General features: G+C 54.8%; 2 protein-coding genes across 3 annotated transcripts; both read left to right on the top strand.

The window, feature by feature from the left end:
* The first annotated feature begins 2,296 nt into the window (after nucleotides 1-2,296).
* On the top strand, nucleotides 2,297-29,798 carry ADPRHL1 (ADP-ribosylhydrolase like 1). 2 transcript variants are annotated; one of them, XM_003279768.4, is made up of 7 exons: nucleotides 2,297-2,872; nucleotides 10,203-10,367; nucleotides 17,477-17,602; nucleotides 22,264-22,404; nucleotides 26,086-26,213; nucleotides 27,379-27,511; nucleotides 28,761-29,793. In XM_003279768.4, the coding sequence occupies exons 1-7, from the start codon at nucleotides 2,659-2,661 to the stop codon at nucleotides 28,916-28,918; spliced, it is 1,065 nt and encodes a 354-aa protein (XP_003279816.1). In that variant the 5' UTR covers nucleotides 2,297-2,658; the 3' UTR covers nucleotides 28,919-29,793. The 2 variants fall into 2 exon arrangements, with proteins under 2 accessions (XP_003279816.1, XP_030669590.1); XM_030813730.1 differs by lacking the exon at nucleotides 22,264-22,404 and having other exon boundaries at nucleotides 28,761-29,798.
* Nucleotides 29,799-44,187: 14,389 nt separating this feature from the next.
* Nucleotides 44,188-52,308, top strand: LOC105739791. Its single transcript, XM_030813729.1, has 4 exons — nucleotides 44,188-47,921; nucleotides 47,986-48,189; nucleotides 48,349-48,504; nucleotides 48,553-52,308. The coding sequence occupies exons 1-4, from the start codon at nucleotides 44,334-44,336 to the stop codon at nucleotides 49,381-49,383; spliced, it is 4,779 nt and encodes a 1,592-aa protein (XP_030669589.1). The 5' UTR covers nucleotides 44,188-44,333; the 3' UTR covers nucleotides 49,384-52,308.
* Nucleotides 52,309-53,051: the final 743 nt, after the last annotated feature.

Here is a 53,051-nt window from a genome sequence, read left to right as displayed (position 1 = left end):
TCAAAAATGTGAGTGCATCTTCTAGGCTTCACGGATTCTTGACATGTAATTGTTTTGTTCAGAAAAGTTTATAGAATTCAGATAATTCTGTATAAATTGTGGAGATCCACAGTACTTTTTTGTTTTTGAGATTTAAAGTTCTAAGGGATTGTCAATAGATATCAAAATATTAATCATTGGACAAAGGCTTTTCCAAAAATTGTGGGTTTTTTTCTTCTGTTGTATCCATTTGAGTCCTGCATGCTGTGAAATGCTGATAACAGAAGCATTAAATTGGTTTTTCTGGGGTGTGGTTTCCTTTCGATTCGATTCTCCTCGGCTGCAGGGATGCCTGCCTACAGGTGTCAGCATCTGCGTCCTTGTCCCAGGATGAGAGAACAGCCCCCAGCTAGCAACCAGCGGGCAAGCCCTGCCCCCGTGTGTGGCCCGCCAGCCCTGGCCAGGTAACCAGGTCCTCAGGCAGCTTCTGTCATTGCGTTCCCTCTCAGCGGTGCACTGTGTGCCTGATGTTGTGGTTCAAATGAGGAATTAGAGATCTCACAATCGGCAGGATTTACGGGGGTGTGTGGGGGCAGGGGGCACGTGTGCCAGCACACACTGCTGGAAACCATCCTTTATCGGAGGCAAACGGCCAAGCACGGGGGTCTAAGGATCATGTGCAACCTGCCAATTCACGGTGCACCTGCCAGCGTTCCAGAATCAACATCGCCAGCTCCTCTCAGTGACATTGTACATGTCATTGTGTTATTTTAGCTTTAAGTTTATATCCATTTTAGACCTCAGGCTTCATGGGGCCAAGAATAAACTTTCTTCTGATACTTGTTGCTGTGTCCACAGTTTCAGGTACAAAGTAGGGGCTCTGTAAATATTTACTGGATAAACGAGCTAACCTTATCCCGTCCTGTTTGCTGAGAGAGCCAGATAGTGCTCTTGGCAAAGGTTTCCGCCGCCTGAGAACTGAAGCGCTCAGCGAGTGGGCTGTGTTAATCCCCTCAACAGCACACGCTTCGGCCCCACAGTGCAGTTCTTCCTAAAACAGGTGGGAGTTTGAACGAAGGGCCACCCCTTCTGTCTGTCTTGTTTGGATAGGGAACCTGTGTGCATGCTGTTTTTTGTTTTGGAGTTGTTTGTTTGTTTCTGAGACAGAGTTTCGCTCTTGTTGCCCAGGCTGGAGAGCAATGGCGTGATCTCGGCCCACTGCAACCTCTGCCTCCTGGGTTCAAGTGATCCTCCTATCTCAGCCTCCCAAGTAGCTGGGATTACAGGCATGCCACCATGCCTGGCTAATTTTTGTATTTTTAGTAGAGACGGGTTTCATCATATTGGTCAGGCTGGTCTCAAAATCCTGACCTCAGGAAATCTGCCCGCCTCGGCCTCCCAAAGTGCTGGGATTACGGGCATGAGCCACCGCGCCTGGCCTGCATGCTGGTTTTGAAGGACCGTTTGTTTCTGAATCTCAGGATCATGCTAGCTGGCTTGACTGTGCTGATGGCCGGCTCCACCAGCAGGCAGTGGAGGGTGAGGTGAGTTCACTGCTTGAGAACCTCCGTTTTAACAAGTGCTGGTATAACGCCAGGCGGTTAAATGCTTCCTACTGTCTCGCAGTACACTGCAAGAGTTTTGTTTTTATCAGACGCATTTCTTCAGTCCAGGTGTAACTCTTTGCTTCCCCTGGGTCTGAGGGAAACCAGGCCCCGAGGAGGGAGACCGGAGACACACAGCCCCGGTGGGTGCCCGGCCTCTGCAGAGAACTGTCCTGGGGTGGGGTCGGGAGATGGACTGTTTTCCTAATTTATTTCAAACCAGGAACCCTGGCTGTATGCATTCTGCCTCACCCCCCGTCTCCGTATTTTTTAATATTCTTTTCATGAGCTAGCAGGGATGATGTAAATACGCTGAGCTGACCGAGGGCCGGACGGAGGTTCCAGCGAAGCCTGCAGTTTGCTGACGACTTTCCTCTCAGCAGTCCAGTTACTTGAGAGCCGTTAAACACCGCATGCTGAGAAGACACCGTCATTTTTCACACAGGAGCTAGATAGACTTTGTTCCCTCTACACTGCATTTTTTAAATTTTTTCTATCAAAAACATTTCATAATCGAAAAGTTTTCTAAAGGATAAAACCGCATGTCACAGATTAATCTCAACATTATGTGAAGGAAGCCAGACACCGAAGGCCACACATTGTATTTGAAATGTCCAGGAAAGGCAGGACTGTAGAGACAGCAGATGGGTTGTTGCCCGAGGGGTGAGGGCACGCCCCGCAGCGGGCCGCAGTGACAAGCATGCCTGCACACATGTGCTCCCGCATCACTCCGCACCACACACGGGGAAGTGTGCACACTCCTTCCAGGGACAGCGAGAGGAGCCCCTGCTCTGTCAACGCTCCGAAGGTGCTCCGGGTGCTGGCAGAAGCCAGCAGACTCCTTTGCTGAGGAGCTGGTGCCTGTCCAGACGCGGAAGAAAACTGACACCTCCCACGTGGGGGACAGAAAGGTCCTCTCATTGGTGCCACCTGCAGAGATAGACGAGGAGCGCCTGGCCGTCAGAGGACGCCCCTGACAGTGACACAATGACCACTATAAAAGTCAGGCGGGCTGAGGAGGAGACAAAGGCCGGGACGCTCGGCAGCTGTGGGGTAAGAGGAGCCGCCTCCTGCGATGGAGAAATTTAAGGCTGCGATGTTGCTGGGGAGCGTCGGCGATGCTCTTGGCTACAGAAATGTCTGCAAGGAGAACAGCACTGTAGGCGTGAAGATCCAGGAGGAGCTGCAGCGTTCCGGGGGCCTGGACCACCTCGTACTCTCGCCAGCAGAATGGCCCGTGAGTGACAACACTATCATGCACATCGCAACCGCCGAGGCCCTCACCACAGGTAGGCTGGCCCCACCGTGCTCCGGGGTGCAGGCTGAGGGAGCTCCGGGGTGCGGGCTGGGGGGAGCTCCGGGGTGCGGGCTGGGGGGAGCTCCGGGGTGCGGGCTGGGGGGAGCTCCGGGGTGCGGGCTGGGGGGAGCTCCGGGGTGCGGGCTGGGGGGAGCTCCGGGGTGCGGGCTGGGGGGAGCTCCGGGGTGCGGGCTGGGGGGAGCTCCGGCGTGCGGGCTGGGGGGAGCTCCGGGGTGCGGGCTGGGGGGAGCTCCGGGGTGCGGGCTGGGGGGGGGGGGGGGGGGGGGGGGGGGGGGGGGGGGGGGGGGGGGGGGGGGGGGGGGGGGGGGGGGGGGGGGGGGGGGGGGGGGGGGGGGGGGGGGGGGGGGGGGGGGGGGGGGGAGCTCCGGGGTGCGGGCTGGAGGGAACACTGTGGTTGCTCGAGTTCTCCCAGTAAGCCTCCGAGAGCTTTGAAGGCAGTGCGGTCCTTCAGCCGATGTTGTTACCTGATGCCGCTGCTAAAAGTGGCAATTTAATTTGAGTGTCCCTCCAATTTGATATGCGGCAGATCGTGTTTCTCCTGTGGTTTCTCTGAGGGTGACAGTATTACTTTACTTTGCAGATTATTAAGATTCAATTTCTAAACGTGACTTTTCACTTGTATTTGTAAAGCGTTAACTAAGCCTGGCACCTTCTGTTTCTAATAGAGTTAAAGCCAGTTAAGCCTCTCTCGGCTGTGCTGGTGGGAGTAGGGTGAGGGCTCACTTCTCGCTGCAGAGATTAAGCCTTCTTCTTCTGAATTCATTACAAAGGGATGTAAAATAAGCCAGTTGGAAATGTGAACCTATTAATACTGTTTGGGGATTAGTTCTAAATTCCAATGAATTACGGTTAGAATACCATCTCCCAAAATGGTTCAGCCTGGAGAGTTGCCCATACACAAATGTGTTCTAAGAAAATGACGTAAACTTGATTGGACGAGATGGGAGACAAAGCTTCTTAAAATACCTTTAAGTAGCAAATTGATTTTAGGATCAAGCTTTTGCATGAATTTCAGGGAAACGGTAGGTGCACAGACATGCAGTCCAGCTTTCCTGCGAGGCATTTGCTCTTCAAAACCCCGTGGGTGCTGTTTATCATGGCAGAATTAAAATCTGAGGGCTGCGGCTAAGTCAATGAAATCTCACTTATGGGTTCACTCCACCATTCTGTTCGTCTGCCATGGACGCGCCCAGTTTAGTTCTGTGCTCACAGCGGAGGAATGCCATCGAGCCTGTAGCCGGTCCCTAAATAACGGGAAAGCTGAAGCGCTGGTGATAAGATAAGGTTCCCGGCTTGCTGGAGATGGGGCGGCGTCCGACTATTCACAGCCTTGGCGTCCAGGAGCTCCTGCTTCTGGTTTTCCAGGTGGCCTCTCGTGTGCCCTTAGGACCAGCAGCCCTACGCTTGTGCCCCGCAGCCCAGAACAGGTGCACCCCACACACAGACACCTGTGGGACAAAGCTCTGGTTTGTTTTCACCATAGACGGCTGGAGCTCACTCTTGAGTCTGGCTTCCTCTGGGCGTCTGATGCCGTGTGTGCACTCACACCAGCTCTGCATGTCCCATTTCTGGTGGCACTTGGTGGGCGTTTTGTGAATGGCAGCGTCCATGGCTGTGGGTCTGGTCCTGCCAGGCCTTCAGGGAGGGCAGCAGCACAGGACACTCCAAAAATGCACCAACGGAGATCGGCCCAACAGGACACGAAATTCACATAGTTAAAAGGGTTACAGACGTTTGGGGCGCTGTTTTTTGTTTGTTTTTTGAGACGTAGTCTTTCTCCATCGCCCAAGCTGGAGTGCAGTGGCGTGATCTCAGCTCACTGCAACCTCCACCTCCCGGGTTCAAGCGATTCTCCTGCCTCAGCCTCCTGAGTAGCTGGGGCTACAGGTGCCCACCACCATGCCCGGCTGATTTTTGTATTTTTAGTAGAGACGGGGTTTCACCATGTTGCCCAGGCTGGTCTCGAACTCCTGACCTCAAGTGATCTACCCGCCTCAGCCTCCCAAAGTGCTGGGATGACAGGCATGAGCCACCGTGGGGCGCTATTCTTAAGGAGGAAGTAAGTTTGCTCTAAGCTCTCGTGGTCCTCAGCTATGGACTGGAAGGGAGGGTTCACTGTGCTGCTGCAGCGTCTAGTTTATGGGTCGTGAGAAAATACACATACAAGATCACCCCTGGAATTGCTTAACCCTCTAGAAACCAAAGCAAGCAGATTTTTTTCAACTCACTAAAAATCAAAGTTGAAATTTCACTTAAGTTTAGCTTTGTTCTTTAAATAACAAATTGTAGCCTATGGAAGGGGGTCTTTAAGTTGTGTTAACAATGGTAAGGGCTGGGCACAGTGGCTCACGTCTGCAATCCCAGCATTGTGGGAGGCCACGGTGGGCAGATTGCCTGAGCCCAGGAGTTCTAGATCAGCCTAGGAAACTTAGCAAGACTCCATCTCTACAAAACGACGATGGTGAGTGCTGACTCCACGGCACTTCTGTACCAGGCATTGTTCCAGCTGCTTCATGCGTGTTATCCTCCACACATGCTCCTCACATCACCGCGGAGGCTGATTTTATCACAATCTTACAGGAGAAAGGGCTGACATACAGGGAGGTTCAGGCACTTGCCCAGTGCCACACAGCCCAGTGAGTGGCAGAGCTTGGACGGGAACCACACAATCTGGCCCCCGTGCTCGTAAGCACCCTCCCTGACTGCTAAGATCACGGTGGCCTGCAGTTATCCTAACAATTGCAGTGTGCAGGGGCTCTTCAGCATGCTTTCCAAAGACAGGCAGACTTTTACAAATGGAACTACGTTTGGCATCTTTAAGTAAGCTGCACTGAAAAGTCCTTCACCCTGCGAGCCACGGGGCTGTGTGGTCTGGCAAACCCTGGCTCTGCTGCTAGAGTGAGCACAGATCTGAGGGTCGGGGCAGCCTGTGTGGCTCCCTGCTTCCGGGTGAGCCTCTGAACAGGGCTCCCTGCTTCCGGGTGAGCCTCTCTGAACAGGCCTCCCTCCTTCCGGGTGTGCCTCTGAATAGGGCACGAGAGCAGACTCTGAATCAGGAAGTAACCGTGTCTAGTGCTCTACAAGACACGTAGGAGAGGTGGCATCCATGGCCCTGAGTGACAAGCCCATGTTGCCAGCGCATTATCACCGAGTCACTTGGCAAGCGTTTAGCAGGTGTGTGTGTGTGCCAGGCCTGGGGAGGGGCGGCCTTGCACAGAGAGCTCGGCCATCGCCCGGGTATGCAGCCGGCCATTCCCAGCTCCCCACCCCCACTCCCTGGGAAAACTGGGGAAGTGGCTTCCCTCCCAGGGCCTTCCTCCCTCACAAGGTCACAAAGGATTAAACAGAGCGACCAGCAAAGTGTGAGGAAGCACTTAGGCCAGTATGGGAAGTTGGTGCAGGCCCGTGTGGCCGAAGGCACATCTGACATGTCTCTGCCCTGAGGCTCACTCAGCCAACTTCAGGGCCCAGCAGGATGGCGGGAGGTGTCACCTGGCCACGGCCTCCAGGGCACAGGGCCAGCACCTTCTCAGCCTCTCCCGGGGCCCTGATAACTGAGAGTGGCACTTTGGCTCATGGCAGAAAACGTTTGGAAACAGTTGACATTTTGCTACAAGCTCACTGGATGTTAGTATTTTGCCTTTTCTTTATTGAGACATGAGTTGGGAGACTCAGGCACCATTTTTGTTTGTTTGTTTGTTTGTTTGTTTGTTTGAGACATAGTCTCACTCTTTTGCCTGGGCTGGAGAGCAGTGGCGCGATCTTGGCTCACTACAACCTCCACCTCCCGAGTTCAAGCAATTCTCCTACCTCAGCCTCCTGAGTGGCTGGGCTAACTTTTTGTATTTTTAGTGGAGACGGGGGTTTCACTATGTTGGCCAGGCTGGTCTCGAACTCCTGACCTTGTGATCTGCCCGTCCTGGCCTCCTAAAGTGCTGGGATTACAAGTGTGAGCCACCGTGCCCGGCCCCTCAGGCAGCTTTAGAAACTGATTTGTCTTTCAGGAGACCAGACAGGGAAGACGGGAGACAGGAGTTGAGTGTCCCAAAGGAAAGAGACCCAGGGAGAAGCCCAAGGGTAGCAGCTTTGAAAATCTGTTTCTTGCTTAAATTCTAACCTGAAACGACAATGCTGTTTGTGCCATTTTGTTTTATGGCTTCTTTTTGCTTAGAAAAGGCTAAATTTCAGTTAAATACAGACGTTTCATGTCTAATTCCAGAATAAAATGAATCCTTTTAGGGGACTCAGGAAGGGCTAGGCTTGTTAACCCAGGACTGAGCTGAGAAAGGCTGTTTGTGGACCTACTTGTGCCAGTGACTGTGAGTGGCACACGCTGGGTTTAGACACAGCCTGAACAAAGCCACACAGCTCTACCCCCACCCAGGGGTTTCAGGTGCAGGCGAAGGTGACCTTAATTCCTGCAGGAATGCAGCCCTCACACCTCTCCCATGAGACTGCAGGACTCGTGTCTCCCAAACCATGGTCTTGCCACATTCTCTCTCCTCCCTAACTCAGAACTGGGTGATGAACATGGCGTCATGTGAAACAATACTGGGCATGCACGCAACACCATGTGTGCAGACAACATGCATGTAGGCACCATACACACACAACGTGCATGTAGACACCATGCACACACAACACCGTGTGTGTAGACAACACCATACATACAACATCATGTGTGTAGGCAATGCCATGCACACACAACACGTGTGTAGACAACACCATACATACAACATCATGTGTGTAGGCAATGCCATGCACACACAACACCATGTGTATAGACAACACCATACATACAACATCATGTGTGTAGGCAATGCCATGCACACACAACACCGTGTGTCTAGACAACACCATACATACAACATCATGTGTGTAGGCAATGCCATGCACACACAACACCATGTGTATAGACAACACCATACATACAACATCATGTGTGTAGGCAATGCCATGCACACACAACACCATGTGTATAGACAACACCATACATACAACATCATGTGTGTAGGCAATGCCATGCACACACAACACCACGTGTGTAGACAACACCATACATACAACATCATGTGTGTAGGCAATGCCATGCACACACAACACCGTGTGTGTAGACAACACCATACATACAACATCATGTGTGTAGGCAATGCCATGCACACACAACACCATGTGTATAGACAACACCATACATACAACATCATGTGTGTAGGCAATGCCATGCACACACAACACCACGTGTGTAGACAACACCATACATACAACATCATGTGTGTAGGCAATGCCATGCACACACAACACCACGTGTGTAGACAACACCATGCATATAGACAAAGCCATGCCTGTATGACAACACGGTGCATGTGTGTGTTTACACAGTGCAATGCTATGCATTTATGACAACATCATACATGCAGGACAGACAATACCATGTGTGTAGACAACACCATGCACATACAACACTGTGCATGTAGACACCAGGCGTGTTGGCAACACCGTGCCCATATGACAACACCGTGCACAGGCCAGCTGGCCACGCCTCCCAGGACTGCCGCTCTCTTCAGAGGCCTCTGCTGGGCCAGGTCAGGGAACTGGTAGTAGGAGGACACAACATGCAGTCCTTGTCCTGAGCACTTCTCCAGGGGTTTGCAGCGACCGGGAGCCCTCTCTCTCTGGGGGGTTCACAGCCGCGGGGCCCTGAGCGCTCTCTCTGGGGGATTCACAGCCAAGGGGCCCTGCTTGCTTTCTCTGGGGGGTTTGCAGCTGCGGGCCCTGAGTGCTCTCTGGGGGGGGGGGGTGGGAGGGCGGTTTGCAGCTGTGGGGCCCTGTGCACTCTCTCTGTGGTGGGAGGTGAGGAGATTTGCAGCCGCCGGGCCCTGCACGCTCTCTCTGTGGGGTTTTCAGCCGCTGGGCCCCAAGCACTCTCTCCGGGGGGTGTGCAGCCTCAGGATCCTGTGCGCTCTCTCCAGGGGTTTGCAGCCATGGTCCCTACATACGCGTGCTCTCTCCAGCGGTTTGCAGCCACAGGAGCCCTGCATGCTCTCTCCGGGGGTTTGCAGCTGCAGAGGTTTCATGTCCTGGAGGAGGGAGTGACTTTGCCAAGTGCCCTTCCTAATCTCACCAACCCATCCATGCTAGGACATCTGGCTCTGATGCGGCTGAAGAAGGCCCCAGCCACCAGCAGGAAGGTCTTTTGCTTCCAAGTGCCATTTCTGCCCCATGGAGGGTGGGCCAAGCCTCCATCTTTGCCTCCCTCTCCCCATTCATTCCCACCTCTCCTCTCCCCAAAGGTGGGGGATTCATCACCAAGGAAAAGGGAGCAGTGGCGTCTCCCGGGGCTGACCCGCAAGCCCAGAGTGCAGTTTTAGTACAGAATGAAAACAAGTTGCTGGGTGTTAAAGTAGCCGTCAGGAGGGGCCCCCTCGCCGGCCTCACCTGGTGGGCATCCACCTGCCACAGCCTGTCCTGGCATGGCCAGGCACCCGGGCTCTGATTTTAGAGGCTGTGTGGACTCCATCCACACACTGCGGGTTACTTAATCACAGAAATGCTCGGGCTTTGCAGGCAAACACCTTTGCCAGCTCTGGCTTTGGGCAAGACACATAACCTCACTGAGCCTTATCAGAGAAAATGGCAAATAAGAACTAGCCTTTGCTGTGGGAGGATGTCTGGGCCTCCTGGGTGCTGGGCATAGGGCGGGTGTCTGCTGTGTCTGGCTCCTTCGCCCTTGTGCTCCAGGGTCTTTCAGGGCCTCAAGCCCACCCTTGTTTCCAGAACACTGACGTGGGGCTGGGGATGCTGCTTGGTGGCAGCTGTCCCTGTAGCACCTGGGTTTCCGGCAAGAGAAGAAGGAGCCGGAGCTGGGCACATCAGCCTCCACTGTCTGCATCACACGCCCATGGAGTAGGCTGGTTTCGTTCTGTTTGTGGCCACATAGATAGAACCATTAGAAAAGGAGCATGGTGGGGCTGGGCGCGGTGGCTCATGACTGTAATCCCAGCACTTTGGGAGGCCGAGGCGGGCGGATCACGAGGTCAGGAAATGGAGACCATACTGGCTAACACGGTGAAACCCCGTTTCTACTAGAAATACAAAAAAAATTAGCCGGGCGTGGTGGCGGGCTCCTGTAGTCCCAGCTACTCAGGAGGCTGAGGCAGGAGAATGGCCTGAACCCGGGAGGTGGAGCTTGCAGTGTCTGCCCTCCCTTTCTTCCCCAGACTACTGGTGCCCGACCCCACGGGAGGGAGGCCACAGCTCACACTACAGCTGGCTCTGATGTCTGCCCTCCCTTTCTTCCGCAGACTACTGGTGCCTGGATGATCTGTACCGGGAGATGGTGAGGTGCTATGTGGAAATCGTTGAGAAGCTTCCAGAACGCCGGCCAGACCCAGCTACCATTGAAGGCTGTGCTCAGCTGAAGCCCAATAACTACCTCCTCGCCTGGCACACGCCGTTCAACGAAAAAGGTCAGGGAAATCCTCTCCTCCACCCCTAAAGCCACCCTGCTGGGGACCCTGCGGTCCTAACCATCTGTCTTCCACTAACCCCAGCATCTCCAGGTGGCTTCAGTGAGGCCGGATCTACCTAGAGTCCCTTTGTCAGGCGGGGGCCTCTCCCGGTCAGCCCGGCCAGCGCGGGCGTCTGTTTAAGGAACACAGGTGGGGGCCCTTCCCGGTCAGCCCGGCCAGCACGGGCATCTGTTTAAGGAATACGGGCGGGGGCCCCTCCTTTGTCAGCTCTATATATTATAAATATTTTCTCCCATTGCATGCCTTGCCTTTTTGTTTTCTTAATGGTATCTATTGAAAAGCATGCTTTAAATTTTTTTTTTTTTTTTTTTTGAGATGGAGTCTTGCTCTGTCATCTAGGCTGGAGTGCAGTGGCGTGATCTCGGCTCACTGCAACCTCCACCTCCTGGGTTCAGGAAATTCTCCTGTCTCAGCCTCCCGAGTAGCTGGGATTACAGATGCTCACCACCATGCTCTGCTAATTTTGTATTTTAGTAAGGATGGGGTTTCACCATGTTGCTCAGGCTGGTCTCGAACTCCTGACCTCAGGTGATCTACCTGCCTTGGCCTCCCAAAGTGGTGGGATTACAGGCGTGAGCCAACATGCCCAGCGAAGCTTTAAATTTTTTTTTAATTATTTATTTTTATTTTTTTGTAGACAGGGTCTCACTCCATCACCCAGGCTGCAGAGCAGTGGCGCAGTCATGGCTCACTGCAGCCTTGACCTCCCAGACTCAAGCAATCCTCCCACCTTAGCCTTCTCAGTGGCTGGGATCACAGGTGCATTCCACTACACTCAGTTAATGTTTTGGTTGTTTTTTTTTTTTTGTAGAGAAGGGGTTTCACCATGTTGCCCAGGCTGGTCTTGAACTCCTGAGCTCAAGCGATCGCCCACCTCAGTCTCCAAGTGCTGAGATTACAGGCAGGAGCCACCACACCCAGCCAAGACTTAAATCCTAAAAGCAAAACCCAGAAAGATCAAACTATTTTCAAGTAAATTTAACTGTATCCCAAGACAAAGGTCAAGAATAGTTATAGGAATATAAAAATATCCAGGACTCAACAGCATATGAGGCATGCAAAGAATCAGGAGAATCCAGTTCCTCACAAGGAAAATCAATAAATCCAAACTGACAAGGCCTGACACAGGTGTCAGAATTCTCAGACAAGGACAGAAAATGCCAGATACTCCATGTGTTCAAAAAGTTAAGTAGAGACATGAAAGACATTTTTGAAAAGATCCAAATCACATTTCTAGAAATAAAAACTATAATGTCTCAGTTTTAAAATACATTGGCTGAGACTAACAGCAGGTTAGACATTTCCAAGAAAAGGTTAACAAACTTGCAGGCAAAGCGGCAGAAACTATCCAAAGTGAGACATACAAAGAGAAAGAATCCAAGGATGAAGGGAGCACCAGCAACCCGCAGGCGGCCTCAGGCAGCCTGATGCATGTGTCTGCATCCTCAGCACAGAGGAGAACAAAAGCAACACAAATACTTGGAGAAATAATTGTCAAAATTGTTCCAAATTTAATGAAAACTATAAACTCACAGATATAAGAAAATCAATTCCAAGCACAAGAAACATGAAGAAAACGACGCCAAGGCACACAGTAGTTAGATTGCTCTAAAATAATACTAAAGAAAAATCTTGAAGACCGGAGAAGAAAGACACACATCACACACAGAGAAGCAACAGTAACAATGACAGCAGGTGCCTTGTCAGAGCGATGCAAGTTAGAAGACGGTAGAGCCACATCATTAAGCTACTGAAAAAAAAACCACTTCAACCTAGCATTCTTTTTGGGGGCGGTGCAGGGCCTTGCTCTGTCACCCAGGCTGGAGCGCAGTGGCACAATCATGGCTCACTGCAGCCTCAGCCTCCTGGGCTCAAGCAATCCACCTGCCTCAGCCTCCCACATAGATGGGACAACAGATGTGTGCCAACACACTTGCCTGTTTTTCTTATTTTTTTGTAGAGAGAGGATCTTGCTTTGTTGCCCTGACTGGTCTTGAACTCCTGGGCCTCAACAATCCTTCTGCCTTAGCCTCCCAAAATGCTGAGATTACAGGTGTGAGCCACCATGCCTGGCCTGTTAGAAATCTATACCTGAAAAAAATATCTTTCAGAAATGAAGGCAAAATAGCCTTTCTCAGACAAACAAAAGCTGAAAGAATTCATCACCCACAGAGTCACGTAACAAGAAATGCTAATGGAAGTCATTCAGACAAAAGGAAAACCGCAATGGATGCAAACAGAGACCCGCGCGTGGGACACAGCGTGATAGAGACATGGACCCGCGCGGCGGGACAGAGCGTGATAGAGACATGGACCCGCGTGGCGGGACACAGCGTGATAGAGACACGGACCCGCGTGGTGGAATAAAGCATGATAGAGACACGGACTCACGCTCAGGGTGGGGACAGAACGTGATAGAGACACGGACCCACGCGGCAGGACACAGCCTGATAGAGACACGGACCCACGCAGTGGAATAAAGCGTGATAGAGACACAGACCGCAGGGCGGGACACAGCGTGATAGAGACGCGGACCCACGCAGCGGGATAGAGTGTTACAGAAATGGTAACTGTATGGGGAAATGTGTACGTTTTTAAAACATGTTATTTAAATATCTTTAAAAGATAATTGACTTAAAAATAATAGTGAGCGGTATGGTTATAAAATACAAGTAGAATGTACAACAACAATAGCACGAAGGCTAGCAGGGGAGAGATGGAAGCCGGTGACGGTGAGGCTCCCACACCGTGTATGCCGTGGCGTCATCCCACAGCCTATAACAAGCCACAGACGGACACCATGAACCCAAAAGCCACCGCTGAAATCACAGAAGAGTTAGCAATAGTAAGCTAGCAAAAGAGATAAAACTGAATCCTTTCAGAAACATTCAACCCAAAAAAGGCAGAAAAGGGGGAAGGAGGGACAAACACTAGACAGTACAAGTAGAAAACAAAGAAGATAATAATACTGACGTCAAATGCAAATGGCATGAAGACCCCCAATAACAGTCAGAAGTTGTCACATTAGATAAAGAAGCAGGTCCCAGCCCCCAACTATGTGCTGCTTATAAGAAATAACTTTTAAATTTTGAGATGGAGTCTTGCTCTGTCGCCCAGGCTGGAGTGCAGTGGCGCAATTTTGGCTCACTGCAACCTCCACCTCCCGGGTTCAGCTGAGTCTCCTGCCTCCACCTCCCAAGTAGCTGGGACTACAGGCGCCCACGACCACACCTGGCTAATTTTTGTATTTTTAGTAGTAACAAGGTTTTGCCATGTTGGCCAGGCTGGTCTCAAACTCCTGGCCTCAAGTGATCTGCCCACCTTGGCCTCCCAAAATGCTGGGATTACAGGCATGAGCCACTGTGTCCAGCCAAGGAATACACTAAAAACAAACAAACAAACAAAAAACCTCCTGTTGCACTTCAGTAACACTTTAAATATAAAGACGTAAATAGACTAAAGGTTCTAAAAAAGATGGAAAAATAGACCAGGTGCAGTGGCTCACACCTGTGATCCCAGCACTTTAGGAGGCCGAGGCGGGCAGATCACTTGAGGTCAGGAGTTTGAGACCAGCCTGGCCAACATAGTGAAACCCTGTCTCTACTAAAAATACAAAACTTAGCTGGGCGTGGTGGTGTGCCCCTGTAATCCCAGCTACTTGGGAGGCTGAGGCAGGAGAATTGCCTGAACCCAGGAGGCAGAGGTTGCAGTGAGCTGAGATCGTGCCACTGCACTCCAGCCTAGGCCACAGAGTGAGACTCCATCTCAGAAAAAACAAAAGATGGAAAAATATACCACACTAACACTAATCAAAAGAAAGCTGGAGTTACTACATTAGTAACACATACAGTAAATTTTGGAGCAAAGAATATTCCCAAGAATAAAGAAGGTAATTTCATCCTAGTAAATGGATCAGTTCATCAGGGGGACATAACAAACCTAGATGTCTCTGTACCTAATAACAGATCTTCAGAATATATGAAGCAAAAACTGACCATGCTGCAAAGAGAACTAGAGAAACCCACAGTTATAGGCAGTGATTTCAACATGAAGGTTTCCAACCATTGGCTTCCATTTTCATGTTTTAAAGCCAGAAAACTCATAGCAAACTAAATCAAAAGAAAGCAGAAGAAAGAAATTAGTGAAGATGAGCATGAAAATCAATGATTGAAAACAGAAAAAGAGTAGAGCAAATTAATAAAACCAAAAGCTGGTTCTTTCAGGAGATCAAAACAATTGATAATCCTCTAGCTAGACTGATGTGGAAAAAAGAGAAAGACAAATAGTATGAACAATAAGAGGAATAAAATCACCAGAGTCTGTGGAAATTAAGAGGAAAATAAAAGAATATTATTCACAATTTTATGCCAATACATTTAACAACTTAGATTAAAAGGACAAATTTTTTTGAAAGACATAAACTACCAAAGGTCACTCAAGAGGAGAAACGTCATCTAAATAGTATTACATCTTATAGAAGAAGTTACAAGGCCAGGCATGGTGGATCACACCTGTAATCCCAGCACTTTAGGAGGCCAAGGCGGGTAGATCACCTGAGGTCAGGTGTTCGAGACCAGCCTGGCCAACAAGGTGAAACCCTGTCTCTACTAAAAATACAAAAATTAGCCAGGCATGGTGGCAGGCACCTGTAATCCAAGAGGAGGCCGAGGCAAGAGAATTGCTTGAATCCAGGAGGCAGATGTTGCAGTGAGCCAAGATCACATCACTGCACTCCAGCCTGGTGACAGAGCAAGACTCTGTCTCAGGAAAAAAAAAAACACACACACAAAGGAAACTGCAGGCTCAGGCTGGGCACAGTGGCTCACACCTGTAATCCCAGCACTTTGGGAGGCCGAGGCGGGCGGATCACCTGAGGTCAGGAGTTCGAGACCAGCCTGGCCAAAATGGTAAAACCTCTCCTCTACTAAAAATACAAGAATTTTCCGGGCGTGGGGGCACGCACCTGTAGTCTCAGCTATTCAGGAGGCTGAGGCACAAGAATCACTTGAATCCGGGAGGCAGAGGTTGCAGTGAGCTGAGATCGTGCCATTGCACTCCAGCCTAGGCAACAGAGTCAGAGTGAGACGCATAAAGAACTCTTCCAACTTAATAAGAAGAAAGCAAGCAACCCCATATAAAATGGGCAAGAGGGCCAGGTGTGGTGGCTCACACCTGTAATCCCAGCACTTTGGAAGACCAAGCCAGGAGGATCACTTGGACCCAGGAGTTCCAGACCAGCCTGAGCAACATAGTGAGACGCCATCTCTGTTATAAAAAAGAAATTTTTTTTTTTGAGATGGAGTCTCGCTTTGTCACCCAGTGGCGCAATCTCGGCTCACTGCAACCTCTACCTCCCGGGTTCAAGCGATTCTCCTGCCTCAGCCTCCTGAATAGCTGGGACTACAGGCACCTGCCACTACACCCAGCTAATTTTTGTATTTTTAGTAGAGACAGGGTTTCACTATGTTGGCCAGGCTGGTCTCGAACTCCTGACCTCAGGTGATCCACCTGCCTCGGCCACCCAAAGTGCTGGGATTACAGGCGTGAGCCACCGTGCCCAGCCTATAAAAAATTTTTTAAAAGAATAAAACATGGACAAAGCTTCTCCAAAGAAGATATATGGGTGGCCAATAAGCACAAAATCATGCTCAACATCTTCCGTCATTAGAAAAATGCAAATAAAACCACAATGAGATACCATTACATACCTAACAGAATGGCTAAAATTTTTAAAAAAATGTAGCGAGTGCTGTCAGGGCTGTGGAAGATCTGCTGGAGGGACATCAAATGGTTCTACCACTCTGACTCTGGAAACCCATTTGGCAGTTTCTTTAAAAGTTAAACATTCTGCCAGGCGCGGTGGCTCATGCCTATAATCCTAGCACTTTGGGAGGCCAAGGCAGGCTGATCACCTGAGGTCAGCAGTTCAAGACCAGCCTGGCCAACAAGGTGAAACCTCATCTCTGCTAAAAATACAAAAACTAGCCAGGCATGGTGGTGCGTGCCTGTAATCCCAGCTACTCGGAGGCTGAGGCAGGAGAACTGCTTGAACCTGGCAGGTGGAAGTACAGTGAGCTAAGATTAGGCCACTGCACTCCAGCCTGGGCCACAGAGCGAGACTCCATCTCAAACAAACAAAAAAGTTAAACATTCATCACCACGTGATCTGGAGGCTCTGCCCCAGCATTCGCCCAAGAGAAGAGAGCCTCTGTCCACACCAGGATCTGGTGCCTCACGCTCAGAGCCCCAGACTGGACACAGCCCAAACTGCAGGTCAGCAGATAGAGCAGTGATGGCAGATCAATGCAAGGGGGAGCTATTCAGCCATAAAAAGGAATCACTATTGATCCCCAACAATGTGGGTGCTTCTCAGAGCAGTTATAAGGAGTGACAGAAGCCAGGCGAAAAGCACGGCACTTTCTGTGTAATTCCGTTTACACAGGGCCTGGAACACACTGAGTAACACACACGGTTGCAGCAGTGGGGCTTGGGAGAGGCAGGAGGACGGATTGCAGAGGGCACCGGCGGCTTCAGGGCAACAGCGGCATTCACTCTGCACCTGGGTGCTGGGTCACGGGGTACACCTATGTTCACTCTACGTGTGGGTGCTGGGTCACGGGGTACACCTGTATTCACCCTATGCACCTGGGTGCTGGGTCCCGAGGTACACCGATGTAAAAATCTTAGGGTCATGCACGTTTCATTATGCCTAGTTTGTTGTATGTAGTTATAACTCAATGAAGCTGTTTTTACAGGGAAAACATCTCGTTGAAAGCATGCTGCATATCATGAGCATATCTCCAGGCCATCAAACATTCTGTTTTTAGTGACTAACACCCGACACTTGGATGCAACCGAATTCGCCCCATCTCCTTTCTGCTGCAGGCACTTGAGTGGCCTGCCCATAGCTCACTCATTTAAACCACACTCTGATAACGTGTTATTACACAAATTTTTATACTTTTAAAATTATTCATGAAAGCTAGATTGTCAGGGGTGGAATTATTGGAGCAGAGGTCTAAACCAGCTCTTCCTTCTCCACGCAGGCTCAGGGTTTGGAGCAGCCACCAAGGCCATGTGCATCGGCCTGCGGTACTGGAAGCCTGAGCGGCTGGAGACCCTCATCGAGGTCAGCGTGGAGTGCGGCCGGATGACCCACAACCATCCCACAGGTAAGTGTGGGGCGGGGGGCAGGGGCCTGGAGCTGCCGCCATCTGCATGTCTGCTTAAAGGAGACAGAAGCTGACCCTGCACCTGCTGGCTGCCTGCTGTGAGGGTGCCCTGCCCAGGACACTGGGCTGGAAATCTTGTGGGATCACATTGATTTTTTGATTTGTTGGGAGAGTTGGCTTATTTTTTAATCTGCTTTGCTTAAGGCCTGTTTTCAGCCCAAAAGCAGGATTAGTGATAAGTGTGGTGATGTTGAAGAAACTGTATGAGGGAAAGAATTCAGTGGTTTTGGTATCATTTGTGTCACAACAAAAGACAAAGAAAGGCACCAATGCCTGGGTGCAGGTGGGATCGGGGTGACGCCGGGAACCAGGGTTTGTACAATATTTCCTGCATTTGCCTGCTGTGCCAGGTGGGGGTTGGCCCCACCACCTGCCGGCCAAGGGAGCGAAGGGGACCACGGGAACCACGGCAGTGGCTCCACCCCCCAGGCCACAGTTTTCTCACCTGTAACAGGGCAACTGCCACATGTGAATCACATCTGCAAATTGGGCTGTGTGAGGGTGAAGCGGGTTGGATCACGTCGCCCCCTTAACATGGCACTTCCTTCCTTGTGGTCTGTGCCAGGTGGCCAGCTGCTCACTGGGGTTTGTCCCCGTCCCCATCCCATCCTGTGGAGGACAGGCCTCTGAGAGTCCAGGCTGGGGTGGCTGCGGTAGCGTCTGACTCTAGGCCTGACTTTGAAAGGTAATGAGGAGACGGCTCGGTTGGCTTCCATTTAAAAAAAGCAAAAATGACTCAAAACTCCTGACCTGCAATTGGCCCTTAATCCTGGCACCGCCCAGTCCCACGCACATCCAACAGCCACACTAGCCTCGTTCAGGATTACCTTTTGGTATCTGCTGTGATCGGTGTCCCAACGAGGAGGGCAGAGCTGCCCACCCCTCCCTGAGAACAGCAGTGAGCAACTGGCCTTCGATCAACACGTAGCTCTGCTGGCCTGGCCGTCCTACCCCCACCGAGTCTGCAGCCAAGCAGCTGCGTGCCTTTACTACCCTGGGGACAGATGGCCTAAGCAGTGGACTCACAGGCAACTTGGCAAACTCATTAAAATGTAAGAGGGAAGGCACGTGACCCACCTGGTGGGCCAGAGTCAGATGCCAAGAAGGGAGCAGTGCTGGACTCCTGCTAGCTGAGTGGTGCAACCGGACGCAAATTAAAAATTAAAACCTTCAGACCCAAAAATGTTGGGCATTTGCCAGATGCAGGTACAGCGGCTCACACCTGTGATCCCAGCACTTTGGGAGGCAGAGGCAAGAGGATCACTTGAGCACAGGAGTACGAGACCAGCCTGGGCAACACGGGGAGACTCCGTCTCTACAAAAAAATGAAAAATTAGCCAGGCATGATGGCACGCACCTGTGGTTCCAGCTACTGATGTAGGAGGATCGCCTGAGCCCAGGATGCTGGGTCTGCAGTGAGCTGTGCTTGCGCCATTGCACTCCAGCCTGGGCGACAGGGCGAGGCCCTATCTCAAAAACAAAAAAAAAAGTTGGACATTTGAAACCAATGTAATGAGCACAAGAATCTGTGTTAATAATTTAAATTTCTAAAACATTTGCTAATATATTTCCTACTCATATTTTAAAAATTATTTCACTGCCAGGCGTGATGGCTCATGCCTGTAATCCCAGCACTTTGGGAGGCCAAGGCAGGAGGATCACCTGAGGTCAGGAGTTCAAGACCAGCCTGGCCACCATGGTGAAACCTCGTCTCTACTAAAAAATACAAAAATTAGCTGGGCATGGTGGTGCATGCCTGTAATCCCAACTACTCAGGAGACTGAGGCAGGAGAATCACTTGAACCTGGGAGGCAGAGGTTGCAGTGAGCCAAGATCACACCACTGGACTCCAGCCTGGGCGACAGAATCAGACTCCGTCTCAAAAAAAAAAAAATTTCACATGTTTAATAGATGAATAATTTATATATTTCTATGATAATGACCAAAAATGTTTTAAGGGTTTGATTTATGAAATTGACACTTCAAAGTGCTTTTTAACTCTACTCCCTTTTCCATTTTCAAACCACCTCTGGCAGCAAGAACCACAGTTTGTGTTACAGCGTGCATTGCGTGCTCCCGTGAGCCCAGAGCTGCAGCAACCCTGCGCGGAGGCAGAGCCGTAGGCGGGGTCAGGACGGGCCCAGAGCCCTGGGCTTGAGAACGATTCATAGACTCTTGCCGCTGCTGCAGCCCTCCCGCCGGGCCAAGGGAGGCCCTGATTAGTGCCTTCAAGAGTGGCCTGACAGCTGCTGGAAAGCGTCTCTGCAGCCTGTCTCTGCGGCCCATCTCTGCATGGTGTGTCATGGGCAACCATGCTCCATGTAGCGGCCGTGTTGAGTGGCCATTCACCGTGGGCCCAGCCTGGGCTTAGGGTCATCTTTTCCCCACGACAGCCCCGGCAGGACGGTGTCACAGCCCCGGTGTACAGAGAGGTGGGATGTCAGAACGCACACGGCACCCACCCCAGAGCCTGCCTCTGGCCAGCGGCGCCATGACAGCAGACTCGCCCCTTTCATAGGTGGGTGTGGGCCTCACACACACCCACAGGGTCCACAGCAGAACCGACCCTTCTGAAGCTAACATGGATCCAAAACAGCAACACAACCTCTCAGCCCCACACGCCTCATCCACAAGAGGGGTGATTGCCAAGCCCTTCACAGGCTCTCTTGAGGTCTGAGAGGCAGATGACACCCTGGGAGCAGTGCCCAATGGGGAGAGGGCTCGGCAACAGGGGCCACTGCTCCCCTGCACGACCACTCGCACTATAACTACTGCCACTGCCATGGCTGCTCCCATCAGCAGCACCACACCATCCCTACTGCTGCTGTCACTAGCAACACTGCCACCGCCACCACCAGTGCCACTGCCACCCCCGCCACTAGTGCCACTGCCACCCCCGCCACTAGTGCCACTGCCACCCCCGCCACTAGTGCCACTGCCACCCCTGCCACTAGTGCCACTGCCACCCCCGCCACTAGTGCCACCCCCGCCTTTTAACACCGTTCCGCTTTTATCACCAGTACAGCCATCACCACTATGGCTGCTGCTGCTGGTGCTGTCACCACTGATATCACCAGCTCCTCCACATGATACCATCACTACTACGACAACCACTGCTGCAGTCACTGGCACCACACTGTTCCCCCTGCGACCGTCACGAGTACCACCACCATTGTTGCTGCTGCTACTGGTACTGTCACCACGGCTGTCACTGGTCCTCCCACACGACTGCGTCTCTGAAACTATGTCACGAGTACCATGGCCGTCACTTTGCCTCCTGCCACTACTGACCCACAGCGGCTGCGGTCCCCACGATGGCTGGCAGTGAGAGGAGAGAGCTCATGACTTTGGAAGAGGCGGCCTCTCCAGGGCTGTCTCCACCCGGACAGTGACCACGGGATTTCCAGGACTGTCCTGCCAGCCCTGGATATTGTTAGCCTCACTATGGCCAGGATCATTGTAATTCAGATCAGTCTCTTCCGAGCTCCTGTCTGATGGCTTCCACAGTAGCGGGATGAGGCCAGTGCATCGGTGGATGGGAGCCTGGCGGGGCCAGACGTGGCCATGTTCCCTGAGAGCTGCGCACCCAGTGCCACCCGCTCCGTGAGGTGCAGGGCTGGCTGTGTGGACTGCGGGGTGAGCTCAGTACCCCAGAAGCCGCTGGCCCCATCTTTCCCCACAGCCCTGCAAGATGGACCAGGACAGGCCTCCCAGACTGAACTTCTTCCTTAACCGTGTTTTATTAAATACATATATACTCACATGCATTTCTTTTTCAGTAAACAGTTGTAAAATTTAACATACCAAAGAAAATAAGGGAGACGGTGCCTATAAGATGAGCTCTGAGCTTGTCTGTGCCGATGAGCTTGCCGGCTGCTAATGCACGCCCACAAGTCAGGCAAGAAAAGCCCCAAGCACCAGCAGGGCGCATGAGTCGGCCCCGCACAGGAAACGCCCGAGTGTGCGCAACGGCCCCAGAGCTCTGCGGGGTCGCTCTCGAGTCAGGAGAGCCCCCACCTCAGCCTTCCTCCTGCACAGGCTCATTAACTGATAATCCCCGGCCACGGATGCTAAGGGTCTACGTGACGCGGTGTTCCCAACAGCCAAAGGCGGAGGCAGCTCATGCATCCACACACAGATGACGGGCAATCAAAATGCCTTCGTCCACGCACGGAATGCGATTCAGCCACGGAGAGGAAGGGAAGCCGTGGCGAGCCACACGGGTGGACCTGAGGATGCGTCCTGAGTGGAACACGCCCGCCACAAAGGGACAAATCGCGTGTGGTTCCACGAGGAGCAGGCACCCAGAGCGGTCACATCCGGAGACAGAAAAGTCGACTGGGGGCGGCCAGGGCCTGGGGAGGGCAGTGGGGTGAGTGGAGTGGGGACAGAGCTACAGTTTGGGAAGATGGGGAGTTCCAGAGAGGATGGAGAATGTCCACAGTGTGAACGTGGTTAATGCCGCCGAACTGTGCACCTGAACATGGGAAAGAGGGAAAACGAGCAAACCCTTCCTCGGGGGTCCCACGCAGCGTGGCGCGCGGCCCCAGGCCCTCCCAAGCGGCCCCGGTGATGGTGCGCCCCTCTTCCCCGCCCTCCAGGCTTCCTGGGCTCCCTGTGCACGGCCCTGTTTGTGTCGTTCGCTGCACAAGGAAGGCCGCTGGTCCAGTGGGGGAGAGACATGCTGCGGGCGGTGCCGCTGGCAGAAGAGTACTGCAGGAAGACCATCCGGCACACGGCAGGTGAGCCGCTCCCCCGGCCCCAGTCCGCCCTCAGAGCAGATCTGGACAGATTCAGCCCCTCCATCGGCCCCCAAATACTTCAAGGCACTTTCGCTCTTAGATGGAACTGGGAGGGCCCTGTCCGGGCCATGTGAGCAGAGCTGGCCTTGCAAGGCAGGCCCCATGCTGCTCCTGACCAGTCTGCCTCTGCCCTGACCTGGGAGGCTTTGCCTCCCCACCCGGAGCCTCAGAGAGACCTGAGCCTGCCGGGGACATTTGCCTCCAGTGGGTCCACCCGTCCCCCGTCCACCCCAGCCCGTGGCACCAAGCGACTGGCAGCCTTTGGGGTGCTGAGTGGGACCCGTGGTGCGCCGGGGAAAGCTCCGCTTCTGCCGGTTTGGGCGAGCTCAGGGCTGGGCCCTTCCCTCAGGAGCCCCATGAGCCCGGCCAGAGGCAGGGACAGCAGGTATGGGACTAGGAAATACGTGACGGTTCCGGAAGATTCTTCCACCCCACGGGAGGTGCCGTCTAAGAGGGGAGGGGGCGGCAGGGGAAGCACAGGCAGCTTCATGCAGCGTTTGGCGTCCTTGCATTGTTGAGGAAATTGGAAATAAGGTATCCAGTATATCCTGGAGAAGGAGAAGGAGGATTTGAATGTAGGATCAGGTTTGCTTATTTTTCAAAACAGCCTCAGGCTGAAGTCTTCTTAATTTTTTTTTTTTTTTTTTTTTTTTGAGATGGAATCTGGCTCCGTTGCCGAAGCTGGAGTGCAATAATGCAATCTCAGCTCACCGCAACCTCCGCCTCCCAGGTTCAAGCAATTCTCCTGCCTCAGCTCCCGAGTAGCTGAGATTACAGGTGCCCGCCATCACGCCTGGCTAATTTTTTGTATTTTTAGTAGAGATGGGGTTTCGCCAGGTCGCCCTGGCTTCAAGTGATCTGCCCGCCTTGGCCTCCCAAAGTACTGGGATTACACGGGTGAGCCACCTCGCCTGGTCTGAAGTCTTCTAGAAACAGAAAAACCAGTGAATCCCTTTATTTCCCCTGCAAGGCGCAGGCGCATGTTCTGAAATGCCTTGTGGGGGACTGGTGCACAGCTTTCCACGGGGGTGCAGGCATGGATGCCTTGTGGGGGACTGGTGCACAGCTTTCCACGGGGGTGCAGGCATGGATACCTGCCTGGACGTGGCTCAGGGGCTGCTCAGCCACCAGGCCTGTGCTGACGGGAGCAAGAAAGTCGGCGTCCACACACAGTCAGTACCTCCTTGAGTTGCTGCTCTGTGCTCCCCGTGGCCTGGCCCTCCTCAGGAAGCGTGACTGCTGAGCACGCCTGGCTGGCCACAGCACACTTTATTTCCGGTGGTTTCATCTCTCTTACTGCTTGGCGTGGGAGCGGTGGGAGATGGCTAAGCCGGCGGCACCGGGTTCTTTCCAGCTGAGGTTGTTGTCTGCAGCCAGGGGCTGTCATCTCCCTAACCCCAGGAGAGTCACCCTGACCCACCTTAGAAACAGGCGAGCAGTCAGGCATGGGGCCACGCCATTACCGAATTCACAGTATATTAACAAATGTTCTCCCAGAACTCTGGTATTCAAAACGGTTTTCCTCAAAGCATTTTCTGAAAAACAGTTGGAAGTATCTGACTAGCAAAACCTCCCCCCCTTCGTGTTCGTGGAATGTTTCCGACTATTCTTCAGAAAGCTTTACTCTTTCTCTTAGGGATTTGAAATGCACAGATACCAGTTTAAAGCTCTGAGAAGCAATCCTCCAAATAAATCTATTTAATTTCAAATTTCTTTAACCCAGAGTTTTATGAATTCCCTTGACACCGAAACCTTTTTAACAGAGCATCTAAAATCATCCAGAGAACGTTAAGTCCCGTAGGACACCCTCCGGAAACACTGCTCTGGGCTTCTGACCGGCCCACCTGACACGGCCCCTCCGCAGTGAGGACAGTTCACAAATTAGCTCCCTGCTTTTGTGTTTGGACGTCTGTTTCCGAATTGGCCAACCCCCGCTGACTCGGGTGAGAGGCAGTGTTTTGAGTCTGCGCCCAGGTCCACGCTGACGCTCCACCCGGAGTTCCAGGCCCTGTGGGTTCATGGGATGCGCCTGTGGCCGCTGCCCTCTTACTTTTGCGTCTTTCACTTCCAATTTCATGTCGCTGAACAAGACCCTAAGGGGGCTGGACTTTTCCTTGTGTGAAACCAAATTGGCCCAGAGTTTCGGAGGGCACGTGAGTCTCGGGTGCCTGTGAGCCTCGTCCAGGGCCTGGTCCAGGGCCCACCTGGCCTCCCTGTGGCTTGGAGCTCTGTGGCAGGAGTGTAGCCTCCCCGCTGCAGCCCTCCAGCTCTGCTCTCCAGCGCCCTGAGCTCTCCAACCACAGCCAGGCAGGCAGGATCTGTGCTCTGTCACCACATGTGATCGGCACACGTGTCCCTTGGGCCTGACAACCACCAGTGGCCTGCACAGCTCCCGCCCTCTGTGGCTCCCACGGTGCCAGGGAGCAGGAGGTGGGGTGTGGCGGGCAGGGGTGCTCACGGTAAGGCAGGCAGGAGGGCCGGGGGACTGGGTCTGGGCAGCTGCATGCCTCCTGGCTCCACGGCGGGAAGGCGCTTCCCTGTGGTCTGTAGGGTGTGTAGCTGCAGGTTCAGACTCCCTTCTGAGTCAGCGTCCTCTTGGCCAGTTGACCTCCAAGAAGTCCCTAGAGCATTCAGGGGCCTGGATTTCAGTTAGGAGTAATGAAACATGCCATGCCCTGCTCTGCAGGTGGAGGGTTAATGCAACAATGTAACAAGAATGCTTTTGCCCCATCTCCAGCTTGCTTGCTGTCCTTTCAAAGCAGCTAAAGGCTGGGCACGGTGGCTCACGCCTGTAATCCCAGCACTTTGGGAAGCCGAGGTGGGAGGATCACTTGAGGTCAGGAATTCGAGACCAGTCCGGCCAATATGGTGAAACCCCATCTCTACTAAAAATACAAAAATTAGCCAGGCGTGGTGGCGGGTGCCTGTAGTCCCAGCTACTCAGGAGGCTGAGGCAGGAGAATCGCTTGAACCTGGGAAGTGGAGGTTACAGTGTGCCAAGATGGTGCCACTGCACTCCAGCCTGGGCAACAGAGCGAGACTCTGTCTCAAAAAAAAAAAAAAAAAAGAAAAGAAAGAAAAAAGAGGCCAGGTGCAGTGGCTCACGCCTGTCATCCCAGCACTTTAGGAGGCTGAGGCAGGTGGATCACCTGAGGTCAGGAGTTCGAGATCAGCCTGACCAACATGGTGAAACCCCGTCTCTACTAAAAATACAAAAATTAGCCGGGCGTGGTGGCAGGCACCTGTAATCCCAGCTACTTGGGAGGCTGAGGCAGGAGAATCGCTTGAACCCGGGAGGCAGAGTTTGCAATGAGCCGAGATCGCGCCACTGCACTCCAGCCTGGGGGACAAAAGCAAGACTTCATCTCAAAAAAAAAGAAAAAGAAAGAAAGCAGCTACAAACGTCAACATGTTGGTAATTCTGGACAGTCGCTCAGTTGTTTACTCCAGGACAGGTGCTCGGCTTCTCCACATGCCTGCAGCTGGGTGGAGGGGGCTTCGCCACTTCCCCACACCCCCACCCCCCCACCCCCCCTCCCCACTCCCTGCACCCGCCCCAGGGCCCTCCGCCCCACTCCATGGATGCCATTGTGTTCAGCTCACCCTGTTCTTTATGTTTAGAATACCAGGAGCACTGGTTTTACTTTGAAGCTAAATGGCAATTTTATTTGGAGGAGAGGAAAATCAGTAAAGACTCAGAAAGCAAAGCCATCTTCCCTGACAATTATGACGCAGAAGAGAGGGAAAAGGTAAGCCTTGTCCTGGCACTGGGGCAGTGTCTGGCACACCAGTGGTGCTCAATAAGCGCATAGCAAGTGGGTGGATAGGTGGGTGGGTAGGTGGATGGATGGATGGATAGACTGATGGATAGATGGATGGGTGGGTGGGCAGAAGGGCGGGTGGGTGGAAGGGTGCGTGAATGGATGGGTAGGTAAATGGGTGGCTGAATGGATGAATAGATGGGTGGATGGATGGGTGGACAGGTGAATGGATGGGTGCGTGGGTGGGTGGGTGGGTATATGGATGGGTGGTTGGGTAGGTGGATGGAAGGGCAGGTAGGTAGAAGGGTGGGTGAATGGATGGGTAGGTAAATGTGTGGGTAAATGGATGAATGGATAGGTGGATGGATGAGTGGATGGGTGGGTGGATAGGTGAATGGATGAGTGGATGGGTGAATGGGTGAGATGGCTGGGTGGGTGGGTGAATGGGTGGGTGGGTGGATGGATGAGTGGGTGGGTGAATGGGTGGGTGGGTATATGGATGGGTGGGTGGGTGGTGGAAGGGTAGGTGAATTAATGGGTAGGTAAATGGGAGGGTGAATGGATGAATGGATGGGTGAATGGATGAATGGGTGGGTGGATGGATAAGTGGATGGGTGAATTGATGGGTGGGTGGGTATATGGATGGGTGGGTGGGTGGTGGAAGGATGGGTGAATGGATGGGTTGATAAATGGGTGGGTGAATGGATGAATGGATGGGTGTATAGATGACTGGATGGTGAATGGATGGGTGGGTGGATGGGTGGATAGATGAATGGATGGGTGAATGGATGGGTGGGTGGGTGACTAACCCCATCTCTACTAAAAATACAAAAAATTAGCCAGGTGTGCTGGCATGCGCCTGTAATCCCAACTACTCAGGAGGCTGAGGCAGGAGAATCGCTTGAACCCAGGAGGCGGAGGTTGCAGTGAGCTGAGATTGCATCATTGCACTCCAGCCTGGGGGACAGAGCCAGATTCCATCTCGAAAAGAAAAGGGTGGATGGATGGAATGGCAGTTTACTAGGAGGGGCCCAGAAAGCGTGAATGGATGGAATGGCAGTTCACTAGGAGGGGCCCAGAAAGCTTGTGCTATAATGTACCCAGAAGTGGCTCCACTTGGGCACATGCCCCTGACCCATGGCTCTCTTGTCAGACCTACAGGAAATGGAGCTCAGAAGGTCGAGGGGGAAGACGAGGCCACGACGCCCCCATGATAGCCTATGACGCCCTCCTTGCAGCAGGAAACAGCTGGACTGAGCTGTGTCACCGGGCCATGTTTCATGGAGGTGAGATGTTCCTTAATGGCCATGGCTTCCTGGAGGGTAGCGCCCTTCTCCTGAAGCACCCCCCTCGGAGTGTCCTAGGACCTCAGGCATTCAGGGGCCACCTCCTGAGCCTCAGCATGTGCGTCCGTCTCTTCCTTTCTGGAACCCGCTTTGGGAAGGCACAGGCTCCAGGGTACACTGGCTGACCTGAGCATGCTCATGTGAGGACATTACAGGATACAGGTGCGGCTGCAGGTGCCTGCTGTGAGCTCCAGCAGACCAAGAGTCTCTCACCTGGTCCACGAGCCTGGAGGGCAGTGCAGCCTTGGAGTAGGTGGGGTGTGGGGGTGTGGAGGCTCCTGCCCTTGCCACTGCTGCCTCAGGCTGGCCACCTTCACAGGGTTCTGTTCCAAGGTCACCGTCATCTTGTCCTTTGCTCTGCAGCCTCTGTGCAAAGTCGCAGACTGCGGCCTGGAGTTAGGTCCTGGGCTCCCATCCTGCTCCATCCGTGCTGGCTCTGTGCCGCCCTGGCCATCTCTGGCCATGGAGGGAGAGGAGGAAGCCCAGCAGAATGGCTGTGGCAGCTCCAGGCAGCTCCTACACGTAAGGTCAACCCTGTGCCTTGTGGGAGCAGCTGTTGTGGTTCTGTGAGACTGGCTGAAATTGCCTCCCTTCAGTGAGGATTGGAGCTGAGCTTGACCACAGACATGAGCTGGGAAAACACACCTGTGGCCCCGTTTGGTCAGGAAGCCTCTGCACAGATCCGGCTCAGCCCCTGGAGGGGTTTCCTCCGTGACCTTGGCTCAAGGGTGGGACCGTGCGGCCTCAGGCTCCCCTCCCTCTGCCTTCCTTCTGCAGCATCCTGGGGCCTCACTGACTCTTAGTGCTGAAACACCACTTCACGCAGATGCCTGCCCCAGGGAGGGAGAAGGGAAGCGCCTGTCTCCCTCCCGTTTGTTTTTGGGCTTTTTTTTTTTTTTTTTTTTTTTTTTGAGACAGGATCTCACTCTGTCACTCGGGCTGGAGTGCAGACAGGCAATCTCGGCTCACTGCCACCTCTGCCTCCCGGGTTCAAGAGATTCTCCCGTCTCAGCCCTCCTGTGTAGCTGGGATGACAGGCGTGAGCCACCGCGCCGGCCTGCCTGTCCCTTTTATCAGCTGCCCCCAGCAGAATTGGGGTTTGGCCCACCATAGGGGCGGCCAGCCCCAGGGGTCTTGCGGAGGCCCTGGTCAGGTGGAGCCCACTGCGACTGCTGCCTTTGCATTTCAGGGGAGAGCGCGGCCACAGGCACCATCGCAGGCTGCCTGTTCGGGTTGCTGTATGGCCTGGACCTCGTTCCCAAAGGCTTGTACCAGGACCTGGAGGACAAGGAGAAGCTGGAGGACCTGGGCGCGGCTCTCTACCGCCTGTCCACAGAGGAGAAGTAAAGCCGTTTCTGCCACTTTCCCCCTAGAGAGCCGATTCCACCCCCGGGGCCCGTAGCATCCTCTCGCAGCACCCTGGGTGAGGGTGTCTCTGTGAGGCTCCACTGCAGTCTGTGCCTGACTGGCCACATCTAACTCTATTTCCAATTTCAGAATCCTAACTGCTGCATAAAATACATTGTTTGTCTTGTGAGAATATTTTCCGTCCTCCACCATCAACACGGACACTGCGTGGATTTGCTGCACTTGGACCTCCATGCGTGGCACTCACCCGCAGTCTCCTGGACAGGCGGTGTATTTTATCCTGTCGCAGAGCTAATGCTGTTTACTCACTCTCTTCAACAACACTAACTGCGGTGGTGGCCTCCAGCAGGCCCCCCGCTGCACACCCTCCGTACTGCCTCTGCCTCCAGGCGTGCGTTTCCCCGTGAGGGCCAATGCACCGCCTCCCCCCACCCCCCACACTCCCACGTCCACAGTGGGTTGTGTGTTCCTGGACAGAGAAACAGTCCACAGTGGGGCCTGCGGGACACACATAGCAGCATTGCTCTTAACCCCACCCACCTTTTTAATCACACTAGATTTTAAGATCAATCTCTTTTTGAAACAACTCACGGAGAAACCCAGAACATAAATGGCCTCCTGCCAGCTCTGGCGTGTCTCTGTGGTCTGCCTCAGTGGGCCAGGTCCAAATGCAGAGAAGGCCTTTCCCTTCCGCGCCTGCCCCGCCGGGCTCGCTGACGAGGAAGCGCTGTCCCTGCGATGAGGTTCTCTCTCAGAGAGTCTTGGAAAAGAGATCACTTGCTTTTGTTTAAAATAAATTTGGACGTGATTTTTCCATGCAGCATCTGGTGTGAATAAAACAGCAGTTGACTGATGTTTACCGCTGTGCTTGGCCGCTTGGCTAGGGCCTTTTTGTTGTGATTTCATTAAAGGGCTCCCCTCTGGGCAGAGTCGGAATCCCAGGGGAAGCCCCAGCCTCAGGGAGAGGAGGCGGTGGGGCAGAAAGCCTGGTTGGTTGGAATCTCTGCCGGCATCCAAAATACAAGCCCTACCCCTACGGGCTTTGTCGTCTTCTTCTATGGGATGATTTGAAAGGGGAAAGTGGTGATGTCTTTATGCTCCCACTTAGGATTCCTGTGTGAGTAGACTGGCAAGAGAGGCTGGTGGACTTCACAGGTGGGGGCCACGGACTCCCAACTCCCAGGCGCGTTGGGTCCAGGCTTCCCGGACCAGCCCTGCCAGCCACTTCCAGGCGCCTCACTCCCCGGCCACCTCCCCTTGATGGAAACGACCCCTGCATTCATTCAGTGCAAGGAGCAGGCGTGTCCCGGGGGTGGGCGTGTCCTGGGAATAGGCTTGTCCCGGGGGTAGGGTTGTCTGGGGGTAGGTGTGTCCCGGGTGTAGGCGTTTCCCCGGTTAGTGGTGTCCGGGAGGTAGGCGTGTCCCGGGGGTGGGCCTGTCCTGGGGATAGGAGTGTCCCGGGGGGTAGGAGTGTCGGGGGGAGGTAGGCATGTCCTGGGGGTAGGAGTGTCAGGGTGGGGTAGGGGTGTCCCAGGGGTAGGCGTGTCCTGGGGGTAGGCGTGTCCTGGGGGTAGGCGTGTCTGGGGGTAGGCGTGTCCTGGGGTTAGGCGTGTCCTGGGGTTAGGCGTGTTGGGGTGGGGTAGGGGTGTCCCAGGGGTAGGTGTGTCCTGGGGGTAGGCGTGTCCTGGGGGTAGGCGTGTCCGGGGGGTAGGCGTGCCTGGGGGGTAGGTGTGCCTGGGGGGTAGGCGTGTCCTGGGGGTAGGCATGTCCAGGGGGTAGGCGTGTCCGGGGGGTAGGCGTGTCTGGGGTAGGCGTGTCTGGGGGTAGGCGTGTCCTGGGGGTAGGGGTGTCCTGGGGGTAGGCGTGTCTGGGGGGATAGGTGTGTCCTGGGGGTAGGCGTGTCCTAGGGGTAGGAGTGTCCTGGGGGTAGGGGTGTCCTGGGGGTAGGCATGTCTGGGGGTAGGGGTGTCCTGGGGGTAGGCATGTCCTGGGGGTAGGCGTGTCCTGGGGGTAGGCATGTCTGGGGGTAGGGGTGTCCTGGGGGTAGGCATGTCTGGGGGAAGGGGTGTCCTGGGGGTAGGGGTGTCCTGGGGGTAGGGGTGTCAGGGCGGGGGTAGGGGTGTCCCGGGGCAGGCGTGTCCTGGGGGTGGGTGGGTCCCAGGGGTAGAGGTGTCCCAGGGGTAGGGGTGTCCCGGGGATAGGGATACGCTTTGCTTTTTCCATAGAGATGCCCCGTTCGTTTTGTGGGAAGTGTAGTCCATGCTGATGGAGGAATCCGTGGCCTTCTATGCTGCAGCAATGTGGCTCCGTGCTGAGCTTCCGAATAACTGGACTAACCGTGCTGCTACTGGTGCTTTAAGTCAGAAGAACCAAAGAGACAGGCACACCGGGGCAAAGGGCCTCACGTCACACACGTCCATGCAGCGTGGTCCCAGGACCCGTGGGTGTGGGGAAATTAATCGAGAATTACCTTTCAGGAAAAGAAACCCAGTTAAGGTAAGTCGGAACTGTTGCTAGCATAAGTAACACAGTCGTAGTACCCGTTTCGCCCGCTTACTGGGAAGTGGCCCTCCCTGTCCACCCTGCTGTATGGAAGAGAAGGCCAGCTCGCGTAAGCAGGGCGCAGCTGGATTCAAACAGGGTAGACTCGGTCTCCATCCGCAAATCAAACCCCTCCGTGAGAATCAGAAAGTGAGTCTATTTACAAACTGATTATAGATTAAAACACACAAACACAAAATCCACAAGCATCATAAACAAAAGCCGGCAGTGCCTTGCTTCACTTTCCTGTTACAGAGAGACCCAAAAGTTGAAAAGAAAAAGCCATAGAAAGCACTGAGGGGACACTGAGCCAACTCTGCTCTTTAAAACAGCACCAGCAGGTTTCATTTTTGCTATAAAAGTGACGTGTGCACAGCTTCATGAATCCAAACACTGTTAAAGGCGGCGTGTGGGGAAAGCTGCTTCCAACCACCCAGATAACACAGCCACGGTCGCCTAAGCCTCCTCCCAGGAGCCTCCTCCACACACACACCCCGGGCTGTGCGCCTGTGTGAGACACACCTGCACATGTGAGATAACAAGGCCACGCTCTCCTCCCAGGAGCCTCCTCCACACACACACCCTGGCTGTGCACCTGTACGTGAGACACACCTGCACATGTGAGATAACAAGGCCACGCTCCCCTCCCAGGAGCCTCCTCCACACACACACCCTGGCTGTGCGCCTGTGTGAGACACACCTGCACATGTGAGATAACAAGGCCACGCTCTCCTCCCAGGAGCCTCCTCCACACACACACCCTGGCTGTGCACCTGTACGTGAGACACACCTGCATATGTGAGATAACAAGGCCACGCTCTCCTCCCAGGAGCCTCCTCCACACACACACCCCGGGCTGTGCGCCTGTGTGAGACACACCTGCACATGTGAGATAACAAGGCCACGCTCTCCTCCCAGGAGCCTCCTCCACACACACACCCTGGCTGTGCACCTGTACGTGAGACACACCTGCACATGTGAGATAACAAGGCCACGCTCCCCTCTCAGGAGCCTCCTCCACACACACACCCTGCTGTGCGCCTGTGTGAGACACACCTGCACATGTGAGATAACAAGGCCACGCTCTCCTCCCAGGAGCCTCCTCCACACACACACCCTGGCTGTGCACCTGTACGTGAGACACACCTGCATATGTGAGATAACAAGGCCACGCTCTCCTCCCAGGAGCCTCCTCCACACACACCCCGGCTGTGCGCCTGTGTGAGACACACCTGCACATGTGAGATAACAAGGCCACGCTCCCCTCCCAGGAGCCTCCTCCACACACACACCCTGGCTGTGCGCCTGTACGTGAGACACACCTGCATGTGCATGCTATGCCACACACACGACTTCTTTCCCCAAACAGGAAGCATGGTATATGTCATGGTTTGCTTTTGGCTGTTTTCATTAAACTAGGTTTTAAAATATTATTCTGTATCATCATATATAGACCAATCTCCACCTTTTTAACTGCTGCCTAGTATTCCATTGTACTCCTGTGCCATAATTCAAATACCCCGTGGATGTGGCTCTCAGTGGTTTCCATCATGTGAGTGGCATTTGCAGACACCTGCTCTTATGGCGACTTCCACTGTTGCTCCCCAGCTCTTTTGAAAAGGACTTAGTCTCTGCCTACAGCGCAGCGATGCCGTATTTCATTCTAGGATGCATTTATGGATTTAATTTTTCTGAAATTGTGGTGCATCTTATATTTTATGGTGTCCATAGTTTAAGTGATGGAGTTTTTATTTTTCTTTCTCCAAGACATTCTTATGAAATAAGATGTGGCCAGGTGCAGTGGCTCAGGCCTGTAATCCGAGCACTTTGGGAGGCCGAGGCGGGAGGATCACTTGAACTCAGGAATTTGAGACCAGCCTGGGCAACATGGCAAAACCCCATCTCTACAAAAAAAAAAAAATACAAAAATTAGCTGGGTGTGGTGTTGGCGCCTGTAGTCCCAGCTCCTTGGGAGACTAGGTGGGAGGATTGCCAGAGCCTGAGAGGTTGAGGTTGCCGTGAGTCGAGATTACATCACTGCACTCCAGACTGGGTAACACAGTAAGACCCTGAAAAAAAAAAAGAAAGAAAGAAAAAAGAAAGGGAGGGAGGGAGGGAAGAAGGAAGGAAGAAGGGAGGGAAGGAAGGAAAAGAAGGAAGGGAAGGGAAGGAAGGGGAAGGGGAAGAAAGGAAGAAAGGAAGGAAGGGAGGGAAGGAAGGAAGGAAAAGAGGGCACATTTGAAAACCTCTTAGGCCCAGCAAGGTGTAGCTCCCCAGGGGTTCTTCTCTGGGAGAATCAGCATTGCACATCCCTGTGGATCCACATCTCTTGCAAGACATCAGGCACCAGGAAGGGGCAGGCAGGAGGATGAGCGCCTCTCACTCCCAGATGGCAGACAAGGATGCTTCACAGGCAGGTGGGGTCCAGAATATGCCCGTTCTCAGCCTGAAGCTATTGGCAGACACCTTTCTCTCAGGCCCACAGATGTGAGGTCTGAAGCCAGGACTTGGGATGGAGAGTTCCAATCATGGCTGAGAAAGGACATGTGTGTCCTCACAAACACACCACACAGAAGTCACATGCTAGGAACATGTGCCATGTGGGAATATGAGCATGTCAGTAACACACACATGTTTAGACTTCAGGCTGATTTAGATGAATCTGTTTTCCCAAACTCTTTGATTAGAGATTTTGCATTTATATTCAAAATTATTGCATCCAGTGTTTTCATATCTGAAAGCCATGGCAGAGCTGTCCTTCCTTTCCCATGTTGGAGGAAGTGGATCCAGGGAGGCTCCGTGACTTGAGTGGGCAGGGCAGCTGCTCAGGGTGCCCAGCCGAGGAAGTGGCGAAGCCCAGCCCCCGTCAGACCGAGAACGATGCTGCTGCAGGCTCCCAACGGCCAGCCCTGCGGCAGGTGGCATTTGAATGTTATTTCCCCTATCTATTCCATGCTCCCCTAGAAGCCGGACCCTTTTTACTACCCCCATTTTGTAGACAAGGAAACTAAGATTCAGGGGGTTTGAGTATTTCTCCCAGAGCTGCAGTTCGTGAGCACAGAGTAGCTTTTAAACGCGATGCATCCGAAAACCACACTCAAGTCTTCTCCCCTTCCCCTAATTCTGGGAGACCTCACCACCACCACAGCCCTCAGCAAACCCTGGTGATTGCATAACCTCAGGCCCAAGCTTCCAGAAGCCAATGCCACCTGTTTTGGCTGTGGGTATAAAAATTAATAAAATATCAGCTGATAAAATTGGTAATACCCAAATTGATGTTCCATCCAAACATCTGTGCTTTAAAAACTCCATCATTGAAATTCATTCCAAAGGTCCCATTAGGTTGGAAATAACTCTAGAGTCTCAGTGCAGGCACTGCCGTTCCCCTGGGTAAAATCCCTGGTGTGTAAATGCATTTCCAGTTAACACACAGCAGCTCCCCTGGGTAAAATCCCTCATGTGTAAACGCATTTCCAGTTAACACACAGAAGCTCCCCTGGTTAAAATCTCTGGTGTGTAAATGCATTTCCAGTTAACACACAGAAACTCCCCTGGTTAAAATCCCTGGTGTGTAAATGCATTTCCAGTTAACACACAGAAATAAGTTATCAGCTCACTTAGCCGGTTGCGGGAAAAGCATTCACATGAGGTCTCAAAGAACAGCCTGAGACCGTCTCGGGATTCGTGTGCCACACCCCGAGCAGTGGCTGCTGGTCAGCAAACAAGGGCTTAGACAGACAAAGGCAGGGACCGCGCCTGATCTGGGGCAGATAGACAAAGGCAGGGACCGCGCCTGATCTGGGGCACTCTGTGTCTGGCACCACACACATCGAGAACGTTCGGTCTGGTGGCCACAGGGGCAGTTCCCAGGGTCTGAACCATCGTGTGGCCCTGTGGGCAGCATCTCCCTGCCTTCCCCACCCTCCTTGTACCCTGAGAAGGGCGATCGCCCAGGACCCCCCACTCTGGCTCTCCCTTGGGCAAGAGAGGCTGCACGACCTGGGGCCCTGGTGGTGCCAGTGGGGACCATGACCAGCCTGCAGATTGGGGGGACAGCCTTGTCTTGTCCCACACACCAGGAAACCGGAGAGCACAGAGTCCCCAGGGCCCTGCCAGTGGGGTGCTGGTGCATCCCAGGGTTCTGCAAAGCATCGCCTCTCCCAGCACCCATCTGTGCTGTCAGGGTCCTTGAACAACACCTGTCATGACGTGGCTTTGCTGTCTCCCTCTCCTATCTTAACGGTTCATTTTTAAGTTTGTTTCAAACAAAACTGGCTCGGACAACTCCCACGCCCCTTCGCCCAGCATCAGCAGCCGTTAATATTTTCCCTCGTCTCTCACTGCACACACACGTGCATTTGCATGCACGCACTCCCACATATGAGCACGCACACACAATTGTTTCTGAACCATTTGAGAATAACCTGCCGACCCTGTATCCTCTCACCATAAATATTTCAGATGAAATTCCTCAGAAAAGACAGGCTCTTCTGTAACCACTGTTTGCTTATTCAAAATCGGAATTTAACCTTCAATAATGCTATTATCCAACATAACAGCATCCTGTTGCAATATAAGATACTATATTGTGTTTTTATTATGTGTTAGAAATTGTGCCTACTGTTTCATCAGTTTCCTTTATAATCTATATATTTGTAGCACAAATTCGTGACAGAAGCTCACTAACCCAATACCCTGCATGTCCCACAGGTACTGAGGGGCCCAAGGCAGTTGCTGTAATTAGGCGGCAGGCAAGCGTCCCTGGAACCCTCTGCTGACTTACTCATGTCTCAGGCCTGGAAGAGCATCCAGCGCTTATGGCTTCAGTCAGCCTGGGATGGACAGTGACCCCATTATCAGTCACAGCCGGCCAGCTAGACACTCCTTCGTTGATCACTACCAGTTTACTAGACGCCCCTTTGTGGGTCCCAGCTAAGTCAGTCACATAAAAGATCTTACGTAGGTCACAAAAAGATGTTCAGGTCAAGGCCTTGGGGTATCCTAGCCCAAAAGGCCACATCAATCATTAGCCAGATTTATTTCCAGGAAATACAGATACTCAGGTTCTCCAGCTGATTCATCAGTACAGTCTGAACTATTCCCCACCTAGTTACAAAAAATCAACAGGGAGCAGTTAACAAACACTTGTTCTCGGCTTTACTAGATGGACAGTGACCGTTGCAATGATGCTCAGAAGCTGCTGGGGAGGGGATTGGCCAGATCAGCTCCGCCGCCGCCTGAGGGCCGCTCTCGGCCACCCCACAGGATCCCAGCCGGGCCCTTGGCCTTCCAGGGTTTTTAGAAAGTACTCATCCCTTGGGGTTAGATTTTCTTTTTCATAAATCTAATATTAGATTCTTTAGTAATCTCTTTTCAGCCTTTTGTCTAAGATCAAGTATAAATTTATTTGTAAAATGTTAGGAGCCTCAACTTAAAGGGATCTGTGTTATTTAAAACCAATTTAAAAAAAACTACTAAGAAGGTGAGCTTGCTTCTCTCTCTTTTTTTTTTTTTTTTTTGAGATGGAGTCACACTCTGTCACCCAGGCTGGAGTGAAGTGGCACAATCTCAGCTCACTGCAACCTCTGCTTCCCGGTTTCAAGTGATTCTCCTGCCTTAGCCTCCTGAGTAGCTGGGACTACAGGTGCACACCACTGCGCCCAGCTAATTTTTGTTATTTTTAGTAGAGACACGGTTTCACCATGTTGGCCAGACTGGCCTCAAACTCCTGACCTCGTGATCTGCCTGCCTCGGCCTCCCAAAGTACTGAGATTACAGGCGTGAGCCACCGCACCCAGCCCTTCTCTTTTTATAACACTAATTCAGTGGACCCTGCCTGGTCGCCTGGAGCCGGCCACTGAGCCCACGCCTGGCTGGCCTCTGCGCAGAACGCTTCCCGTCATCAGTAGAGCAGTTGGGCCATGGAGGCCACTTATTCGAGGCCTTTGGTTAAACCCTTTCCAGGTCCACACTCTGCTTGGGGACCACATTGCGGGCAGGCGTCTCTCACCCTGCCCGGCCCGGACACTGGCAGGTCCGCGTCTCCAGAAGGGCTCTCGTCCCTCTAGGCTGACCAGCAAGAACCCCAGGAGCCCAAAGGTGCAGCCCCAGTGTCTCTGTCCATGAGCTGTGGAAGGGGCTCTGCCACTGCAGCTGCTAAACGGCCCCTCCCCTCTCCTCGCCTGCCCCAGGGGGTTGCTGGGCGCTGGCTACCTAGGGAGGTGTCACCCTCCCTGACCTTCATGGCTTCAGGGTAAAAGGGGCACAGAACAAGCAGCCATAAAAACAGAAGAGGCTGAGCTGGGCATGGTGGCTCATGCCTGTAATCCCAGCACTTTGGGAGGCTGAGGGGCATGGATCACGAGGTCAGGAGTTCGAAACCAGCCTGGCCAACATGGTGAAACCTCATCTCTAAAAAAATACAAAAATTAGCTGGGTGTGGTGGCGGGCCCCTGTAATCCCAGCTACTTGGGAGGCTGTGGCAGAAGAATGGCTTAAACCCGGGAGGCGGAGCTTGCAGTGAGCCGAGATCACGCCACTGCACTCCAGCCTGGGTGACAGAGAGAGACTCCATCTAAAAAAAACAACAATAACAACAAAAAAGAAGACCCCGCTCAGCGCACTCATGGAGATGTGCAGAGGCACGTGGCCCTGCCCCTGGGAGAGGAGCATTGGCACCACAGCGACATGAGCAATTCCACAGGCACGGAGGGAGCCACAGCCAGGTTATGTCCCCCCAGACAGGCCCATAGTGCCCTGAGAGCATATCGGGGAGGCCGGGACTGAGCTGCAGAGGGGAGAGAAGCCGGGGACTGAGCCACAGAGGGCAGGGAGGCCAGGAGCGAGTCGCAGAGGGCAGGGAGGCCGGGGGCAGAGGGCAGGGAGGGTGGGGGCCAAGCTGCCAAGGGGAGGAAGGGTGGGCGGCCCCAGGCTCATCGCAGAGGGGCAGGAAATGGCAGTGCAGGCCTCTGGTGTTGATGGAGGCCCAGGACATGTTTTCTAAGTGCTGTTGGCCAAGGGCATCCAAGTGTCCCCGTCAGAAGCATGTGGGGGCTGGTGCAGGGATGTGTGTGACATGGCTGAGGCTGGTCCGTGTTCTGAGCAGGCTCCTGGAACAGCCGGACAGTTGCAGGCCCAGCTGCCACATGAAACCAGCCCTGCCCTTCTCTGAGAGGAGGAAACCGAGGCTGAGGGTGCTCCCTGACCGAGGGCTCTCCGAGCAGGGCCAGGCTCAGGTGAGCCCAGCACAGCCACTGACCAGGCAGAACAGTGACCTCCAGGCCCTGCTGGCCAGAAGGTCCCCAGCAAAGAACCTGCCAACGGGCGCTGCTGTCCATGTCAAGGTGGGCCCGGGTGTGTCTCCTGCGCTGTGATGGCCTCTAGTCTCACTGTATTTTCAAACGACTTCTCTGGCTGGCCAGAGCCACCAACAACTAAATTAGGAAAGCCGGGCACCCTGCTGTTTATATTGGCCCCTGGGAGGAAGACATTCCATTCCCTGTGGGTTCTGCAGCTCGTCCAAGTGCTGACGGGACACCGAGGGAGGCCTGGTCTCGCCCCGCACTGCTGGGTGGGCAGCGGTCACACAGGGCAGCCCAGACTTGGCCAGCGCAGCTCTGACCAGGGGCCTTTGCAGGAGGCTTTGAGGGGCGGGGCTGACGGCCCAAGGGGCAGCGCTGGCTCCGGCGCATGAGGACGTGTTCACTCAGCAGCAAGGTGTGCAGCAGGGGTGGGAAAGGGCGGGGGGCCCACCTTCGCAGCAAGCGAAGCCCCCGATCACAGCGCGCCTCGGGAGACGCACAGAGCCCCGCTCGGGAGTCGCTGAAAGTCCTGGGCCCCCCTCTCAGTCCATGCTGTTCCCCTTTGTGGGGACGCAGAGGTCTGTGCAGGTCACCGTGGGGCTCACAGAGCTAGGCCTCTGGGAAAGGCTTCCTGAGGTGGGGGCATCTGAGCCGGGTTGTGAAGGATGAATAGGAGCTCGTCAGGGAGGCAGCGAGGCTGTTCCAGGCTGAAGGGCACAGCAAGGTTGGGCGTGGAGTGGGAAAGCAGGGTGGGGGCTGGAGCTGGCAGAAAAGTGGGTGGCGAGGAGAGAAACAGGGCTGTGCAGTGGGTGAACTGAGCCTCCGTGGGGCACTGCTGGTGGTGGGTGAACCGAGCTCTGCAGGGCACTGTTGGTGGTGGGTGAACTGAGCCTCTGCGGGGCACTGTTGGCAGTGGGTGAACCAAGTCTCCACGGGGGCTGTTCACCGCCCACGGGTCTGCTGCCAGCCTGCCCGGCTGTGCCCAGCACTGCTCTGGACTCGGGAAAGTAGAGATCAGAACCAACACGGGTCCCGCCCACAGAGGGGCTCTGCTCTAGTGGGGAGCTGGGCAAAAACAGAGGTGACTTGTTTAAAAGTGCACTCGGATCTTAGAAAATTATAGTGCTGTGGACCGGGCGTGGTGGCCCACGCCTGTAATCCCAGCACTTTGGGAGGCCGAGGCGGGCGGATTACAAGGTCAGGAGATCGAGACCATCCTGGCTAACACGTGAAACCCCGTCTCTACTAAAAAATACAAAAAATTAGCTGGGCGTGGTGGCGGGCGTCTGTAGTCCCAGCTACTTGGGAGGCTGAGGCAGGAGAATGGTGGGAACCCGGGAGGCGGAGCTTGCAGTGAGCCGAGATCGTGTCACTGCACTCCAGCCTGGGAGACGGAGCGAGACTCCATCCCAGGAAAAAAAAAAAAAAAGAAAATTACAGTGCTGTGACAGTAGTCACCTGGGACGTGCCAGCAGCAGCAGCACACACTGAGCCGGGGGCTCCCAGAATCCCCCAACCAGTGAAGCCCAGAGCACAGAACACGCTGACCCAGGAGTAGACCCCGGAAGAAGGAACCACCCGCAGGTTCAAGGAACCCAAAGACAGCAGCACCTCTGGGGCTACCACGAGGGGCGGGGACCAGAGAGGGTGAGCGCAATAGTGGGTGGTGGGCGCAGGACCTTGTGATGAGAAGGGGCAGCCCAGAGGGACGGCAGGACAGCAGGGAGCAAGGGAGTGGCCAGGCCAGACCCAGGGAGGAACTTGGTTAATGATGATTGCAAAACACAAAGGCTCTGTGAAGGGGGCTGTGGAATCCCCTCTCGCTCCCGCCCAGGGGTGTCATCCTGAACCGCGGACGCCTCCGACAGCCACAGGCCCATGGCTGAGGCCACCTCAGCAAGGCGGGGCTCACCCCAAAGAGGACTTTCTAGCTCTGGCCGAATCCCCTAATCCTCAGTCGATAAACCCAGAAGAGTATCCTGATCTCTGTGAGTAAAAATGTGTCTCAGATGATCACGCTGCAGGGTGAAAGCTGGCTGTGACAGCTGAAGAGCTGGACCGGGTGGCCAAGTACGTCCTCCACGCTCACCTCTGGTTGCTGGCCAGGTCTTGATGGCACCCTGACCTCATAACTGGTTACAGACTTAGATGTGCCGTGGAAGAGCTAAACTGGATTTTGAGCTACTATGACTCATAAGGAGGACATGCAGCAAGTCCAGCCTATGAGGATCCACTGACACGGCCCCACGACCCGGAACAGGCGCTCAGCCTCGACACGGGGCTCCGAGTGTGGGGAGTGGTCCCGTCACCAAGCTGCCCACCACCTGAGGCCACGGCAATGGGAATTTAGAAATCAGCGTGGAGCTCCATCACTCTCTTCGTCCAAACTCGCCTCCTAACAAGCAAGGAGGATGAGCTGGTTTAATTCCAGCTCTGTTTTCATCTTTCTATTTGGACGGTGGGGCTCAGAAGCCATCAGCGAGGGATGTGGGAAGGGGTGGATTGACGTCACACATGGCTGAGCCTGGTGGCCTTTATTCAGATGATCAGAATGTCCCCACAGCAAACAGTCAGCATGGCTGGTTCAGTCATCTGAATGACTCACCTGCAAAGTCATTAAGACGACTGAAACGCCCAGAGAGCGGGGACAAAACCTGTGACAGGCTCTGTGGACAACGGCCTGAGAAGTTCAGCCTCCTCGGGTGAAGGGAGCGCAGCTGTCCACGGGTGGCCGAGTCATAGCAGAGGGAACGTGCCCAGAGACGCCCAGCGGAAGGCAGGTAGGGCCTCTGACCCTGTGATGGCTGGGAGTGCAGCCTTCAGAGGGAGCACGATGCCCCCAGGCTGGTCCCCCAACCCCGAGGTCAGCCTGCTTCTCTGCCCTCCCCATCCCCACGGCGCAGTTGAGGATGTGCCTGTCCACTCTGGGTTCAGGGGCGTGTGGCCGGCCTCTGGCTGGGGCAGTTCTGGGGCCGCCCAGGATCACTTTACCAGCCATGGGGACACAGCAGCTCCTTCCTGGGTGGGCTCCGATGACTCAGAACAAGGGCGTGCCTGGCAGCAGGACGCACAGCTGTTCCTTGGATTAGTTTATTTTTACAGTCGTCCTAGCTCGCAGCACACTATGGCCTTGCAGCAGGTTCCGAGTTTAGTTTTCGTGTAAATGTCTCATCCTCGGCAGGTTTGGAAGGAGCGCCGTCTGCCTCAGTGGTTCCGAGTGGGGTCCCCGGACCAACAGCCTCGGAATCACCAGGGACTCGTTAAAATGCAGATTCCCAGGCCCCTCCCCAGACCGTGGATCAGAGGCATTGGTGGTGTGGCCCCAAAATCCGGATCTCAGCAAGGCCTCTTGATCCACTGATGCCCACCGGGATTTGGGGGCGAACAGCACACTCTGCATAAACTCACTGAACCAGGCGAGGGAAGCGTCTCGGGGAGGTGGGAGAAGCGGAGTCCTGTGTTCCATCTGCCACCCTGCCACTCCTCCGTGTGGGGTCCGTCCTGGCCCTGGGTCATCGAGTGCCCATGGCAACATGGCAACGTGGTCATATGGTCAGCTGCTGTCACCGCTTCCATCAGGGCTGCTTGGCAACAGCTTTTAACAAGGAAATCCGTCCATGGCTTCAAAAACAGAGCTCTGTCTTTTGGAAAAATGCAGACAAACACAAAAAGAGAAGTATGTTCACGCATGTCCTTCTGGTCTGTTTTCAGCCTGTCCTGTTCAGCTTCTTCTTTTTTTTTTTTTTTTTTTTTGAGACGGAGTCTCGCTCTGTCACCCAGGCTGGAGTGCAGTGGCGCAATCTCAGCTCACTGCAAGCTCCGCCTCCCAGGTTCGCGCCATTCTCCTGCCTCGGCCTCCCAAGTAGCTGGGACTACAGGCACCGGCCACCATGCCTGGCTAATTTTTTTTTGTATTTTTAGTAGAGACGGGGTTTCACCTTGTTAGCCAGGATGGTCTCGATCTCCTGACCTCGTGATCTGCCAGCCTCGGCCTCCCAAATCACGCTGGGATTACAGGTGTGAGCCACTGCGCCCAGCCTCAGCTTCTTAAAATCAATCGGGTTAGAGTGAGCTTTTCACTTGGCGCCACATCACCAGCCGCGTCCAGCTGCCGACTCTTCTCCCACAAACGTGGACATGCCGTTGTGCAGCCGCCCTGGAGTTCGACATCGAGGATGCTCTAGATTTTTCAACATGAAAAGCAGCACTGTGAAGGCAACTTTTCCTGTAATACTCGAGTCTTTGTTCCTCATCCCTGATGATTTCCTTAGAATGAATGACTAACAGGTGTGACAGCTAAGATTCTGGGTGCGTCTACACAAAATTACCATCTGGGGAGGTCAGAGATGGCTCCACCCCCTGCCACAGATGGGGAGACCTTCCAGCTTTGCTCCTGTGGTCACAGCTGCTCAGAAGCAGAACATCGGACCCAGGCTCAGAAAACACCATCAAATCACAAAGACCCTGTCTCTCCAGCCAGGACCCATTTTGTCCCATCTCTTTGAAAGCTGGGCTGGTGGGAAGGAATCCCTGGTGGACCTGCAGAAAAACATCTCACTGGGAAAGGGCGGCAGCCCCCAGCCTCAGTGGCTCCTCTGAGCCATTTTGAAAGGCGTTCCAGAGACCCAGCCAAGTGATCCCAGCCCTCCTCCCTCCTCTCTGCAGCCCCCTCTTTCCTTCCTCTCTGCAACCCCCTCCTCCCCTCTTTTCAGTAGCCCCGTCTTTCCCTCCTCTCTGCAGCCCCTCCTCCCTTCCTCTCTGCAGCCCTCTCCTCCCTTCCTCTCTGCAGCCCTCTCCTCCCCTCCTCTCTGCAACCCCTTCCTCCCCTCCTCTCTGTAGCCCCTCCTCCCCTCTCTGCAGCCTCCTCCTCCCCTCCTCTCTGCAGCCCCCTTCTCCCCCGCTCCTGGGGGGCGCTGCCCACTGCAGTGCTGGTTCCTGCCCAGGAGCTTGTGAGGAAACTCTTTCCACCTTCTCTGCCCACCCCAAGCCTGAGCGGTTTACTGAATCTTCAGAATCTCTGCTGTAGGGACCCAGGTCCCCAGGATCATGGCAGAATTTAACTATGCTGTTAATTTTATCTTCCATACTTCAAGGTAGAGACATACACAGGCCACACAGAGAATAGACACTTCTTTATACATTCTTTTTTACCTACTGTACAAGCAAAGTATGTTCGTTAAAAATTTTTTTTAATATGTTGCATATGCAAAGCGGTTTTCCAAACGCTTTCACAAAACTGTTCAACGTCAACTCCTCAATGCCCTTAGGAGGAGCATGTGTCAGAAGTTCCTGCCATTTAACAGGAAACAGTGACCCAGAAAAGCTTTCGCATCCCTGACAACCCCGAATTAACAGCAGGGACAGCCCAGAAGCCACAGCTCCTGGCTCCTAATCTCTTTTTCTCCCTACCAGACTTTTGGGGCCCCTGAAAAGGTGGGATTGCCCCGTGACAAATATTCTATAGAGGCATCTTGGAAAAAAATGATGATGAAGTAAGTGATGATTCCTTTTTTTTCTGCAGCCGGAAGAGCAGCAAGACCTGCAGTGACGTCATGTCTGTGGACGCCCAAACCCTAAAGAAGAAGATGGGCAAGCTGGCCTGTGACCCGGCCGCCCACTCCATCCTCAGCAGCCTGCTGCTCTATGTCACGGGCCACGCAGACCGGCCCCTGGGGACAGAGGCCGGGGAGAGCAGGCCCAGCCACCAGCCCCAGACCCAGGAGGCCACCCAGCGGCCCACGCGCTTCCAGCTCCTGCAGGCCAAGTTCCTGGGCACTGGCCGGGAGCGCTACCTCAAGAGGACCCGGGAGGTGGGCCGGCTGATCTCCAAGGACAAGCAGGGGCTGGGTGGGGGCCTCGTGGGTGCCACCATCAACAAGCTCCTGGAGAAGACCAAGGAGCCGGCCCCAAAGCCCTGCCTCATCGAGAAGCCCCGCTGGGGCCACCCGGCTGGGAAGAGCACCGTGAAAAACGTCCTGAAGATATTCTTGGCCGCCGAGGAGAAGGAAGCGAAGGAGAAAGAAGTGCGCGAGAAGCCCCCTGCAGAGCGGCCCAAAGCCGCCAGGGGCCTCTTGCCGAAGATCATGGGCAAGAGCTCGGTGCTGTCCAAGCTGCGGGAGAAGTTCGAGCAGAACAGCTGCCTGTGCTCCGAGGCCAGTGCGCTGAGGCTGCACACGCAGGAGCGGAAGAAGAGGAACCTGCAGAGGAAGAGGATGCACCGGCCAGAGGTACGCGTGCTGCACACGGTCACCATGGCCAGCACCTGCGTCAAGATACCCCCTGTCCGCTTTCTAGCCTGCACGGCCGAGCCCCTACCGGCCCTCAGCATCGCCACCATCGTCTGTGGCCCCAGGAGCTGGCTGTCCCACTGCACCAAAATCAGCCACTCGGAGGCAAGGCGTCCACCCAAAGGAGAAGCCAGCGTGCGCCCTAGTGCCAGGGAGACGGGGCCCAGTGGGAACAAAGCAGTGGGAAAGGGGCCTTTGGAGGAGGAGCCCCAAAGACAGCCAAGGCCCTCGAAGCCCGTGACACCCCAGGTGATGGCTCGGAGGGACGGCCATGCTGTCCCCTCGCTGGCCCCCTCTTGTGCTCCCTGCACAGGTGGAGTCCTTCCTGGCCTTGTGCCTGCATCATCCCCACTGGGACCGGCCAGCCCATGGGGCACCAGATCAGCCAGAGGTGACGGGACGGCAGACCCCACCGCAGAGAGCACCGCAGGAGGTGTCCAGGAGGTGAGGGGAGCCAGACTCACGTGGTCTCCTGGGCCCCCAGGTGAGAGTGCAGGGGACGGCCCTGAAATCACCATGACTGTTTGCAGTTCAGAGGATGAAAGGGAAGATGCAGGCTTCCCAGACCCAGGGAGAGACCCCCTCTTTGCCACCCAGAAGTATTTCCCAGAACAGAAGGTGCCGGAGCACATCCCACCCCTGAACGCTCAATCGGTCCAGGCTGCTCGGAGAACACAGCCTGCCACGGAGCCTCCACAGATAACTGTCCAAATCCCAGTTGTCCATGAAATGCCAGCCCCTCCCACCAGGCTGCAAAATACGTCAAGTGGTGAAAACAAACCTTCTTGTATTTTCGGAGGAGAGAATGTGGTTGAAAGTGCACACACAGAATTTCCCACCATGACTGAGAACAGAAGGGGTCACCGAGCCCCAGTGGAACTGAGCAAGCTTTCAGGGATGCAGGCAGGACTCGGGGCCTCTTCACTGCAGGGGCCACGGGCAGCTCCACATCCTGCAGCAGCAAGAGGGGCTGTGGGTGCTGACCACAGTGTCCCAGAGACACTTCTGACACACAGACTCCAGACAGATCCTGCTGGCAGGAAGGAAAACAAAGGCAGCTTTGAGAATTCACACGGTCCCAGGAATCCTGACGATATTTCAGGAGAGAGGACCTCTGAGCTCAGAGATGAGAAGCATCCGTTGCCGGAATCTAATGAAATATCAACGCAGAACAAGGGCTCTGCAACAAATTATCCTGCAGCCTCACAAAACCTTCCGAGGGGAAACACCAGCCATGCCTCCAGCAGCCAGCAGGTGCCGTCCCCCACCGGGAGAAAGCCAACAGGAGCCCCCATGTCGCTGGCGGCATCATCCAAGGGGCATACGGGGCCTGAGGGTGTCACCCCGATGGGCACGACTGTGCCCGGCGCGCTGGAGGAATGCAGAAGGCCGCCGCTGATAGAGTCTTCTCAGCCCCTGAAGGCTGCCGACGAAATCACCAGCCATGATGTTCGCGAGAACCCACTGTCCTCATTAAATGAACAACCCAAACCAGGTATGAAAGCCTGTGGGGCGATGGCAGCTGCAGGGAGCGTTGGGAGCCGCACCACACCTGCACCAGTGCCAGGCAGCACCCAGAGCCCTGGAGACCGCACAGCAGGAGAGCCAGAGACGTGGGGCCAGGGGGGAAGCAGAGCCGTGTCCGAAAGCCATCCCAGAGGAGAGGCTCTCCCTCAAGACCCTCATAGCCACGGCCTCCTGGCCCCCGGGGGATCCTCAGAGCCCAAGAGTGGAGCAGCAGGGAGGAGCCTCCTGAGAGGCGTGGCCCTCGCCCGGCACCCAGAGGCGCCCCGATTACACATTTCAAACACGTTGGCAGCCAGCAGACATACGGCAGCTGTGGGAGGCAGAAAGGATGTGGCTGTGGAAGGAAACCTTTTGGGTTTCAGCACAAAGTCTGGCATTCCTGCTTCTGATCATCCTACGCCACAGGCAAGGAGCGTGGCAGAGTCCCCCAGCTATGGCCCTGGACTCCCGCCGTCGCCTCCTGAGAACCCACAGGCAAAGGGCAGGGAGGGCATCAGGTCTCCCTGTGGGGCGGAGCCTGACCATCTGCTTCCCGCGGTTCCTCCCGCGGAGGTGGACATGGGGTGGGTAGGTGGCACCCACCAGCGGGACCCTCCCCATCTACAGGCACACCTGCCCCCTACTGCTGGTGACACACAGGCAAAGCTCCGGGCCAGTGTCCCCGAGCCTAGGACACAGGCAGGTGAATCCCAGGAGCGTCCCCTGACACAGGCGGACCTGGGGAGGCAACAGAGTCACCAGGCACAGGAGGAGACCCCCCAGCCCGGGGGTGCGGGGAAGAGGGTGGCACCGTTGGGCCCAAAGGTTGTGCTGAACCCAGCAAAAGAGCCTCAGACACGGTGGGCACAGGATCTGGCCGGGGACAAAGGGATGGCCATTGGGGTTGGGGGCGCCTGCCAGTGCAGTGACCAAGGTCAGCAGCATCTACAGGGACCCTGGGAGGAGCAGGGGAGGAGCACGGCGTGGGGAGAGGGCACCAGGGCTGCCAAGAACCCAGCTGTGCCTCCAGGGGACCCCAAGGGGCTGGGAAGCCCGGCGGCCCAGGGACAGGCCCCGAAACAGGTTCAGAAATGGGCCCAGGGACAGGTTCAGGGACACGCTCAAGAACAGGCCCAGTGGCAGGCCCAGATAGAGGCCCAGGGGCAGGCACAGGGGCAGGCTCAGGGCGGGACCCAGGGACAGGTTCAGAGACAGGCCCCGAAACAGGTTCAGAAATGGGCCCAGGGACAGGTTCAGGGACACGCTCAAGAACAGGCCCAGTGGCAGACCCAGATAGAGGCCCAGAGACGGGCTCAGGAACAGACCCAGAAAGGGGCTCAGGAACGGGCTAGGGGCAGACCCAGATAGAGGCCCAGGGGCAGGCACAGGGGCAGGCTCAGGGCGGACCCAGGGACAGGTTCAGGGACAGGCCCAGAAATGGGCTCAGGGGCAGATTCAGGGACACGCCCAGAAACAAGGACAGGTTCAGAAATGGGCCCAGGAAGAGGCTCAGGGACAGGCCCAGTGGCAGACCCAGTGGCAGACCCAGTGGCAGACCCAGATAAAGGCCCAGAAACGGGCTCAGGAACAGACCCAGAAAGGGGCTCAGGAACGGGCTCAGGGGCAGACGCAGATAGAGGCCCAGGGTCAGGCCCAGATAGAGGCTCAGGGTCAGGCCAGATAGAGGAGGGTCAGGAGATAGGGCTCAGGGTCAGGCCAGATAGAGGCTCAGGGTCAGGCCCAGATAGAGGCTCAGGGTCAGGCCCAGATAGAGGCTCAGGGTCAGGCCCAGAAAGGGGCTCAGGAACGGGCTCAGGGTCAGACCCAGACAGAGGCTCCGGGTCAGATTCAGACAGAGGCTCAGGGTCAGGTTCAGAAACGGGCTCAGGAACAGACCCAGAAAGGAGCTCAGGAACAGGCTCAGGGTCAGGTTCAGACAGAGGCTCAGGGTCAGGTTCAGACAGAGGCTCAGGGTCAGGCCCAGAAAGGGGCTCAGGAACGGGCTCAGGGTCAGACCCAGACAGAGGCTCAGGGTCAGGTTCAGACAGAGGCTCAGGGTCAGGTTCAGAAATGGGCTCAGGAACAGACCCAGAAAGGAGCTCAGGAACGGGCTCAGGGTCAGGCCCAGATAGAGGCTCAGGGTCAGGCCCAGACAGAGGCTCAGGGTCAGGTTCAGAAACGGGCTCAGGAACAGACCCAGAAAGGAGCTCAGGAATGGGCTCAGGGTCAGGTTCAGACAGAGGCTCAGGGTCAGGTTCAGACAGAGGCTCAGGGTCAGGCCCAGAAAGGGGCTCAGGAACGGGCTCGGGATCAGGGTCGGGAACAGGCGTTGACAAGTGGGATGGCGCCTCGGGCCTGGGAGCAGCCCATTAGTGGCACAGCTGAGGGAGTGGATGCTGCTGGCAGGAGTGGGGGGTCCAGAAGCCCAGCCCCCAGGGATGGTGGACAGTCGGGGGGCAGTGGCCTGGGGGAGCCCAGCGCCGGGCACCCACCGCCAGGAAGCCGCCCCTTCAAGGGCAAGAGTGTTGCCACCTCTCCCCTGGGGCTGGGAAAGAGCCCAGCTGAACCCACGCCCGAGTCTGGGGGCTGCGGGACTCCCCAGGCCCCGGCCCAGGAGGGGCCCCCAGACCACCCTGGGGCTGAGAGGGCCCCGCAGGACAGGATGCAGGCATCGGAGCCTGAGTGTCGTGGGAGGTCCAGGCGCCTGGCCAAGTACAAAGCCCAGAGCTTCCGTGACCAGAGGGCCTTCGATTTGTCCTTCAGACCAATGAGTGTCAGGGCCAGCGACACGTCTGAGCTCCCAAAGTGAGGCCCTGAGTCCACACCGTGGCTCACCCAGCACTGTGACATTCGCCCATCGAGGGACTTCAGGCATTTTCCTGCCTCCAAATGCGTCTTGGAGCATCCCCTACAGAGACGCCTGTTTCCATAATTTTCTTTCCCTTCTTCACAAGCTGACCTTGGGAGGATTGAGCTACATGTGGGTCGGGTCCCTGTCACCCTACAGAGCCAAGAGGCCATGGGGGTGGGAGGTGCGGGCCTGTGGCCTCACCAGCCCCTCGGGATTCTTTGTGTCTTCACTCGAGGGCGCCGGCTCACCCCTCTCTCACACAGCCTGCAGCGTGGAGCTCACACCTCCCATGTGGCACGGTGTGTGCGTCCCCTTGGATCTGCAGGATGCTGGCACTTTGGGACACCTCCCCAGCTCTCATAGGGCCACCTCCCACTGCTCCCTGCCCACACCCCGCCATGCCCTGCTCTGACGTGGCCGCATGGCACCCACCATCATGGGCCCAAAGTGATGCACACCGCCCCACCCTCATGTCTCGAAAGAAAGGGCAGAGCTTCCTCCAGCCTCAGACGCCCAGGTGGGTGCCGGGTGCTGTGTGGCTGCTGGGCCATGTGGTGGTCACCAGAGGGTGTGGGGGCGCTGGGATCCCAGGCCGGAACCAGCTCATCTGGAGGAAGAGGCCTCAGGAAATGCCCACGTTAAGTTCTGAGAAAGGGACAGTGCGGAGCCCTGGGAAGCCAGGATCCCAAGGAAGCTTCGTCTGGAAACTGGGTGCTGGGAGAATGAACGGGAGCCCGCCCGCCCTTCCCTGCAGTCCCTGCGGGTGGCGCCACTGGTGCCGGTGACCTGAGAGCCTCGCTCTCTGTCCTCCATCCTCCCGAACAGCGTAGAAGTGTTTCCTGCCCTGGCCTGAGGCGGCCCACGATTCCGGCCTTGTTCAGGTACTGAGGTAGTGCGTTTTCAGGCTGGAGTATTTGAATGCTGTCTAGAGGCACAAGAAGGAAATCAAAGCCACCTGTGGTCACATTGCCTCGAGATGGTTTTTGTTGCTACTCTGGACTATTTTTTAGGCTCTTCCTCCATGCATCTATTTTAAAGCACATTCTTCCCCATGATGGAGCCATGCACCTCCGTGTCGCGATCCATCATCCCAGGCCACTCGGTGGCCTCTGAAACCCTGACCCGTGAGGCCACATGGCTGCCTGAGTGGCCCCGGAGCAGCTGGATTTTTAGCGTGAACTGATGCAGCCTGTCGCTCTACGGCCCTGCACCCTCGTTTTTGGTGGTGCCCTCCCTGTGGAAAGTTAATTCCTGCTTTTTGAAGGTGTCTTGGCATCTTCTGCCTTTGCTACTGAGCAGTTTCCTGAAACAGCCCTACGCGTTCGCAAAGGCGCTTTGATGTCTGCTGCGAGCACCTCTGTTTTCTGACTCGATGTTCCTTTAGAGGAAGGCGTTTTCCAGTGTCGGGTCTGAGAGGGCGTTTAGCAGGCGCGTCCTACCCATGGCGAGGCTGGGGTCTCCCCTACTAGGGAAGGCCCACCCTGGCAGACACCAGTGGCTTTGGCTCTGCAGCGCCAAGGAGGCGGCATGACGTCATGCTCCAGGGAGCATACAGGTTTCCTTCCAGTCGAACAATTAACTTCAGATCCAGCAGGTTTGACCCACCCTCACCTGCTAGGACATGCGAGTGCTGCTGTCTGGAAGCAGGGCCGGGCTCTGCTGAGCTCTGAGGGGCCGGTCCCCACAGCTCCCCTCACAGGGCACCCGGAGCCTCCTCTATAAATCAGGGGTCCATGCTCCCAGCCCACTTTGAGGGGTTTCTGCTTGGTGTGTGGGTTCTACGTGCGAGTTGCTGTGTGTGGAGGCTCCTGAGTGCCAGGTGCCCCTCGCGTGTGTGGGTCCCGGGGCAGCCCAGCTGCACACAGGACGGTCCGGGGGTCTGGGTGGGGGCAGAGTTGAGCATGGCGTGTACTTGGCCACAGAAGTCTTGCTGTGATGCCGCTGGACCCCCGCTAGGAGGACAGGGTCCCCTCTCTCACGAAGCACATGGGCCTCCAGAGTCCCTGCCCCTGCAGTCCTGGGAGCCTGCAATTGGGGCTGAAGTTGGCCTCTGGGAGCCACCCAACCGGAGAGGCCCATGAGAGAGGAGCTCAGGGGTCCAGCAGAGGCTGACAGAGTGGCCTCTTTGTCCTGCTGGCGGCCCCTGCTCATGCCTGGGGCGTCCTCCCTGGAGCTGGGGGAGCTCAGGGACCCCCAGGTTTGTGTGGCTACCCTTGCCACTCTAGGCACAGTGGTGCAGCCCTCACTCTTTACCTATTTGGAATTTGAGGCAATGAGTGGCAAGAACGTGATGACGGACACAGGAGGTAAAAATATGTTCACTGGCTGTTCCCTTTAGAAATAAGAAGTGGTGGGACTTGCGTTGCTATTTTTAAATAGACCAGAGAGTGCACTGGAGAAGGCATTGAGTGGTTTTATTTTAAGTGGTGGAAAAAATGATGAGAATCTCCTCCAGATGACAGCTCTGGAAGTGTCATGCCTGAACCCCTCTCACAGTCTGGCGGGCACAGAGTCTGTGAGCGGCCAGGAGGCCACCTGCTCGACTGTCCTGTCCTCTCAGTGTGCCAGATGCAGCCCAGCGTGACACTGCCCTCAGCTCAAAATCACCACAGCTACTCTGTGTGCAGGAAAAAACTGCCAGTGAATTCATGAGGATTTGAGAGCGGTCCGTACATTCACACTAAGCTGAGACAGGGCAGGTTAGAAGATAGCGCGGGGAAATATTCACACTGCAGATACGGGCATCACTTCAACATGGCTAAGGCCCACATCCTCCCGGGGTGAAATAACTATAGCAGAAGAATGGTGCGCTAACCACCCCCGCGGGCATTTTAAATAAAACCCAAAGTTTTTGTTTTGTTTTGTTTTTTAAAAAAAAAAAAAGAAAGAAGCTGGGCGCGGTGGCTCACGCCTGTAATCCCAGCATTTTGGGAGGCCGAGGCAGGCAGATCACAAGGTCAGGAGATCAAGACCATCCTGGCTAACACAGTGAAACCCCGTCTCTACTAAAAATACAAAAATTAGCCAGGCGTGGTGGTGGGCACCTGTAGTCCCAGCTACTCGGGAGCCTGAGGCAGGAGAATGGCGTGAACCCAGGAGGTGGAGCTTGCGGTGAGCCGAGATTGCGCCACTGCACTCCAGCCTGGGTGACAGAGCAAGACTCTGTCAAAAAAAAAAAAAAAAAAAGAAAACAGGATATTTATTTTAGCTTCTTAGTTAACATCATTAATTTTGTGTATTTGAGCAACTCGTTGACTGCCTCCTCCCTGCAGTTTTTTACGGTTCCTCCGGCTGTTGACAGGCCCGCTGTGAGCCGCAGGTCTGTGGGTGCAAGTGACAACAGCCGGCTGGGAGGCGGTGCACTCAGGCGGCGGGAAGGTCCCGAGACGGCTACGAGAATGTGGCTACGAGAATGTTCAGGACACTCGCTCAGGGAGGGTCGTTGTCTAGGATTTTACAAGCTCAGCACCACCTCCTTATTCTGTTCTCAGGGTATCTCTGCTGTTGGAGTTATGGTCTTTCGGTTATGTATTAGGCTACAGCTATTTATTAAATTTTTTCTTGTTCGTATTCTTCTTTGTATATAAACAACCCTAAAATGGGTTAGTCAGAAAAAATTACTAAAT

Source organism: Nomascus leucogenys, chromosome 5 (genome assembly GCF_006542625.1).
Source record: "Nomascus leucogenys isolate Asia chromosome 5, Asia_NLE_v1, whole genome shotgun sequence".
NCBI lineage: Eukaryota > Metazoa > Chordata > Mammalia > Primates > Hylobatidae > Nomascus > Nomascus leucogenys.
Note: the sequence above shows the minus strand (reverse complement) of the source record. Positions and strands in the feature narration are given on the sequence as shown.

Coding starts and splice junctions, on each gene's coding strand:
- LOC105739791 (XM_030813729.1), top strand. CDS start 44,334: ATGTCTGTGGACGCCCAAACCCTAAAGAAGAAGATGGGCAAGCTGGCC. Junction 47,922..47,985: donor AGAAAGGGGCTCAGGAACGG/GCTAGGGGCAGA, acceptor GGGCGGACCCAG/GGACAGGTTCAGGGACAGGC. Junction 48,190..48,348: donor AGAAAGGGGCTCAGGAACGG/GCTCAGGGGCAG, acceptor GCCCAGATAGAG/GCTCAGGGTCAGGCCCAGAA.
- ADPRHL1 (XM_003279768.4), top strand. CDS start 2,659: ATGGAGAAATTTAAGGCTGCGATGTTGCTGGGGAGCGTCGGCGATGCT. Junction 2,873..10,202: donor CGCCGAGGCCCTCACCACAG/GTAGGCTGGCCC, acceptor TTTCTTCCGCAG/ACTACTGGTGCCTGGATGAT. Junction 27,512..28,760: donor CCGGGCCATGTTTCATGGAG/GTGAGATGTTCC, acceptor TTTGCATTTCAG/GGGAGAGCGCGGCCACAGGC.